The 72,089-nt window shown below is 29.7% G+C and overlaps 6 protein-coding genes across 14 annotated transcripts in view; 4 read left to right on the forward strand and 2 right to left on the reverse strand.

The window, feature by feature from the left end:
* The first annotated feature begins 490 nt into the window (after positions 1-490).
* On the forward strand, positions 491-11,508 carry LOC112693683. 8 transcript variants are annotated; one of them, XM_025568867.1, is made up of 8 exons: positions 491-693; positions 2,187-2,222; positions 2,376-3,620; positions 3,702-4,099; positions 4,282-4,467; positions 7,427-7,516; positions 7,873-8,022; positions 11,146-11,508. In XM_025568867.1, exons 4-8 carry the CDS (start codon positions 3,943-3,945, stop codon positions 11,385-11,387), a joined length of 825 nt encoding a protein of 274 aa, XP_025424652.1. In that variant the 5' UTR covers positions 491-693; positions 2,187-2,222; positions 2,376-3,620; positions 3,702-3,942; the 3' UTR covers positions 11,388-11,508. The 8 variants fall into 8 exon arrangements, 6 of the variants coding, with proteins under 6 accessions (XP_025424652.1, XP_025424654.1, XP_025424655.1 ...); XR_003149507.1 differs by lacking the exon at positions 491-693 and adding an exon at positions 8,102-8,239 and having other exon boundaries at positions 2,142-3,620; positions 11,186-11,253; XR_003149506.1 differs by lacking the exon at positions 491-693 and adding an exon at positions 8,102-8,239 and having other exon boundaries at positions 2,143-3,620; positions 11,146-11,232.
* A 3,179-nt stretch (positions 11,509-14,687) lies between these two features.
* Positions 14,688-17,377, reverse strand: LOC112693657. Of its 2 annotated transcripts, XM_025568834.1 has the most exons (6): positions 17,025-17,377; positions 16,787-16,926; positions 16,473-16,691; positions 16,180-16,317; positions 15,497-15,789; positions 14,688-15,183 (listed from the first exon to the last, which is right to left on the reverse strand). In XM_025568834.1, the coding sequence occupies exons 3-6, from the start codon at positions 16,686-16,688 to the stop codon at positions 15,042-15,044; spliced, it is 789 nt and encodes a 262-aa protein (XP_025424619.1). In that variant the 5' UTR covers positions 16,689-16,691; positions 16,787-16,926; positions 17,025-17,377; the 3' UTR covers positions 14,688-15,041. The 2 variants fall into 2 exon arrangements, with proteins under 2 accessions (XP_025424619.1, XP_025424621.1); XM_025568836.1 differs by lacking the exon at positions 16,180-16,317 and having other exon boundaries at positions 14,696-15,183; positions 16,787-17,365.
* A 2,299-nt stretch (positions 17,378-19,676) lies between these two features.
* On the forward strand, positions 19,677-26,326 carry LOC112693641. Its single transcript, XM_025568806.1, has 5 exons — positions 19,677-20,078; positions 20,161-20,813; positions 20,885-21,001; positions 25,182-25,391; positions 26,000-26,326. The coding sequence occupies exons 1-5, from the start codon at positions 20,070-20,072 to the stop codon at positions 26,094-26,096; spliced, it is 1,086 nt and encodes a 361-aa protein (XP_025424591.1). The 5' UTR covers positions 19,677-20,069; the 3' UTR covers positions 26,097-26,326.
* Positions 26,327-33,384: 7,058 nt separating this feature from the next.
* On the forward strand, positions 33,385-40,157 carry LOC112693677. The gene is made up of 3 exons (XM_025568860.1): positions 33,385-33,426; positions 36,693-38,140; positions 39,838-40,157. Exons 2-3 carry the CDS (start codon positions 36,693-36,695, stop codon positions 40,097-40,099), a joined length of 1,710 nt encoding a protein of 569 aa, XP_025424645.1. The 5' UTR covers positions 33,385-33,426; the 3' UTR covers positions 40,100-40,157.
* A 4,774-nt stretch (positions 40,158-44,931) lies between these two features.
* LOC112693639 (lipoma-preferred partner homolog) lies at positions 44,932-48,355 on the forward strand. The gene is made up of 8 exons (XM_025568803.1): positions 44,932-45,108; positions 45,221-45,486; positions 45,557-45,669; positions 45,739-45,952; positions 46,036-46,205; positions 47,301-47,479; positions 47,778-47,898; positions 47,987-48,355. The coding sequence occupies exons 2-8, from the start codon at positions 45,231-45,233 to the stop codon at positions 48,116-48,118; spliced, it is 1,185 nt and encodes a 394-aa protein (XP_025424588.1). The 5' UTR covers positions 44,932-45,108; positions 45,221-45,230; the 3' UTR covers positions 48,119-48,355.
* A 10,339-nt stretch (positions 48,356-58,694) lies between these two features.
* Positions 58,695-72,089, reverse strand: part of LOC112693649 (cadherin-related tumor suppressor) — a 32,454-nt gene continuing 19,059 nt past the window's right edge. Inside the window, exons 6-14 of the mRNA XM_025568818.1 lie at positions 71,813-72,089; positions 71,567-71,747; positions 67,932-71,505; positions 66,059-67,611; positions 65,427-65,982; positions 65,080-65,350; positions 64,333-64,983; positions 63,570-63,826; positions 58,695-60,342 (exon numbers count right to left, since the gene is read on the reverse strand). The exon at positions 71,813-72,089 is cut by the window's right edge and continues 645 nt beyond it. Coding sequence (XP_025424603.1) covers positions 59,203-60,342; positions 63,570-63,826; positions 64,333-64,983; positions 65,080-65,350; positions 65,427-65,982; positions 66,059-67,611; positions 67,932-71,505; positions 71,567-71,747; positions 71,813-72,089 — 8,460 coding nt within the window. The 3' untranslated portion in view covers positions 58,695-59,202. The remainder of the gene's footprint in view (positions 60,343-63,569; positions 63,827-64,332; positions 64,984-65,079; positions 65,351-65,426; positions 65,983-66,058; positions 67,612-67,931; positions 71,506-71,566; positions 71,748-71,812) is intronic.

The following is a 72,089-nucleotide window of genomic DNA, read 5'->3' on the forward strand; positions in this document are numbered from 1 at the left end:
TGCTGTATAACTGCACTATATAGCTATTCAGTTTAAAACATATTGTAGAATTAATTTTGTGTTGTAGATTTAATTTTCAGTCAATTATAATGTGTATATTAAGATAATATAAAATCATTACGATATTAGCCATAACTCTAGAAATTCTAGAATTGATTCATATTTGATTCATTGCTCAGTAATGATGAATATGAAATCGATTATAATATTTATTTTATTTGTAATTAGTAATATTAGTAATAGTTATTTTTAATAAATAGTTTAAAATTGATAATATAGTTGAATTAAGTACAGATAAAAATAATGAAATAAATAATTACAGTTTTGGTCATTTAACTAAAATTAAATTGTTAATCATACATAAAACATCTTACAATTAAATCACGATTTGTTAACTATCCAAACAAAATATTTAATATGAAGGCGTAATTAAACCGACGTCCTAACCTACTAAAAGTGTGTGTTTTCCGTTCCGACAAACCAGTCTGTTTCTACAGTCTTAGTCGTATATTAATGTCAACACTCCGTTCGTCTTAGTTTTTCCTTTTGAGCATTTGATTTGACTCATTTAATATCAAGCTTCTTAATTTTATAAAATCAAATATTTTCCTATGTCCTCTATAACAGTAGTCCATTATAGAAGTCGACAATGATATCATAATCATCAGCCAATAAACTAAATATTGGGAAAAGGTAAGAAAATATGTAATAAATAAATAAAATTAAAATTAAAATAATAAATAAACTATACAGGGTTTACACAACAAAGCGGTGAAGTCCGTTTTGTTCATTACAAGATGCAATCTCCACATGTGCATCCGTATAAGTATTGTGTTATATTCCTACTTTAAAAATGCATACATTTTTTTTTGTTTTTACAGATTTTTTTATTCAATATGTTGCAATGTAAAACCGTAAGAACAATTTATGGAAATAAATAGATAAATTTAAATAAATAAAATAAAATTACCGATTAGACAAAGTATAGAGTAGTGATAGTGACAAATAATTTGGTTACTGCAGGTTTTTTATGGTAAGCTAAGCGACTGTTAAAACTTTGTAGTGGAGTTTGGCTAATTCGGAGACGTATATAAAAACTTATACATAAGTCATTGTTAATTTTCAATATTTTTCATTACTTGATCACAAACCATTTATAGTATTTATTTTATAATAGTTACAACAATAGTTATCATCAGAATTATTTTGCACATATTAGTTTAAGTTTCATCGACTTATAAATTTGTTCATCATACTAGGTGCGTAATCTGGGGGGAAAGAGGTAGGTATTATCTTACTCCTAGTGTGGATGTTTGAAGAATTAAATCTTCGATAATTTAAAATTCTGACTTGCCACTTTGTGATTCTGATGAAGTAATTTTACTGCTGTACGTAGTCCGCATATGAAAGTAATACTGCCATCATATAGTGTGATGTAAATACTCAAAAACATTCTAAGAATATAGTGACTAATAACAATATTTTCTGTTTGGTCTTGAATACGAATTACAATTGTACCCATAATGTGTAATTTAACTTAATTTTATGTTTGTTTTGTTTCAACATAATTTTCTTAGTAAATATTCGTACATTGATTTAAAAAAAAATCCATTTTATTTATCGTAGTATAATTAAATATACAATATTTAAATAATATAATGCAAAAGTAAGAATACTGATCAAGGGCGGAAAATGTTTTCATTCCCGCCAAAAAAAACTTGATGGATGCAAGTGGTTTGAAAAATAATTTAGCTTTTAGCGCAAAGTCCGGAGTCATTTCGATAAAAAAAAATTACCGTCTGCCTCTCCTCTCTAAGAATTTTCTCGTTTTTATGATGATATCATCCCGCATGGAAAATATTCAATGTTATCAACCAGTTAATATTATAACAATGTAATGCCGGTTTTCCACTAAACGGACAGTTGTATTTATGTTGTTCCCGAGTCTTCTACAACCTGATAAACAAAAACCAAACTGAAACAAAACCATAACTTTTGTTTCCATCAAACGGGCTACATTTCGTTCGAGTTTGGTTTTTGTATTCGATCCTTTTCTACTGGTTGTTACGAGTTTTTATTTATTATTATTATTACTTAATTATTAAACATAATGATATATATATGTATAATAATATTCCAATAAAATTACCAACCAACATGAATAGAGAAGATTTTTTTATTTTTAGTTATGGCTGGCTTATACTCAAGTCCTTGGAAAATAAGTAAGTGTATATATGTACGGTATCTATAATAAACTAGCTATGTCTGTAACTATATGTGTCTATAAACTAGCTAAGTAAATACTTTAACCACCGTACATCTATATTTTGTAATAGCTATAGTTTATTTATGATTAAAATAGTATTATTTTTTAGAAGAAGAAAACGTCAACACAGATATTGGGTTCGATCACTTTTATTTGGAAGAGTGAACGATGGTGCTGCACAATTGATGAATTATTACTTTCGTTTACTAACTTAGTCTAGTATTTAAGTACAGAATTCGTATTCAGATTTCGTAAATTCGTAATTCGTTTTCAGGCACAACACGACCGTTTCCACTAAACAGACTCGAGTTTCAAAACACATCGAAACCTTTTGATGTTACCGCTTCCGAGCGGGACACAAAAAACAAAACTCCAACTGTCGCAAAATACGTTGGGTCTTCAAAATGTTTGCGAAAAGTTCCAGTTTTGTTTTATTCGACACGAGTTTGTGTTTTGTTTTTGTTTTGTCCGTTTAGTGGAAAACCGGCATAATACATTCTACGTAAACAGATTTGTTAATGTTAAGATACGTGATGAAATATTATTACTTAATACCATTGATTGTAGAATAGACGATAAAATACACGATTGCGCGTAGTCGGTGTTCAAACAATCGCAGGACGAGTTTTATTTTTCTCCAAATCTATTTCGGTAGAAATAACGCCGGTAACGATTTTCAGTCGAATTTTAGTCCGACTGATAGGTTGTTCAATATTATGGAATGCACGTGGTGGGTGCATTAAAATTTGTGATAAGAACATAAGCTGTATTATAATTAAACGACATTTCAGATAAAAATTTGATTTTCCTTTATTCATTCACGCCACCTATCGGCGGACAGCAACCCATGTTAGCATAACTTTGGTAGCCGAAAACCACATACCGAGGATTATATGATGTCTATGATCAATGATATTAACATAATATAGTTACGACAATCGTCATTGTTGTCAATTTCACGTTTTATAAAACTACATTATGTATACGTATTTACTGATTTGCTGATACACATTACCGATTATCGGCTGGAATATCCACCTGGATTATCCACCGAAGGCCAAAATCGAATTCCTATTATAGTATAATTGTAATCATCGAAATAAACACACATCGCGACAGCCAGCTGTTCGTATTATTAATATTTTAACTTTTCACCGATATCGGATTGGGTTGAGATTATTACAAGAAGTGGTGTGATTTTACAAACCGACCGAATAATAAACACGATCATTATTAATTGTTACACTTCAACGTTCCTTTTTAGTAGGTACATGTAGCCTTACGGGTATGTCTTTGTTGACCAGACTTTAACGTTCAAAATTAAATGGAAAACTGTGAATAAACAATATTTTAGGTAATTTATGAAGTTATTTGACGTGTAATATGAATTTTACAAAGATAAGTTGCTATTATCATTATTTTGTTTTATTTTTAGATCAATAATCGCTGATAAAAATATATCTAAAGCCAGAGTGTCAAAAGTTCAAGCAGATTTAATGAAAATAATTATTTCGACAAATTACGGAAAAATAGTTTGCTTTGAAGTGACATAAGAAGTACTTATGGATCCAAACAATGAACCCATATCTCTGCAATAATGAATTTTTGATTTTAGTGATTTATTGATCGAATTCTTATTTATTTTGTATGCCATATCAATTACCTCGTAACTTAAAATGTTTGGTTGTGACAAGTGTCCAGCTACGTTTCTCCACAGGTACAGCTTAACTAGACATATGGTAGCTCATAGCGATGTTCGTTTTGAATGTGAAATATGTAAATCGCTGTTTAAATACAAGACCAATCTTAAGCGACACGAAAGAAATACTCATCGTAAGTACACGAAAGAGTGGTTAAATTGTTTTTTCGTACGTCGTATCACGGTGTACAAGAAATTTGTCAAATTATTATTTTTATTATAATTTATTGGATACCTATAGTATATTTATTTAATTTTTTTCAATTTTCTTCCATGATGATACGGGTGATGTTATAATCGTGAAACTAAAATTAAGATATTATACGTAATACGAGACAGTATATAACGGCATATAATGTAACGACTGCAGCTGGTTCGTCGAGTGCACGGAATTGGATAGACTTAACTGGAAACAGTGACGTTGAAGATGATCCGAACAATGTTAGATTGGGCCAAAATTCGGTCGCCACTAAAGCAACTTCACTACAATCAAACAATCAAGGTAAGAATATCTTTGACTCTCTCTCATGTGCGTACATGGTATATAACGTCAATTATCAGTAAATTTGCTCCTCCTACAATCTCCCCAAAGCACCGGTCGATAAGACAATCGAGTAAACAATCGACTGAAGGTAGTATAACGAATTGAAACGTATATTATAAAAAAACGGCGGAAAAATAACAAATATAATTTTAATAAACCGGGAGGTCAGCAAAAAAATATTTGAATTCGTAGCTACGGTATTGTTCCCAGCTACGATTTTTTGTACCTTTTTTTCTTGATTTTCAGTTTTAGACAAAATATTCTATTTTAATCAAATGATAAATATAGTTGTATTTCAACTATTTATTCGTACTAGTTAATATTTTTTACAAATAAACTGTTTACTAATACGTATTTATACTTATTCATAATATATAATTGGGCTTAATGATACCAACACTAAAAAGCTACAAATTAGTTTATAAATACTTTAACGATTTCCATTACAAAATACAATAGCACTATAGATAGAGTGTGCATGTATGCTGACGCAAGTCCAGCTAAAGAAAATAGAAAATTGTGAAATGTATGTTTCGTAGTATAGAAAAGTTTTAAGAAATATTTTATGTTGTGGAGCGTATAATGTAATAATATAATAATCAATTTTATATTGTGACTGTTGAATTAAGTGTTATTAAATTATTTGTGTCTATCATAAACCGGTTTTATTTTGTTATTACATATTACTTACGTTTTAGTAGTTATTTTCATTGTTGGATAAGAGCGTATCGCGATAAACGTCTTTAACTCGCATGAGTCGTATAAACAGTGCTATGATCTGATGATATAGTATTTGTATTATGCACAATAATTGTTCATTGTCGCGTCTGCTTTACGTATAGTAGTGTCAAAACTTTACATTTTGAAGTAAGCAAAAACAGAAGAAAATAAATATTTTTCTATCCCTCAACTATCTTGTGATAAATCAACATAACACGTAGAGTAATTGATTTTGAACGAACATCAATTATATTATCAACACGTTAATTTAATTTGCAATCGAAAATCTTTGGTTTACACCGTTCATTAATTGAATTCGTAAGTGTTTAGAGTAATTAGTTATTGAGTATTTTAACTTAAATTTTGTTCGATTATTAAAGAAAAGCCAATAAAAATAGATAAAAATAACTATAATAAAAATTTCGATCTAACTTTTAACATTAATTGATCGCATGTACCTATAAGGAAATTAACTGTTTTAATTTTTAATTTCTATTATTAATTTTTCACAATCTGAACACAAATTCAATTAAGGCCTTAATTAATTAAATTTAATCAGGGCCTCTAAGGCCTTGTCAAACAGACCGTGTTATTAACGTAGCGTTAGTACCGCCGCGTTCTGAACATTATCGCGGACGTTATCCACATCACACAGAAACCAAAAAGCGTCGCATTATAGAATGGTTCTTAGTAATCGATATTGTTCGTTATTTTTATTATATTTTGTCGTATTGTTCGTACGTTTTTGAGGTGTGGTTTATATTGAAAATACGTTCACTAGTTCAGACGAAGAAAACTTACTTTTATACGCATTAACTAAAAGTCAACAAAAATGGAAACGAATAATTCATATAAATAAATGTTAATATTTAATATTTATTTATACTCGTATTTATGTAGGTATTCCTTCTTTCGCCATTATCTGAACGCCAAAAATAACGCACTACCGCGCGTGATTTTGTGATATTGTACAACGTTGAGTTCTAGCGCCACGTTAATTACGCCGACAATATATATTTGACATCCAATATGACTTGGAATTTAATACTGTGTGACGTTAATAATGCGTTCTGTTTGACAGAGCCTTAATATCATACGTCATATCTTATCGCCGTCTAACGTATAAGATAATGAATATGCGTCTGTAATATTATTACAATTTTGTGATATTGTCTTATATTATAGTAAACTAGGTTATTATCAAACCTAAGGCTAAGAGCAATATTTATGCGATAAATAGTTTTACTTTAACGATATTTTAATTTTTAGCGAGTTATAAACTTTTTTTTATATTGTAATATTTTATAAGTTCTTAACTTGTTTTAAAATTGAATTATCATAAAAGACTTATATCCAAGCGCGCCCGCAGGATAAAATCCCACTCAGGGCAAAATTAAAATTCTAAGGGTCACAACATGTATCTAAAAATATTTAAGAACAAAATCAAATACCATAGAAATCGGTACTTTGGAGAATTTATTGTCTTAAGCGATATGCAATCATATGTAAAAATTGTAAACGAATAAATACGTTCAAGATTATACATTTTAGAATATCTAAAAATATAATAAATTTTACTAAACTTCATAAATGGATCTCAATAAAATTATGTTATAACTAATATGCGTGGTATTAAATTAACAATAGTTTTGAAACAAAAATTCCCAGTAGGGACAATGGCCTCTTTCGCCTCCCCTGCGGGAGCCCATGCCTATATCGTCGCCCTAATAAATGTTATTTATTTTGAGTTTGATAATAGGTTAGTTTACTCAAATATTGAAGGGAATCAGCGGCAAAACCAGGAATTATTTTCTGGGGAGGAGGAACATTTGAAACAAATATAAATTTGGAAGATGTTTGGTGGAAATAATGAGATAAAGTTGAGTTGAATATACTCATATATTTTGAGTGAGGGGATCACAACACCTAAAACCTTAAACCCACAAACATTAACTTTTAATTTTTTTTCATTTTGTATTGAATTTTAAAAAAATAATAACACACTTAAATCTTATTTTTTTAATGCGGATTTATGAATTAAAGTTTCTATGTTCTATATATTTTTTTAGCTAATGTTCTGTATGTTAATTGTTTTTTTTTTTTAGTTATCTGGTATTTCCACTAATTGAATAATAGTTTATTCATGAACATTGAACATTTATTTAATCCATTGGCTAAATGTGTTTAATTTTTACAGGTGATCTTACGTGTATGACATTCAATATGAACTCCCTCAAATCTGAACGGATTGATCAGATAGTATCATATACGTGCAATTTAAATTCAAGTATGTAGATGATTTTACAATAAAAAGTGACATTTAGACTATATTTTGTTGGTCGATTATTGACATGTATACATGGCCGGCGAGAGGGAGGGACAGGGAGGGCTAGAGCCCCGGGGCTTGTACGTTCTAGAGGGACTGTCGTTTCGGCCTTGTATACAATGTTTTTGTCGTGCCAAAGCATGTACAAGTGGTCTTGGTGCGTCTCGGTCAAATAACTGCAAAGGAAAGGCGGCCCGGAACCCCCGCAGCCCCGGGGCCCTCAGAAGTTCTCGCCGGCCCTGCATGTATATATATATATAAATATATATACACAAGTGTATTTACATTTATTGTAAATAAAAATTAATATTTTTTAGATGTGTGTTTATGTGGATATTGTACAACTTTAGACATTAAATCTGAAAATGAACAAAACAATGTGCACATCGAGTATAAACCAACTATCCGTATGACTGTAGATAGCACGGTTGGTGAAGGGATGGTGATCAAACGCAATTCGTCAGAAGGTATGATTGTATGTAGCAATAACATAAACGATTTATTAGGTGATAAGTTTCATATAAAAATATAATTATTTAATCCTAGTCCAAGGTCAAATATTCAAAATAACTTCAATATCTGCAATATCTGTGCGTTCGTGGAGATTTATATAAGTTATTATGTATTTCATACATATCATCAACGTCATGCAAAAAGTGTCCAAGGAAAATTTTCACTTTGTCGGTTAGTTAACTATAATTTAGTATCCATAATGATCTAGAAAATCATAAACTTTTTCGATTTTAACAATTTTTGTGTTACAAAATCCATAAAAAAAAAATGTTTAGTCCTGAACTATCTAATTTTATATTTTTAATAACATGAGAGTAGTTCAAAAACCTGTAAAAAGATAGAAAAAACAAATTACCAATTGACATCTTACTGTGTCAGATGAAAAATAACTAACTCAAATAATTTTGTCACTAAATGTTCGAAAAAACTAACAATTAAATTTTATAATGAAACAAAACAAACATTTTCTTTTCTAGTAAAAACAATCAGTCAACATAATACAACAAACATTTTTTGTAAAGCAAGTGATTTAAATATAGAACACAAAATAATTATATAATAAACAGAATATTATTTTTATAATACTAATAACACGGAACTTTTTGTGTAGCTACAGTAAACTTAACAATAACTTAAAAAAATAAATATATTATTTTTATAGAACTTACTATAAAATTAATAAAATGCTTTTTTCGAATAAGCAACTTCATATACTGTAAAATTATATATTTCTGTTATAATGCATAGACGAATCTTTGATGACAGACTTTGTTGTACACTTCGCAAATCGGAAGTTGCACTGCAGATATTTTCATTTAAAGTGCATGTTCCACATCTAATTTTTTGACAGCGAGTGATTCATCCATTCTTCTAATATGATTTTAATAATTTATTATAACGTCTTTTTGAACAAGTTTTGTCATTTTTAAATTTCTTACACTGAAGCACTATTCTTTTTTTAGGTTTAAAAAAATCTAAATTATAGTTTTCTTTAAATATAGTAAAATAGATTAGATACACAAACCGATTCATTTTCTTTTTTGATTGATTTTCAAACTCATGCATTTTTTTAATGTTGGATCTAAATACTTTTGTTTTATATTAGACCGACTCAACTTGCGATTCAACTGTAGAACATTTTCTGTGAATTTTAATGAGTTTAAAATGTTAGAATTTATTTTATTTACTTATTCATTCTTTCTTTTATTGTCAGTATGGATTCTAATCATTTCGTTATATGTTATAACAACAAAGCTTTTGAAGGTTATAGCTTATAACCTTCAAAAGTTTTGTCAGCTGGTCCATAATTAATAGGCGGGATATTTTAAAAACAAATGATTTGCGAACTCGAAGTGGATGTTATCTTTTAAAAAATATACATTTTAAAACTTTTTTTAGTATTTCTGGAACCAGTTATAGGCACATGTCATTTAACAGAATATTGGAAAACACATGATAAAATAATATTTTGTTGTCGTGCATAATCAAGTGACTAAAATATCTCACATACCTAATTTAATTTTATAACCTTCATCAAAACTTGGCATACATTTAAGCTTTCATTTAATGGTTAATGGTTTCTTGGATAGTATTCTTATTTTAACTACATTTTGTTATCATATTTCCGGTTGACCTCGCCTCCATCTCATTATATTATTATCTTCTATTTTCTCTCCAATTTCTTGTTCTTTTTAAACTTCAATTACTTAATTTTCAAATCCAAATTCCTGTTCTAGAATATTCCTCGTAGAATAAAATAATTCAAACATTAAGTCAAAATAAAACAATCCATAACTTGGTGAATTATTGAGTTTTCCCTTTTTTTTTTTTCAAAATAAATGAAAACTATAAGGACTATTTTGGTCATACTATTGAACTTGGTTTCTTATTTACACTTAGTCATTTTTTGCATGACGACGACGATGTACCCATATGTATACAGTGTGATAACAGTTTCAGGTAACACTAAATATCTCATCCGGATGATCTTGTATTGAAATAAGTTTTGAGGTGAATATAGGGGGTACAATAATACACATTTTTAGAACAATTTTCACGTTTTAACTCTTTCAGTGTTCGCATGCGCGATACAACATGTGTTTTTTTTTAATGGCAACACCTATTTTCAACACCAAAATCAGATTTTTCAATTTTTTTTTTAAGTATTTTTGACTTATAAACCATGGATGTAAACATAGTATTCATTGAATTTTTTTTACAGTCATTTAAAATTTTACAAACAAAAACGATTTTAAATTTACCGCATGGTGTATTTTTTTTCGTGATTTGAGTAGCTTAGTTTATATTTACACTTAAACTATAATTGTACAACCATAAACTGTACATGATATTCTTCGTACACCCTTGTCCTTTGGACAAATCAAATTTTAATTCTCTTTTATTAAGTCTCGAAAGAAGAATAATGTGGTTTCGCTTTATATTTATAAGTACGAAAAAAAGCGTTGCATATTATAAATTACTTATATAAAATTGTTTAATGTTTATGGATTTCCTTTACTTAAATTATATGTTTATTTAACTCCATTATGATAATGATTTAAACTTTGGTTAGATAGAGGAATTATTGTATTTTATTTTAAATTAATCTTGAATATTTTTACCCGTACAAGATAACCAGATAATAAGTTACTTAATTTTATGATAATATAACCGTCTCACTTTAATTCTGAAACTAGACCCGTAAATTTTATACTTAGGCTTTTATTATTTTGTGTTCAGGGTCGGCGCAACGGAGGGGGGATCAGCCCTTGCCCGGGGCCTTGCGCTTTTATGAGGGCCTCGCAAAAGCTAGCACCGCCCCTATTTGTGATAATTTAAATTACCTCAATATATATTTTTAGACATTTCATACATATTTATATTGTTTATTTTAATAATTTTCTAGTCCCGAACTCTACTTATAACTAATCATTGCATTTCCATTCTATTAATCACGCAATACTCATAAATCTTATCATGTTTAGACAATACAACTACTGCACAATTTACTACTAACGTGGTAAATCGTTTAATATAATGTACGATAACATATTATTATGATTAAAACTTTTTTATAGTAAAATTGGATAAAAAATATAAAAAACGCAACAATTCTAGCAACAAACTACTGACATTAGCAGACTTGGATGCTCACAAAATTCCTGAAGAACGTTACAAAATGGCCAAAGAGTACATTATCGTACAACACAAAAAAATCAAATCATTAGAAAAAACCATTAAAGATCTCGAAAACTGTATTGGTGTGATGAATGACGAGTTGATTCGATATAAGACTGAATTTAAAAATAAATTAACTTAAAATGAATTATTAAACAATGTATGTAATATTATTAGTATGGCATATTTTATTAAAGTAAACAACTGATGTGTGTAATTTATACATTCCTATAAAATCTATTTTATGTTTAACAATTTTTTTTTCACTATATTATAGTACTGAAATATTGTTTTAAATGTGAAGTGGTATTTAATGTTAACCTGTAAAAAATATTTTTATCATAATGTCCACATTAAATGTTTGCAAATGACTTGTATTATTTAAAAATATTAATGTAATAATTATATGTTCATTTATAACTACATTTTTTTCTTATTCAGATTGAGAACGTAAGTTCATATTAATACCTTTAATGTACCCATCGTTACAAAATCTCAATTTTATTTTTATCACGATTTATAGCAATAATTATGTTATCAACAAAATAATTTTTTATAAAAATATCAGTTTGTGTCTAATCTAACATGTTAGGTATGCATACCGCGATACCAAGCTCAACCACCCACGGATCCGCGCGGCATGAGAACAATATTGTATATATTGTATTATATCGACTGTGAGGAATTGTATTTTAATGGTTCACTCGAATGTAAGTATTTAACCAATCAAGTCGGCCATAGTTGGAGACCGATATGTTAGTTGTATTCATAAATAAATTTAAGTATAGACACATTATTCGGATTTTTTTTGTTTACAATAACAATTTTTATTTGCTTTTATCAGAAATATTATAGCAATATAATAATTATTTAAAAAAATATATAATGGGTTATCTAATGATAGTAAAAAGAGAGAGAGAAAAAATATAATTATAAAATAAAGCAACAACAAACTAATTTAAATTAGGATGCCAGCAGAATTGATAAAATTAATTATTGAAGAAATAATGGGAGTGGAACGAGAGTTGAGAAAGAGATTTGAGTCGGGAGTGATGTATCCTAGGGGAGATAGGAATATAAAAAGGAATTTTCTACTAGGTAGAAGGGAAAGGCAATTGAAAATTAAGTGTTTGAAGTAGCAAATTGTCGAAAATATAGAAAAATGGTAATCTATTAAACAATTCTTGTAAAATACAATTTCTTGTTAAATAAATGAACTTGGTTTTGTTTTTTTTACAATTTAAAAACTATACTTCTTAATCAGGTACACTGATCAACAAATGCATTGCATTACCAATTTTCTCGTGAAGTTCTCGATGTTATCATATGAACCATAACATATTTTCGATACAGCATACAATACCGAAAGAAAAAATCCATGGCATGAGCATAAACATGTCACACTTTGATTCGCATAAGAATTTCGAATGAAATATCGACAGTTAAAAGGCTATTTGCTATAGACGCCGCTCTATTGGATCCATAGATAGTTTTCATTATAGAGTACCAACATTTTATAATGTGTTATCGATGATTAAACTTAATGCTGTAAATGATAGGTATCGAAATAGTGTTATGTAAATGACAGTATTTGATGTAGGTGACATTATTATTAATTGAGTGAGCAGTAGTGAGCAGTCACAGAAACAAGGGGGGCATGGGAGTGAAGACCCCCGCAAATGCCACGAAACAAAACGAAAAATTAAATTCTAATATTATATATGTCAATCAGTGATAAAAATAATATTTTTTTCTATAGCAATTATGTATTGCTACATGGTTTAAAAAACCAAAAGAAAATTAAATTTCGATCTTTAATTTTTAATTTAATTTCATATTTTTCTTAAATAAAAAGTTTTCTTTTCAATGTACCTCCCTATTTTTTTTTTTTACTTTTAGTTGAAAATTTATTCCTTTACAGTGTTAAGAAATAATTATGATAAACGGTAATACTTATAATATTATAGAATTATTGAATTTTTTATATTATATTATGTCCACAATATAAAATGGCCCCTCCCCTAATAATTACTCTAGATCTAGCCTAGTAGTAAGCGACGTAATAATGTATTTTGCGTCCAATTTTTTTTTTTTTTTTAATAATGACGTATATACCATATTGTTGTTTACAACAGTTTAATTCATCACTTACAGCATATTTTTTATGTAAACAAATAAGTGGTATCTAATAAATAAGAAAAAAATGCGATAACTATTTTCAGGTTAGTTCAATGTAATTTTAATGATTGTGACAGCTAGAAAGTTAAGAGCTGATGTATAACGATTTAAACCTCAAAATAATTCAAAATAACAATTATTATTTTTTATATTGATGATGATAATAAAATAATTATAAAATTTGATTAAGAAAAGGTGGATCACATAATATAACAATATTTAAAAGTTGTTTTTTAATAATAATTATTATTAAAATTAAAAATAACTTTTTATGTTTGTATTTCAATGTTATTTTAATATTTAATAATTTTTTTTGTTTATTTTTATTTTTTAAAAGAAAAAATTAAGAGTATTATAATAAATCCTAAAATAATACTGCATTTTATTCAAATTAATTAAGAAAAAACCTGTTTAAATTGACATATTATTCATTATGACGAGGGTTTGAAGCATTTTTTTGGTAAATTATGTAAGCGATAAAAGTACGAATAAGCAAATTAAAATGTGGTAAACGCCAAGAATATAATTTAGATAATTACAAAAAAATTAAAAGTTATAAATTAAATAAATTCCTATGAAGTTTAATTTATTTTAATGATTAATATAACAGATATATGTGAAAAAAAATTGAAACCATATCTATAAAACTACAAAAGTTATACCAATTTGAAAATAAAAAGAAAGAAAAAAATCTTTTTGGGTCCTCCTGAAAAGTATGAAATGTGTCCCTTACACTTAATAGCCTTTTAACCGACGATATCAAAGCAGCTATTTTTTTTTTTTTTTTTGATTCAAGATATGAAGTATTTTAAGAATAAATTGAAAAAAATCCAATGATGAAAATTATTAATTAAAATATGTCGTAACTAGTACACTTGTTATATTTTCCTTTTTTCATTTCAGAAACACCCTATTTGTCTGTAATCCTGACCTAACTGTACATAGTACATAACAATGGTATTTATTTCCTGTAGCAAGCTCAAATGAACTGCATTTGTGCTAGTTTTATTTAATTATTTGTAGCTAAACCGTTTTACATTACCTGTATACTTAATCTACTTGTATTTGTTAAATCATTTAGAGTGTTTATTTCAAAAATAGTTCATTAAAAATCTCTTAACAATTAACAAAGTTTTAAATTTATATTATTTGAAAACAACCACAAAAATACAAAATAAAATATGTTCAACAATATAGACTAATACCGTATAACTTTTGCATAAACTTATTTATACAATTTTCTTACATAATACTGACTAAGCTATGTACTAAGGTACAATAATTAAAATACATCTTCACAGTCACAAATAATTTAATATAAATATCAATTATTTTAATTTTAAATCTGATCTATAAGATTGTCAGTCATTATGACTGAATGGTCCAGATTACTTTTGAATAAAAAGTAAACATCTAAATCTATAATCTATAATATATGAATAACGAGTATAAAATGTATGCATATTATATGATATAAAATATCCATTTATTACGTGCCGTATTATACTCAAACAATTATTTATTCGGAATGCCCTGGGTACACTCGTTACTAGTTGATCAGATTTACTTGTGGCCCATCAAATATATTAAAGTACTGCATTTTATACATTTTTATTTTTCAAGTTAAGTTAAAACGATCAACATTATTCGGCCCATAACATTTATATCTGACTTGACAATCTCCGCCAGCCTTTCCGTTATCAATAGCCTCTTGCAATTCGATCAACATTTGCTCGTACTTCGTGTCCAACGGAACCACGCTGAAAATATCAATTAATAATTAACTGATTAATGTATTAATTGTGTAATTATTACATTTAACACATTTACAAGGTCCCATATTATTTGATTATGTAATAATTCTTGTGAATATTCAATCGGTGAGAAATTGTTGTCGGTTATAAAAACATGAACATTTATTTCGTGGGCAACATTTTTATTATGTATTTTCTTTTCAAGTAAAATCATTGCAGATATGTTAACCTAATAATTTATGTAAGCATAACATTACTTCTGGAATTTTTTATAAAACCACTACGCACGGTCAGAATATAAAAGGTAATAATATCGTACCCGTCCAACATTTTCGCAGTTTTCCATACCATCTCGGCGCTTCTGAGATAGCTTTCTGCTCGGGTTGGTTGTTGGCACGCCACGAGATTCAAACAGTCGTGTTGACCCGACTCATCTGCCACCAGATATCCGAGAAACAACATCATGTCAGTTTCGTTAATCATGTCCGCCGCGGAAGTCTGCAAGTCCTCGCTCCGTGCTTCTTTGCCACTGCCTTGAATGTACGACACACCCCATATCAGTCCTCTGAGTACCAACATTAGCACTATGTTGGACATATTCAAACTGAGCGACTACAACACACAAACAAGCGAGGGTTGCTGTATAATCAAGTCGTATCATAACATGTACCGCGTACAAAATATGATGCATTCGTGACAGCAATAACAGGAAAGATGGGAAATGAAACAGTCGTTTAGAAGAATAATGAAAAAATAAAAAATAATATATATTTATATCAACGTAGTGACACGAGGTTAGTTAAATCGTTTGAAGGTGTACACAAGTTATGATAGATGTATAGGTTATATATGTTTATATTAATCAGAAATATATTATATATGCACAGAAACCGAAATAAGACTGCAGTATAGCTGTAGAAATAAGACATCTGAAAATAGTTTTGACGGATGCTGTGTACCGCGGATGTTCGTTTGATTTTAAAATACAAATGAAATACTAGCCAAGATGTCAGGTAGATCACAAAATCCATTGGCCATCTTGAAAAACTTACAGGGACTGGATAAGGTGGTCAGAGAGGACAATGTGCAGAAACCCCGAGCTGATCTCTGGTAAACGTCACGGTCTATACAGTAGCTGCTCTAAATGCACAATAATAATATACGTTGCACACGCGTTAATAATTTTAAGACGATATAGTATTACAATAATATAATAATGCTAAATTATTATTTTTGTGCGCTTGCGATAAATATGCATAATTTAAAAAATATAATAAAACCCTATTGCTCTGTACTTGGCCACCGCCGGTCGTTCCTTTGGTCTTGCCGCCAATCAGCGAATTGGCGATGCCCATCAGCACGGATTCCGATTTCAATGCCCTCGGTTCGGCCTCATTTCCTTCGATTCCCTCGTGTTGATCGATGATCGTGTGTCCCGAGATAAGACGGAACTGCAGGACCAACACGGGCATCAGCAGGCATACGGCCGTGATCACCGTCGGGGTCTGCATGTCCTGTATTACAATATTGCATAAGGTGTAACGGCTGATTAAACATTGATTCACTTACAACTGAATTAATAAGTAATACAAAATGAAAAAATACTCACAACGACTATCGTTATTGTTTAAATTATTTACTTATTACAGCAGTGCCTTGCAAACTATATTATGATATTATTACGTCGATAGGGTGTTGTTCTGACGACTTTTATCGGAATACGAATGACGAACACAACTAGTCGGAGAGCTGATTTTGAATTGACATGGATATGGAAAGTAAAAGTGTTTCATATTGTTCGTGTCTGAACAGCATATCGCAATAATTATCATTTCGAAAATACATACGCGCACATACATTACAACCGACTGTTTGTTTTCGCAGTTGAAGTGACACACGTGCAAGGAGCCATTTATGATACACGCTCGGATGATGGAATCGTTAAGGACCAGAAATGGTATACAACAATAGACAATACCTATACTAAAAAATCATAATATATTATTATTTATCATGATGTTGCTATACCCGACGTATAATATATAACCCAGCAATGATGTTGCAGCAATATTCATTCGAACACAACACTCTGAAATCGAAATTAATTAAATTCTGATTCACTAAAATATCAGTTGATAATTTGTACTTAAGGAAGAGATGATTCTGTGGCCTTGCCTATCAGCACACGCACAACTTATCAATGTAGATCTATTTTTATTCAAACGTAACGATCGATCTAGTGTCGCTAGAAATCTTAAAACATATGTCGTAAAGTCTTCTTTAGATCGTTTTTCTTACGTTGTATACATTTTGTACGTAAGATATCAAAAATATAACTCTTATCAGTTTATAAATGGTATTTCTGATTTGTTCAATTTCTTTTGTAAAATTCAGAGAGATGAAATCAAAACAGTAAGAAGATTAAATTCAAATCTGTTTTTAAATTTTTTAACGATTGCTTAATTGTTCAGTAAATTAAAATACCTTTAAATTGTTGGGTAGTGTGAATGATGGAAAGAGATAGAAAATCACCACTTCCAATCGCCTTAAAATGGGAAATACTTTAATAACTCAAAATACTTGTAAGTGTAAAAGTTGCCTATTTCATCATTTATGGGCTGATTAAGGTGTTAACACCGTTTACCAGCGTGTAAAGCAATAATTGCTATAATTATTATATTATTATATTTTAACTTGAAAATATATAGCTGTTAAATTTAGAACGGATGTGTAATTTTATTTGTTCAAAAATATGCAAAAGCATAAAAAAAAATGTTAACAACATTTAATTTGTCAAATATCGACCTCATTCTGTTACATTGATGGATATTATTCAGTTAGGTTTGTGTGTATCTAAATAAAATAGAAACAAGTTATTTACAACAATAACGTTTTAGAAGTTTTATATTTCTTAAATCTTATTATATATTTTATATCTTTAAATCTGAATCAATGCCAGATGACGTAAATTGATAAAATAAAATAAAATAATGATATGCACGGTTTAATTATTATAGAAATAACCATTAAAGTTATCAGATATCGTTTATAGTTTCAGCTGATTTGTCTCATAATACACGATTCGTGAAACAGATGGCTAAAATTGATTTGTATACGTCATGGTGTAGTTAATAACAATACAAACATCTTTTGTTTGGGCCACTTTTAGCGCAAGTTACTTATACTTTTATTATTAAATACAAAGTTACACGAATGAAAAAAAATATATATATAGATTACTAATTCTTATTTTGTTAGGAGAAAATTTTCTTTCATTTTATTATAATCTATCAAATCTAAAACTTAAAAAGAATTTTATCTGTGTCGATTTTAAATAAGTTAATTTTTAGATAAAACAATAATGAAAAGAAAATAAGTCAATACTTATATAACACATGTATGAACATAAAGTTTAGATTGTAAAATTTACTTTAAACACTTGTGTACGTTTAAAGAACTCTTCGTGTCATTTGTAAATGCATTAGCTCATTTTGTTAACAGTACACTCATTGTTTAAACCGGGTTTTCACCAATAATAGTATGAAAAACACACAAGTGTAATACATATTTAACATAACATGATTATTTTATCCAGTGTTAATTTTTCGATTCTTAGAATAATTTATAATAATTTTATTTTGCTATTAACAAAAAAAACTAGAAATTATGTCTTTGGGCTTGCGTTGTTTCTTCTGGTTTAACTTTAACTCTTTACATATAGGTGAGGTAAAACTTAAATGTTTGGCATATGAAAATTCTAAAAATTTTTATAAAAGTATTAAGTAGTGTTATATAAACTGTAATACCATTGTATAAGAGACAAATATGTGATATAGAAAATTATTTTAAGCGATTTTGTAAATCATCTGATTACATATTTTTTCTATTTGAATATATATTACTGAATAATGACTGAGATCATGTACATTTTATTAGCACTTAGTTTGAACTTTAAAATAATTGTACTAAAATAATTTATATCATATATTTAAATTAAATTTTGCCCACTACTTTAATTTTAAAAAATACAGATAAATATTATTAATCAATAAATCTTTTTACTTATATATATAAAAAATAAATAAATATATTCAAAGCGTAAAGTTTATCAACATTTTCTAATTTCCGTCAAAAATAAGTTGTAGCTATTAAATATTCGACAAACATAATTTTTCAATGCATTCGTATCTCTAGTGTAATAAGAAAAGTGAAAGTAAAAGGTGCATTTAAACATTTTTTCTTAAATATAAACAAACGAAATTTAACATTAAAAAAATATTTTTCTATTAATTATATTATTGTGCTACCGTTAAAATACAAAAATATTAAGAACTAGCTGGAATAATAAATAAAAAAAATTTTTCTACTATATATCATACTTATAGTATGATTTCCAATTCAACTATTATAAGTTTTTAATAAAACACAATATACTTTTATATTTATATTTTTTACAATAAATCTAAAATAATAATATACTATGTGCACGAAATATTTGTAATAATTATTTCCTTCCTATACGGAATACAAAAGAAAACGAATGTTCACTTTGATGAGCGATTTAAGTGTCTTAAAATAGCCGTATTATATGGTAGAGTTACATCAGTTATAAATATTTTTTACTACCTACCGAGGACAATAAGAATTACATAAAATTAAAAAAAAAAAATAAGAAACCGAAAGTTGTCCCATTACTATTCATAACACATGATGATGCGTCTTTATCACTATCAGGCACATTATGTGCACTGTGTTCCGTATCTTGAATACAAACAATGAGAACATTTTTCCTAAAATATTATAAAAATCTTGACGTTTGACTCATTCGGTTGCTGCCAACGACAATGCAAAGAAGCAAATGATCTAAAAACGTTATTATATTATCCGGGAGCATGGAAAAAGTAAGTATACTTAACATTGTAACCGCAAAGATCGATTTAACGCGCGTGGTCGTTAATATTTTCTTAACCGCGGTTTGTTTAGGGATTATTTTTGGTCTTGGTTTTCGTTTGCCACTCGCACCAGAGACCTCAGCTTGAATTAGACACGTCAACCACAGTGGCAGATACGACTGATCCTACTACCGAAGAGACGACCGTCAAAAGCTCAGAAACCGTTGCACAAGTCACCGAAGCCACTGCGGTGTCCGTCAAGAGTTCCGTTAACGTTTCGTCGTCGTACGTGCCGAGCGAAGTGTACGAAGACTTCAAGCCCAGCAATTATTACAGACCCGATGGCAATCCGATATACGAAAAACCCAGCACCTATGTCAATCCCGAGATTTTCCACGGAACTCAACACTTTCAGAGACCTAATGGCTTAGTCAATCCGTCGTTGACGCCAAAACCCGACGACAAAAATATAGTTTTTCCACAAGCTTCTCACGATCATATTATCCAACACAGCAACAGGTCGAATGGTCCGGAGTTCAGGAGCCCGTACAAGTACACTGAAATATTTACGCAGCCCAAACCGATGAAACACGACTACGGCGAGACTGTGCCGAAGTTCAGTGAATATGACAACAGCTTTTACGAAAAATATTTTGGCCGGTACTACGGCAACGAGATGTCGCATTATCCCGATCTCGTGCACGAACCACCGAAGTCCTATCACAGCGTCGCAATTCGTCATAAGTATAATAAACTATAATATTGCGTCCATCAAAATTATTGCAATACTGTTATATTATTCGATATTGTTGCAGGAAAGATCCTTGGAGGAGCATGCTCTCCGTGTTGGCCACTATTCTGCCGGTAGGACTGTTACTAGCTTCTTTTCCTCCGACCGTCATCAAAGTGAATTCAACTCAATACCCCTCTCAGTGAGTATAAAAGAAAAAATATCGTTATTCCATTTTGTTTACGAACTAAGAATCGTTAACACGCGTGCTACTGAAAAGACCTATTTCCGATTTTACTTCGTTTATTATAATATTCATACTCCAGCCGCGTCCTATTCAAATCGAACAAATCATTACATATTATTATATTATAATTACATTTATGTGTCCATATAATGGCACACGAAAACTGCATTGGAATGCTATTGAGAGCTCAAATCACTACGGTTATATATTATACATCTTATCGCGACAGTAAAATACCGTGGCGCACTTATTGCAACAATTGTTAGTTGTTCACTCCTCTCCCCACACACGCACGCGCCCATCGCATTATTTTTATTTTTACTATTATTTATACTTTATTTATTTTTTATTAAAACCATAAGACAATTCAATTGCTAAGGGAAATGTAAATAGATTTACTTTCAAATTGTTCGTATAATTTTGATGAGCTCTTTTTCAATATTTTTCACTTCATTGTTTTTTGTATTTATCCGAAAAAATTGTTGTATTGTATGTTGTATTTATAAGAATAAATTGTTGTAAAAATAATTTGTTGCGTTTATAAGAATTATAGGTGTTTCAAAAGAAATTCATGATTCTGTAAACATAAAAATAGAACATATACTTGTAATACGAGACAAAACGCGTCCTGTTAAAATGTTGTAAGATCAACGGGACAATCCTATTTTGGACGGATTATTACAAACATAAAACGTAGGAAATCTGCGTTTGGTAGAATCAACTTTGTGTTGTTAGCTTTAATATTGAAATAAATTGACCTATTATCAAATTTAAAGGGAAGGACATTATATTTATCTTCTCTGAGCTGTTATTAATTTTAATGTTTTGCTTACGGGCTACTGATAACTCGCTTAAAAATCGTAAAAATCTACGAGAAGACACGGACAACGTTCTTCCGTTCAAGTTTGATAATCATTTTTATTATTGCTTTATTGCTCCAGTACCGAAGTCGACATAATAAAATCGGTTCTACTGAACGCATAGGTCAGTTACGTTGTACATTTGCAAAACGGAATATGCGGATAAACCTTAAACGAATCGATATGTTAATATATTTTTTGTGCTCGAGTTTTTCGTTCGTCTTGTCATCAATGATCAATCGGCGCGTGAAATATCGCTTATTAGGAGTAATCCGTTTTTGGCGATTTTTTTTTTCTTCCTTATTTTGTTTTATTACTTCGCTATATTATTTATACGAAATGAAAACGCGAGCGAGGAAAGGGAAAATGTACACGGCCATTAAATCGCGCACACCCGGTGAAAAGTGAATCCATATACGGTAGATCACTCACGGCCCGCGATGACAACGACGACGACGAAGCCTAACCGTTCTCTACGGCCGAGAGACCGCACAGAGGCGTTTCGTGCAGGTGAAAGCGCGTCTATCGTTCCGCCGGAGATGTCTGCGCTCACCCATGATCCTCGTGCAACGATAGCATCCCGTCGTCATTCGGGTGTGCGCGCGTAACCAATAGTACGAGAACCTATGGAATACGAATGCACCTTAACTCGTAAAAATAATAATAATATTAATAAATATTAAATACCGTAGTTTTCACGGTTATATTATCGTCGTTCGGCCAACGGTATGAACTATACCGATTTTTATGACCATAGAAAACTCTACCGGGTCCACTCCAAAAATACCCGGAGAGTATTATAGGTAATATATTATGTGAGCTCTCCCGGGACCGTAATAACTTCGTTTGTGTACGTTAAAAAAGTCAAGATCCTAATGAAATAATATTTTAATCGCAAGATTATGCAGGCCAAAGTAGAAGAATTAAGTTTTTTTTTAAAAACTCCAATGTTCTTATTGAGGTGAACCGTCCGGTTTTTGAACACTTTCCCGTAATCGAACAATGTCGATGAATGTTTTACTCAAATATCCACAATTTATTAAACAATGAATTTTGTTTTCAATGTCAAACATCATGGTAATCGACTACTATAACCGCAGTTAGATAGTTTACATGTGATCATCGATCATTAGGAATTCACCTATACCTTTTGATTAATTTGAATTATTAAGGTTTCCTTCTTATAAATGTAAAACTAAAACAGATGAGCCGACGTTCAAGTAGAGCCTGAACCGTAAAAATATAATATTGGAAACCAATTTGTTAATTTGAACGGCGAATAAACTCTAAACGCTGGTCCGATCATCACACAGTACGCGTAGTCCGATTTAAATAATGATATTTTATCTCGATCAGTACATCGGCCGTACGAAGTTATTACAGAACCGAAAGAGCTAATGCTGAGTTTGCCATTCGGAACAGTCAACTGCTCTTCAACATCGGGAGAGTTAGTTCGTTCGTCGTAGCGCGTGGTCCGCACCCGGTGGCGCCCATACGGTGTAACGTTTTCTCCCGTCCTCGAAACGAACGCGTTGCACAAACCCGTGCGCGCGTGAGCACGAATATAGGTCTTGCGGTCCGATCGACTGCTGCGCCAAACGGAGAAATCACGAACCCGCGCAAAGGTCGTCGCGGTCGAGCATTCTTTTTGACATCGCGGTTTTTTTTGTTGTTGTTGTATTCGCGCACGAGCGTACGTCGAACCCATTCCGGGTTGGGTTAGTGTTCAACGTTTCACGGTCCTTTTCTGGCAACACGTGTTAAGCTACGGCTACATTGGACCCGTTTCCGATCCGATCCGACTCGATCTGAAAATCCGACTAATCGGAAGAAAAACAAAACCGTGTATATTATAGATAGTGATTATATTTATCCGTTTCGTCCGTTTCCGACGTACCGACTAGTAGGATACGTCGGTTTTAAAACATATTGATTTGTTTTTTATCAGACAAGTCGCACAAAATGAATTCATTTTTGGTGTATTGTTAAATTAAATTAGTAATCAAAATTATTTTTAAAATCGATCATTACTATATTTATTGTTTTTATTACGTGTGAGTGTGCACAGGTCACGACATATACCCGCACGTAATTTGTGAAGTGTCTCTGCAGTATGTTCGATAAATTTGTTAAACTAAATTGTAAAATTAAAAGTAAAATAACTTAATAAATTACATACACCTTAAAATACACCCAGCTAGACCTTGGACTATTTAAGTACAAATTATAATTAGTATCCAATAAATCATCCCTTACGTCTTCTGAACCTGAACTGCTGGAACTTGAAAACATATTGACTAAAAATTATAAAATGAAAGAGCACCAAAACACGTGTTAACTGTAAGAGATGGTAGGTGCAAATAAAAAAAAAAGTTGCAGCAGATGACCTGATGACAACATAATATTTGATTTTAGTCGGTACAAAATCGGATATGTTGTAGCCACAAATATCGGACGAATAGGATGTTGGTCGGGTAAAATAGGTTCACCATTTTCATCAATGACGATTGACGATATTTTATAATAATTATTAATATATCAATAGGTATATCATAATACTCGACTTTGTAAAATAGTGAGCTTAGTCCCAAGAGGGAGGGAGGGCTAATGCCCACTTATCCATCCTCTTAAACCCGCCCTTGACCAACACGACTGTCATGACTGGAGTCGATTTTCGCTGTTTGTTCCTCCGGTAATCGATTTTGTTGAAATGGCACTCGGTGAAAATTTCTTAAAATACGGTTTGACGTATACCCACGCGGGTGTTGCGCTGGTGAAATTTTCGGCCGCGCTCGGATTATCACGTTACGTTATTAGAGCGCGTATAGCGATAATTGGTTACCGCGTTCCGCAGCGGATGTCCGAATGCCGCAGATCTATTAGTCTGTTCATCCGAACGGTTCCTATCGTCGTCCGTTTCCAAACACATGTTCTCTTCGAAATACCTTCGACGCACCGATACGTGTTGTCCGAGAGAAACGCATTAGGTTTATCGCCGGAATGCAATGACATTACGGTTTCGTAACAGCGGTAGTAGTGCGGTGCACGTCCGGACATTCCTGACGTGCGCTGATGTTCCGTATGGTACGGTGTGAGAATACAACGGAAACGGATTTGGAACGGTATAATATCGTAGATGCCTATGAAATATTTTTATGCGACGTTCATCGATCGTTTTGACTGGGGAAAAAATACATGTATATAAATTTCATAAAATTACTGTTTGTGAATTTTAATGTGTTTGAAATAATATTGTATGGTTTTGAATAAAAAAGGTTTCAAAAAAACGCCACGTTGTACAATCCGAATGCGATCATCGGAAGGTATAGGTCGTTGAAAAATAAAAAACCAATAAGCAAAACCAGTGGAGACGAAGAGTCACCCAGATATTTAGATGACTGTTCGAAAAAAAAAATATGCGAAAGCATAAAAACCAATTATACGCTGAGCGAATTGGATTCTCTTTTGCAAAACAACAAACTGAAGTAAGACTATAAGATTGATTCTATTTATCTTTGAATGTTAATGTCCAATGATATCTAATTATTATATTATATTATTATAATAATGTTTAGCAAAAAAAAAAAAAAAAAACATCAATTTAATAGAGATTACGTTCGTGCATGGTTTGAATTTTTTTAAATATTATCACATATGATCCGCCAAACAGAATATAATAAATAATTCATTGGTACATTATACATTTAAAAACGCTATCGTGAATATAATTACCTCTTCAGGCGTTGCAGTCTTTACGATTCACACGGTTGAAAACAGCGCGTTTGAATTTTATACGGAAATACTTTGAATACTTTATAACGGAACGCATTAGCATCGGTGGCGGTTTTTAAAATTTTGTTTAGTAGAATTTAATTTTTAATTAGAATTAAAAAAATAAACATAACGGAGTAACCCGAGTATCTTGAACAAATAATATATCACAACCTAAACTCGGGACCTAGGTGGTTCAGATCCCCCTTCTATAAAAACCGCCACTGATTAACACGAATATTATTTTAAAATTTAAAAAAAAACTCAATCAGCTTTATATTGTGTGTTATAACATTGTACCTTTTTTGTGGTATTATTTCAGTTTAGCGAAAAATCGATCGACCGCGATGGTGGAAATCGCAGAAGCCGTTGTATCCACTTCGCCGGAATCGTGTCAAGTGTTTGTTTGCAATAATTGAACAAGCGCATACAATAATAACAATACATACCTATACTAGTAGCATATATTTTATATCAACACGGTAACCACAATTTTACACCGATCAGACCAAGAATTCCATTAATGTATGGAATGCAGACACGTTTAATGGCTGGGTATCGGAAGTAGACTTGGCCCTGGGCGAACTTTCGTTCCACGATAACCATAAATAAAAGTAAAATAAAATAAATAAAAAAAATAAAAACCAAATCTGGAGGATGAATTTCATCTAAGAATGCGGTTGATGACACATATCGCTTTCTTTTGTGGTTTCCGATGTGATTCCCAATCCTAGACATGTTCGCAACGTAATGCATTGCAATATGCATACAATTTTCTGTTATCTACATTTACCATACGATAAAAACAAATTTCAATCGATAAACGTTTTCAAAAATCATGTTCATTCGAACCACTCGTTACGCTGCGTTCGTTAAATGTATACTGGCCGAGGTTATTCGACTCGTATTTATAGTGTGTAGTTCATTTTTTATTGGTCAGTTCGTAAGCAATTATACATTATCTACACATAGGTTCTCAACGGATCTATCGGTAAACCGTTTACTTGTTTTCTTTTTGTAAAAACTATACAAACCTATATAAACCGTATTCAGTTTTTAGTTTTTCAATTTTAATAATAATTATTTTGATGTATTAAGATATTGACTTATTAATATAATACCCTGCTTTCTTTATCACCGAGTATTTACTATACGATATCCGCTGGGAAAACAAACACGTTTGTTGTTACTATCCGTATATCACACGCGAGTAATAGCTAATGTATTGTGTATAAATTCATTTCAATACGGATGTGTGTACTGCTATTATATGATATACTTTCAAATTGATTTTATTCGTCAATCGTCTTGATAAGATCGTGTTATAACAGCAACGCGCGTATATTTCGTACGGACGGTGCGAGAAAGTAAAAGCTAAGAGCAACTATACGGTTATACGAATACAAAATTAAATAACTCTCGAGTGCCCGGAGTGGGTATGCGCATGCCTCTCATTCCGGACGTTAGTTTAACATATAATATTGTGATTTAATATGTAGGTTTAACGTGTGATTTTTCTACGAGTTACCACCGGCGTTAAATGTTTTAGATTTTTTTATGATCGACTGCAATATTTCAGTCACTTTTATTTTATTAACTTACCACATTTTAGGAATAATAATAAAAAAAATATATATAATTATAATTAGTTTTCATAGATATTTTAAATGGAATAAATTAACTGTTACTCCTGCTTTCACATATAAAATATTTTAAAAAATTTGAAACTCTAAGGATCAACTGGGTTTTATTTATTATTTACGAGAAAAATACAGTTAAAATTTTGACTTAACCATCGACATATTATTTAATATCTACGTTAAAATCCAGTAAAAACTGCGAGATTTTATTAAATAAATCTTTAAATATATATTAACTATAAATGAGATGGCCCATTATATATATTTAATCGCTATCATTTTTATCTGAACATAAAACTTTTCTCGTCTATACTGCTTAAGCAGTTATTAGATAATTATCTAATTATATTATTTCGCATGAATTATGTTCTCAGCACAAAATCAGAGTTATTCAATTTAATCAATATACACTAACAATCATGGACGCCGACTTTTGGGGTTTTGCGGTGTTCGAACACCCCATGAATTAAATAAAACATATAAATATTTAATACGTTAATATTATCCGCCATTGAGAAATAACCATTTTTAATTAATATATGTTTTTGGTTTTCTTGTAATTTTGGAAATGCTGTCGCCGTCCATGGACGACGACTGCGATGATAGCGATATTACATGTACTGCCTACGTAATAATAATACAATAATTAATAATAATGTATAGTGCATGTAGTAGTCTATACTTAGTTACCAGTTAAATAAATATATGTAATAAAATTTACCAATTATACCTACTTAATTTTAAGTACAAAATAGTTTATAAAACACATAAATCGAGTGTTACCGCCGCCTGTGAATTTTAAAATGGTTTTATGATATTTATGAGAAAATACTCCAAATATTTTACATGGTTTCATAATTCCAGATTATGTTCACTCGCTATATGAAGAAATCAATAATTGTCATAATGCTTCTATTTTTGTCATAATATCCAATAAGTTTTGTATTTTGTCAAAAATACAATGAAGGGTTGCGTTTGGCCTGAGTCTATACTAAAAATATTTTTTTTTATCATTTGATCATTACAATACTACATAGCACAAACCAAAATAAAATACACCGTTTTATTCTAACATTTATAATTTATTATGAAGTTTTTATTTACATCTATGAGATCGTAGCGTTCCGTAGCGAGATAAAACGAATTGTAATTTATGATATAGATGATATATATATATATATATATATTTACATATAATATGGACTATACGAGGTTCTTACTCATACACTTTTAACGTTACAAATATCACTATTATCGTCTACCGACAGATAGATTCTTATACTAACACTCTTAACGTTTTAAATATTATGGTCATTACCAACCGGTCACTAAGTCATGCATGCCTTAATTATGTCCTATCACTTTCAAGTCCTTACCTTCTATTGGATATATTATGTTAGTCATCGCTATATTTATTTATAGTTCAGTTTACGTACCTGGAATACCTATGTAATGTAAAATACAATATAAATATTGTTATGCAACGTATACCTTATAAAATATCATATAATTTCATAACGATTATTAATTTATTACTTATTTCTTTTTTTCTTTACTGATTTTTATAAAATTATGAAGTTCAATATCTCTTTAATATTGAAAAAGATAATTGATGTGTGAAGTTTATTTAAGTTATTTCAGGAATTTAACGGTTTGGTTATTTGCAAATTCCCTGAAGGTGTATTAAACAACTTTCTACAAGCTGTTGAAAAAAAAATCATGAATACCCTAATTACACTTGATTTGTTAGTGATTTAAGTTGATTATCTTATGATAGTTTTGAAGTGCTTAGTTTAAACTTCATTTTTTGGATATTGTTTTAAAAGTATGTTTTTTTAATAAACAATATCATAAAACAAAATAAAAAAATATTTACTTAAAATCAATAAATAATACTAATTATTTTTCGACTTCTGTAAATTCTAACATCTGAGAAATATTTCCATCTTTGTGTTATAATCATCAAATTAAATAATCAAAACCAACAACACGTGTAAATTTAACCAGCGAGGACGGATTTTCTTCTAGTTTGTATATTATACGAGTTGTATGAAAAAGCTAAAATAATATATAATTACAGGAAAAAGATAACAATTTTGAATGCTATGTAATTCCATATTACGATATGATTATTGGCGAGAACATGATTATTGTTTTTAAAAACGATCGTAGGTAAATTGTACAGTAGCGAGTAAAACTTGCCTATAACTGTGTGAACAACTCGTATTTATTGAATAATTAATTAAATTAGGTTACCGCATTGAAATATAATTACCTAATTTAATGTATACTATTAAAATACGTATTTATATTGTTTTCTAATACTAAAAACATAACCACATGTGTTCAACATTTTCATTTAATAAATAAAATATGTATTGTAACGTTCAAAGTCATGAAAAGTTAAGATCGAAAATCGTTATATATATATACGTTATAACATATATACCTAGTCATCATTTTCATTAATTAATACTTATAATTATTTTTAAAGCTTTTTCAATTTTAAAACATTCACGATACAGTTCTGCAGTACGTATAGTTTTTTTTAAAATATGATGAACCAATATCTTATCATAATTAATTGAATAAGAAATTATTTTACTCGCTCTTTCGAATTGATTGAGTCAAAATAATTAATCAACTCATCTTTTGATATCATCATTGATGATATCAACACAATAATTTATCTTTTTAATAAAATTTAATTTAAAATAATAAAATAATGCTCTTGCACTAAGATAAGTAAAACGATAATATCAGGTAATCCTAAAAATCATATTCGTTTTCTTTAATATGTATTTAGTTAATATAGAATATTATTTAAATTGTTTAATTAGAATATCAAGCTTTATTTAAATACAATTTCGGTAATTTGACCGTGAGATAGTCCAAAGATAGTCCAAGATAGAAATCCAACAACACAATGACTTTACACTGAGTTGTATATTTAACTATTACTATTTGAAGAAATTATATTATCAAAATTCTTATTCCATTTGCATATATTATGTTTAACGACAAAGGGAAAAAATCTTGAAAATAGTATACTAAATAATTTTCTATTAGTAATATATGACAAACTGCAATAAAAAATAATATAAGATGCAACTTGAGCTCTTCCCAGTTTCCAGAGTTACGACAAAACTGTTTACCTATCCAACTTATCAAACATTAATACAATAATATCTTCAATTATTTTTATTATTATTATTATATATAATTCAAATACTACTAACACACTGACGATCGGTGTACAACAAAAATTACAATAAATATTCATTTGAAATTTTAAAGAAATACACTTATTATAATTTATTGGTTAGATAAAAAGGAATTTTTCTTAACTCGGATTTTTAAAAGTCGAACACTTTTTTCAATTTTTGACTATCTAGGAAATATTTTCTTTTCTTTAATATGTTGATTTTAATAATTACTGACTGAGGAATATATGGTATAAATTAATAAAAAATTAATAATATACCTAATAATAATCGTAAAACTAAATTTATAAATATCATTAAAATATACAACGATTGTGCGCTTTTTCCTAACCTAATTTTTTTTTTACATTGCAATGGTATTTGCTCTACTCTAAAATAATAAAATAATCTTTTGAGCGATGCCAGGTTATTCAGCTAGTATAATATGTATATTATTATAAAATTAAAATGGCTTCACGCATTAAAGTAAATGTTAGCAAAGGGCTCAAGTGCAAAGGTACTGCATTAAATAACTCAATGAGTACATGGATACAAGGTTTTTTCAATTGACCAACAATGAATAACTAGACGTGAGTGGATATCGAGATATTTTTTCATTTCAAATTTTAGGTTATAAGCTATATAATTATTTTAACTATATAAACTGTAATATTATAATAACTTATGGAGTTATAGTATGATTAATACAATTATATATTGAACTCAAATATGCATGATTTATATTTATAAGTGAAACATGCAAATTAAAAAAGTTTAAATAAATATGATAAAATAAAAATGTTAGAATCAGTGTACCTGCCACCAAGGCCTTTCCTCAGATAATAAATACAATATATATTTTTTAACTGTAATATTCTTCAAAACTAATCATAAAATAATTTTTGCAGTTTATATTTTTTATTTTTTCAATAAAATATAAATAAATAAAAAATGTAACATAAATTATAGTTAATTTACCTATCGATCTTGACTAAAATTGACTAAACCGACTGAAACTGTTATTAATTCACACTGATAAACATTATTTAATTATAATACACTGTTATACGGATAAAAATTTAAAATTTAAATAATAATTTTCTTTTAAGCTACTACCATAAATGACGTAAATCTATGCATCAATTATATTTCCTTAGTAATATATGTCTAAAATATTCCAAATTTAGTTTTCACGTAGTTATAAACGATAATGTTATACGGAAAAGTGAATGTTTCTATATAGGCTTTACAGACTATGCTTTAAACATTGAAATATTTAGGTACATATATATAAGCACTTGCTCACCCACTCGTAGTTATAGTTTTCGAGTGAAAATCTTCAAATTCAAAACGATACTTAGAGAATCATCTGAATCGTGAAAATATATTTTACTCGGTAGATGACAAGATGATATTACAAAGAAGTTATTTAGTAGTATATTTTACGATTCTTCGCAAGATTTTACCAGGACAATAACTGTCGATTTGTTACAATTACGATTTCAATCAAAATTCAATGTCTGATGTATTTTTCAATTCGACAAAAATGCATGTACAAAGATAGAAATGTATCATCAGAAATGTCTAACTCTAAATGACAATGATGAATTGATCAATAATAATAATAATAATGACTTTTCAAAAAATGTAATAAAAATGTTTAACAAATCAGAAAAATTGAATTGTAGGTATTCCCGAATCAAAAACTTAAGCTGTCTTTAAAAAAAAAAATCTTTCTTTTAAAGTATTTCATTGAAATACAATTGAATTTCAAAATCTATCAACATAAGAAAATAAAACGTTAAAATTAATATAGTTTATAGTTAATAGTAATTAGAAAAAGTTAAATTATTACAAGTATCATTGATTGGTATACCAAAATTAGATTTTTGTGAATCAAAATATTTTTAAATCTTTTCGAGTATTTTATATTATATATTCCCATTTAAAATAATAATCAACAAAAAATATCTAAAAATTATTATACAATTATTTTAATTATTAATTAAAAAAAACATTTAAATTTAAATATCGAAATTCAAAATAATTAAGCAAATTAAATAAAAATCTCAAATATTACCTAATTTACATACAAATATACACACGTTATGTTTCATTTTAATTATAATATATTTACATTTACTTACCACCTACTGTAGATAAAAATCAAACTAAAAAATAAAAATAAAATTAGTTCAGTTAACTACAAATATAATGCAAAAATTATCTTTCTATAGAATCTTTAAGAACTACCAAAATTATAATTGATGCATCTTTACATATTTTTATCTATAAAAGGGTTTACAAAAAAATAAATATAATACTTAATGCAATATATATAGAATATATATGTTTTAAAAAAGTATTATAATATGTTTAAACTATTTATGATTTTCTTCATTAACTTATGTTTCATAAATTTTTCATAGTTTATAAAAATTTTAAATTATTAATTTAACAAAATAAAAATAACCTGCAAACAACCTTATTAAACAATTTTGTTATTTTTGCTGCATATATTTATATTATTTATGAATGTTTTGAATGTAGTAAATAGATATGTATCTTTATTCAGACATTTCATTCATAGCATTCGTTAACTTACACTTAAAACCAAAAGTATAGTACTATAGTATATATATATTTATATATATGTGAGAGCAGGGGAAATTAGTTAATGAGTGAAAGAAAGCATCGGTGCATACCGACTAGTGTACTACGACATTGGGTTAGTCTTGTGTAGCTTGTTGTAAGGACGCTACGACTGCTGGTAGAAAGTGAAATGTGAATATTCTTACTTTTTCAAACTATAATTTCCGATAAGACTGAATCATTTTAAACATATTTGGCTAACATTTTTTTCAGTGTTTTGTGCATTTAAAGGATTATAAATTAAAACTTCAAAGGTATGTAATAATTTTATTTTTAGCATCTCATAAAATGTAGACTTAATTTCAATTTTTTTATTTATAAATATATTAACTGGTACCTGCACGTTTTAAATTGTTTTCATTCTAAGACCAATATATAAAAACCTACTTATCAAAGTCAACTCATTTCACGGACCGTGTGCTTTTTTTCTTTGACATTAAAACGAATTATCCAGTGAATTGTGAATTGATTTATTGAGCAATGATCTTTAAAATGTGTTATTTTTATTTCCACCCGTTATTAGTTAAAGTGCATGTATATAATTGTGGTTTTTACAACGTTATACAAGCACAAATAGTTTAAAATGTCAACCATACTCATATTTTTACCTACCGATACACGAATTAGTTCGGTATAGGGCTTTGTCTAATCATAGCGATAATATTTAAAGAGTTGTCTATCGTATATGACATATACGATAAAAAAACTAGAAGTATTTGCGCATATACGATATGAACATAATTCGGGTATTCGAGTACAATTACATCTATTTAATGTATGAAAAAAGTTAAATAATATTGTTGGTAACTGTGATTCTAAAAGTAAACACAACGTACAGAGAATAAACAAATAATAGGATTAATAAAAAATTTAACAATAAATCAATGGATTTCTATTTAAATGTTTTAAATTACCGGTTTAAACGGTACCAGGAAAAAAAGGGAGAAATAAACCATAGGGTGTAAACAATTGTAATAAAAACCCGTTTTAAAATGTTTATTATTTTTTTTTCCTGAAAAATAATATTACACTAGTATTATAATACTAAAGAATACACACGTTTTAATAAAAAAACATTACAATTATTATTATGTATTATCTTATAAGACAACGACAATAGTGTTTTGTGATGCTGTTGCGCGTTTCTATGTGTGTGTTCGTCGCGTGACAAACGCAATATAACCAGCCCCCATTGTCACTGTAAAAACTGGCACCCATTTCAAAATAAATTATTATGCTTATCCTCCAAGATCTAATCGTTCTTATTAAACAACCCATCTAAACGAATAACGTGTCGATACTTTTCGAGCCAATAAGTTGATGTTATAATTTAGTGTAACGAAGTCATGAATTACATTAAACCACTAAAACACATTCCACTGAGTTGGGACAATGTAAGTGCGTGTTGAACGGAAGAATAATTAATATAATCACTATATAAATTAATTGCTAAGAAATACCCGAGAAAAAGAATATTCACGGTAATACAATTTTGATTTATTTTTTTTTTTTTTTGTTCGAAACGAATTACTGGTAAAACTTTACCATTAAAAATTGTAATTCTTTAACCATTTAATTTTAAATAAAATATTATAAATGTATTTAATTTATTAATATATTGAAATGTTCATTATTCACTGCATGTTCTTTATAAATATACTTTATAGCTAATGTAAGTCTATATTACCAACCTATTTGTAATTAAATATGAATGAAAGCGTTCGATTTATTTCTAAAAATATGAGTACACACAAACGGTAAATGATAGTATTTTGAGCTATTGGGAAATAACTAGTTGTTATTGTAGATGTGAAAATACAGTGTATTATTATTTTTTTTTTTTCCGTTTTACTTGAACTGAATTCAAATCGACTTTTTATACAAGTACATACAAGAACATGTTTCATATTTATTTATCTATTAATTAAATATAGTAATTATTTATATATTTATTTAATTTTTTTTTTTTTTTTTGATACATTTTACTCGGATGTCTTTACTAGGCATTTTTATCAGTATATTTTTCATTTAACTTTTATACATTCGACAGTCGAATTGTCTATAGTATTAATACCACTATCGAGACGCAATGTCTACTATTTTAATACAATATGATTTTTTTCAATCATTTAGTGTAGTTTTCTATTTACTTTTCTGTGCCCACGTATAAAATAAACAAAACCAATTTTTAATTTCTATCAAGTAGATATTCATTTATATATATTTATATTTAATATTTTTTTTAAAAATTAAAAATTATAAATGATCTTATAATTTTATAATAAACAACAATAAATTAAACGAATAATTTAAACTCGAAATTTAAAAATAAATAAACTAATAAATAATTTAATAAAAAAACAGATGAATAAAATAAAAAAAAATTGTATTAAATAAATAATGTTGTGACAAGTATCAACGTGATTAAAAAAATAATTTTTCATTGATTTATCGTAGTTTTCACGCTACCTATTTACTTCTTTTTTTTATTTATTTATTTTTTTTTTAATTTCAATCACTACGAATGTTCGTGACATTGGCAGAAGCCATCCGGTAAAATAAGTGAAAGTGTGAGAAATTTATGATTACTAATGTTTACAATGTCATTAGGTTTAAACATTAAACTGAAAAGTCCAATATCCTTATGAGAATAATTATATACATATTTTATGCGTAACTTCCCAGTTTTCCAACAATGTTTTCCTTCATTCCTCTCACTTCTATTCTGGATATTAATATTATTTCCCGACGCATACGGATATTTTAATCAGACATAGAAGACGAAACAGTGCGTTTCACTGTTGGGACCTGTCTAGAATAAATGTTTCAGAAGGGAAAGTAAACTTCGATTCTAAGGTCAATGGCACTAGGAACATTTTAATGTAATGAAATAATCATATAGTATTTCATTTCTTTTCAACACGTCTTTAACAATTAATAAAACTGTGAATGAATTAAATATTAAAATATAATCACCATCCATAATATTAACCAACAACATATGAATAAACTTGAGCGTAATATTTGAGTATAAACGCAAAATTGCATATACAATACCTAGTGCTTTACCTTTATTACTAATAACAAAATTTCAATACTATGTTGTTCAGTTAAATTGAAAAAAAAATAAACGAGGACAAGTACGTTAAATGCTATTGCCGATGTGAATTAACATTTATCAATATTTTCCATAATTCAATACTAAACAATGGAGATATGTGTATATAAATATATTTTATACAGGTAGTATGTTAAGTTAAAACATTACACAAAGAAATGAACATGTGTCACCATACGGTATTATATTATGAATTTTAAATGCATGTAAAATATTATAATATTTGACCTGCTTTTATTTTTATTTTTTTTTTTTTTTTGCCCACGTATTATGGAATAAAAATTATAAATATAAATTATAGATTATTTTGAACGTTATGGTAATACGCATAATGTGTTTTAACCGTATGCTAAAATAATAACAGTTTAAATCATACAAGTACATGCGTTTGTTGTTTTGCAGATGTGGAAGGTACCGGTGTTGTTGTTTATTTTACCTATGGTTGTGGATTGCACTCCCGACAACAAAAACGTACAAATGACAAGAACGTCCATAAAAGTGGCCAGAAATCTCGATCCGGACGCTATGGAAACTTTGGAAGTAAAAACCCGTACGGGAGACGTGGCGACCATAATGGTGAAAAAACGTGACGGCAGACAACAGCAGTTCGCCGCTGTTGAGCGATCGACGTCCGCGCCGAACTTCGAATTGATCTCGTCGAGCAACGAGAATGCGCCTAGGGTGCCCGAACCAGTGGTCATACGATCGGATTCGGTTTATGTGAAAAACGAAAAGGACGAGGACAAGAAGTCCAGAAGTCTTTTACACGTGGACGCGGACGGCATACCCGTGATCACCGGGGTCCGGGAACCAGATGACGAGAACGACACGCAGGTGTGGAGGAACGCGCGGGTGATCAACGGCATTCTAGTGCCAAATACGGCTGCGAAACTTGAGCAGCACGCGCCGAACGATGGGTACGATCCGCCAAGGGATGCGTACAACAAGCCGTCGAAGGATGAGCACAAGGCACCCTCGCCAATGTTCAATGGGGTGTGGCAGGTGTACAGGAAAAAACCTGCGGACGCAGAAAAATCGCGGCTCACCGCTACCGCCGCCGACAGCAACGAATGGTCGCACATAACGAATCAGCGAGAATCGTACGACGAGAAGTACATGACGGACAAGATACTCGGATATATTAAAAACATTAACGGTGACGTGTTGGCCAACGGTCTTCGCGGTTCCAGGATGTTGGCGGAGCCGCAGATGGAGGCTCGTGTGTTACACGCACCCAGCATGAGTGTTTTCCCGAACGCGGCTGCGTACTCGACGAAGACCGTGCCGAGGCTGTCATTCGAGGAGAGCGCTAGGACACCTGTGCTGCAGTACGCCCATCCCGAGTTGGGCGTTCAGGCCGTGGCCAAGTACGAACCACCGACGGCCGAGGAAGTGCAAAGGGACGGCCGCCGTCAGCAAGCGCTCTCGTATTTCGGACACGACATCCACGCGGATAGGAGTCCCTTCGCCTTCGAACCGGGTCTGGAAAAGGAGTCCAGGGTAAAGGTTCCAAAAAAGTACTCACCACATTACAGTTTTCCCGAGAAACAGGGAAAATACGCTCCTAACTATTACGTCAACGACGAAGCGTCCTTTTGGACACTGATGAAGAACAAAATGAAAACTAGTTTCGATAAGATGTCGGACCTAACCAAGCCGGTAGTTGATCCACTAGTGGAAGCTACACACAAAATCACGGGAAATTTAGGTTTTGGAAACGGAAACCGGGAACTGACCAACGTGGTTAAGGAGAAGCTCGGCATGGTGGCCACGCCATCGGTATTATTGCCCGCTCTAGGTTTGGTAGCTGGAGGAGCAGCATTAGGATTAGGCGCCGTAGCGGTGGGAAGGTCAGTTAATATATAATATTATTTGGTTAACCTTAATTATCTCCATATAGTTCTAATGTTTTTTGTATTTTTCCATAACGGCTTTCACTATACACAAAACATTTGTTCTCTGCATACTGTGGTTTAACTAAACGCAACAAAAAATTATTACAAAATATTACTCACAGCAAACATTTTTTCGATACCTAGAGACCCCGATTATTGCATGATGGTATTTTGTACATGAAATATTAATTTATATAAATAAAAACTTTAAAATGATAATCCATTATTCATAAACTCGTATCTTGTAAATATTGAATAACACTGTACACGTAATAACACCAACAAAAAACGGCTCAACCGTCCATTGAATTCTAAAAGTGACAGCATCGTTATTTATAAATTTGCATTATATCATACGCGTAATATCGTATTTGTATGTATTATATTACATGAATCATACCGTGCATGATCATTTTTTTTTTCACTTCCTCGTTTGGTACGGTATTATAGTACGTACATAAATATAATTCGAAATATTGACGAGATGACGGAAAATATAAAAGAAAAAAGTACAACAAATAAATATAAGGTTTCACTTTTTCCAGATAATCAACTGAATAAATATTTAAGTATACAATGTAAATAATATTTACCTCCCTCTACAAACCGGACAGTCACAGAGAAATCTTTAAAACACGTATACAGCACCAATGACTGCAGAAGGCATGACTGAACATTTTGATTAAATAAAGTATTGAATAACACACAGAGCATGACATTGAAATCGAAATGAAAACGTTGTTGATGGTTAAACCACACAGGGCACGTTTCACTTTCCATCCGTTAGATGTTAGAATAAGGACCATCGTTGAATTTATATCGTTACACGAATAAGTTACCGTTACGTCTCATACTATTTATATTGCTTTCTATAATTCTTAATTTTAATACATTATTGTGAGAGCATTGTGATTACAGAACACCATAAGTTGATTGATCTTTATAATTGTCTTAGAAATATTTAATGTTTTTTCCCTAGAACTATATATATTTTTCTTTTAACAATCGACTCCTATACATTTTCTAATTTCAATGAAACTGAATATTATATTGTGCAGTAATAAGTGACGGTTAAATTCTGTGTATCATAATAATCGAAAATCAGTTATTATTGCTTTTCCATAATAGAAACTATTACTTCACGTCAAAACGGTATTTACACTATTAATAATACGAGAAACAACATTTTATTTTTAACGAATTATGAATTATGGCGTACACTGAACGCATAATGTATGTATAATTATAAACTGTGCGCCGCGTACAGTTTATAGTTTTAAAGAATATACGAATATACACGTATAAATATTTACGGTTTCTTTAATTTTAGACAAAATAATTTTATAATACACGCATTGTAAGAAAAATTAAATTCGCGTTTAAACATTATCATTCATACTACTAAATAATTCATTAACTTGTATGTTCATATACCATAAAGCTTATATTGTACTAAGTATTTTATCGTAATCATGTTGAAATCAGTACCTATCACATTCGATGTTTGTTTTAATTTTCATTATAAAACGTGTTAGGATTTAAAACTAATAGTGGTTTATAGCTTAATTCAATAAATGTACCGTTAAATTATTTCACTGACGTAGACGTGAAATGTTGCTAAGAAAATGTAACCTTATTTTTGTGTATTGCAGATATCTTGATTACGATGTTGTAAGGATGAGGAATAACGATGATATTATTGAATTCCAAAGATCATTAAATGGATCATATGAACCAATTGTAATCCAACCTGAACAAGAAGAAAACAAGAAAACCGAAACAAGTAAAGAAGGCGAACCTATCAAAAATAGAAATAGAAGGTCTTTGCATTATAAAAAAGGAAAACTCTATGCAAATCGGAAAATAAGCAAAGTTAAACGAACTATAAAAACTCATGATCATAAACATTTATAATGATAATGAAACAATTAAACAGTTAAATTATATATTTATATTGTGTAAGTTATTGCAACAGGTAATATAAAATTTACATAATGGTCATAATTAGTATTTAAGGATTATATTAAATTATTTTAAGTAACGTTTTTATCTGCAAAAATAATATGTTATCCTATATCAAAATACATTTATATATATGCAGACCATACAAATAATTGATCTGTTATTTATTATGTTTGATTTTGTATATTGTTATGTATAAACATTAAAACATGTTAGTTATTGCATGCAACAGGTTAAATTTGATCACTGATTGATCTAAAAATAATTAGAAAATATTGTAATTGCTACGAATGGTTATATTTAAAGATATTTTATACAATTTGGTATCCAATAGACATGTTTTTTCATTTTTTAACGCTAAATTAAAATAAAACATGATAAAAAAATATTAGAACTCAAAGCTATACACACCACATACATTTGGACATACGAATTAAATTTATTGTATACAGTTAATATTTTGAATAATTAACACAATATCATCTTAAATATTTGACTCGTCTACAACAATTAATAAAATTATACGAACTTGTTTTAAATATAACTATTTTAGGCGTTTTATAATTATACTATATTATAATTATTATAAGCATAACAACATATTTATAAAAATAACTATCATAAGTAAGTTAAATTTGAATTTTTTTTTCTATTTTTATCCATACTATTTGCAACCTGATAAATATTAAGTTTGTATGTATACTAATTAAAGAATATCTATATAATATTATCCATTTAAATTATTGTGTAAATCACATACCTACAAAGAATATTTAATTTATTTAATAATTATTAATTTATTTTTAAATAAAAATACTACAAAACAGTATGAAAATTATTATATTTTATTCATTACTACTGTTTTTGGCTTCTTTAAGCAAAATGTTTCATTGTTTGTTAAAAAAATAAATAAAATTTTTTTTTTTGTTTTGTAACAGATTTTTCAATTATTCATACAGTCTATTATAGTATTACACGTTAAACTAAATATTCAATAAATTAAAATGTTGAACATTTTCCGGAATTCAGCAATCATAGAAAATTATAATGCTCGTTAAAACTTATTTAGAATATTTGACACTAATCCAGGAATAGCGAACCTTTTGATATTTACGTGTCAAATCAAAATTTTTGATTTGATTTTATTTGCCTCGCGTGTCAGAAACTATGCAGACCTTTTTTTTTGCTTAAAAAATAATTAATTAAACATATAAACATTATTTTATTTGTTATTAGGTATATAAAATATTTAAACTTTACATCTTAAATCTGTTAACGACTGTCGACTGTTCTGTTGTACCTACTTTTGTTACGTAAACACGATAAACGAATTTATTGATAATCAAATCGTTTCATTTACGAGCTTAGGAAATGGAAAGTACAGATTACAATATCTTACGATATATTCCAATAATAAGTTAAAAATAGTTTCAAATTATCAATAATTTTTTTAGAAAGTGAAGTATAATTTATGAATTATATTTAAATTGGCGTGTCACTGAAATAATGCGCGCGTGTCACTCCGTGACACGCGTGACATAGGTTCGCCATCACTGCACTCAGGGCCGGCGTGAGGGTAAGGCGAGTCAGTCGCCTAGGGCGCCATTTTCAGGGGGGCGCCAAAATTGTTTTTATACAATTTTGTGTATATGTCAGTAATATTTTTATATATATTTTTTTTTAACGTAAAATACCTATAAATTTGTATTGAAATATTGATAATAGTTAGTTATTAATACTTATTAATGTATTACATTCAAAGTATCCAGTCTACAAATTACATTGATAATCACTGGGAAATTAGATTTTACTGATTTACTCAAAATTATAGTAAACATAATATTTTCAATGAATACGAATATTTGCAATATATTGATTGGGTAAGAACATTTATTTTTACTTTTACTGATCAAATACATATTTATTGCTTAAGAAAATCATAAAACACATTCTTATAATAAAATATAAAATTGAAGGAATTCTATTTTTTAATTAACGTAAATCTGCATATTAATATTATAACATTGCATATACCATGGTAGTATGCAACTATTATGATATATTATCAATTATATATTACAGTATTTTGATGTATGGAAGTTGAATTAAATGGTAATTTAATTAAAACAAAAAAATATTAAACAATTAAACTATAAGCACACGAAATTTAAAACATAATTAAACTGTTGTTTAATATATTTTTATTTGATTTTTAAAATAATTAATTCTTTGATTTATTCAAAATAAAAACTATTATTTCCAATTTTATTAATAAACGTTAAATAAATGTATAAAATAAAATAATTACATTTGAAACACGTCCAAGTGAAAGCTTAAAAACGTAAAACTATTTATAAAAATAAGAGGAAATATTATTAACTGTATTTATTACCAATGAGGAATACTCCTTTCTTAACCAAGTATTTGAGGTTTAGCAACAAAATATTGTTTTAAAACGTTCCTAACGTCCATAAAAACAACTTATCATACGACTATTTATGAAGGGTTTAAAACAATAATAATACCTAAAAATGTGTTTAATGTTAAATTGCAGGCAAAGTTATAATTACGACTTAAGATAGACTATTTTTTTTTTACGAGTAAAACTTATTCGGTATGTCAATAAGTTATCTTCGATTAATTTATCACTTTTGCTTATGTAATGTACACAATCATATTTCCATTATCAAATGATTTCTTTTATTGTCAGTTATTATCATGATCTATTATCGATTCCGTTATACCTTGCTCGTATACTACTATCTATATGACCAATCCATCGGTAGATAATATCGGCACACGAAGATAATAATTATAATAACAATAATAATAATAATAATAATAATGATAATAATAATAATTGTTTTACAGTATCCGGTCAGATGTAATCGGAATTGAATAGAGAAAGTTAACTACATGTATATATTATATAGGTATGTAAGTCGTGCGCCAACACAGACGTGTGCGTGTGTATGTTATGTGTTACACATAATGCGTATGATAAGCAACCATTTGGCAGTCATCTCTACTTAAATTCTTTATTCATTGATGAATAATCCGACCAAGAAAACGTAGAGAAGCTCATGTGAATAAATACCGATGTAATAATATCTGTAATACTTACGTACCTATGTATAGTCAGTGGCGGAACCAGGAGGAGGAAGACGAGGATTCATCCCCGGCGTAAAATTTTAAATGATGTGATGATAAATTTATTATCGACTACTACTTTGATATTTTTAACTCCGTTATTGATATTGTGTGTTAAAACCAAATGAGTACGATTGTATGCTAATTATAAGGATTTTTTTTTTTTTAATTTAGGGCATCTGTTCTACCTGGGTTAGGGATCGGCGACACCGGTTGAAGACATAAGCGCCAAAATGAGATAATAAAAATTAAAGCCGTATCGTACAAAAGCGCTCAAAATCCTAGGTACGCACAGTGTGTAATAAATGTAGTGCAAATGTATAAAAGTACAGATATGTGAAAAAAGTAAAATTAAAAAATCAACCAATTTATTAAATTCATATTTATTTGCATGTATAATGTATATCATAATTTATTATTGATATTTTTTTTTATAAAATTGCAATTTTTAAATAAATACTTACATAAAACATTAATTTTGGCACTTATATTAAATGTTAGGTATAACAGGTATACAATATTAGATTGGCGCTTATGTACTACACATTTTGGCGCAAATGATAGGTAATTTTTGTACCTTATGTCATATAGTATGTCGATACACTGACGATTGCCTAACTCAGTTTATAGAAAACATTTACATGGATTTCGCTGACCATCAATTGGCAACATCGGGAACGTTTGTTTTACAATATTAATGTGTATTTGCCAAAAGAAAGAAAATACCATTATAATTGTTTATTATTCGTATTATTTGTTCGAAAATATCTTTAAAATACGTGAAAAGTTGGGTCGTCTTACCAGTGAGGTAGCCAGAAAAATATTTTGGTGAGTTTAAATTTTCAATTCACTCCTACTTTCGGCTCTCTTTAAATTTTTCTAGGCTGGGGTCTAAAACAAAATGTTCCTGTTGCATCCTCACCCCCCTGGAGATGATCTAAATTATTATGCTGCACATTTTACTGTAGAGTTAATTTTTTTTTTTTAACATTTTCGAAAAAAATTTAAACAACATAAACTATTTCATAAAGTCTTCAGACATGTTTCAGAAAAGTTCTCTATCATAATCATTTCTGCTACTTGAATATTCATATTTTTATGGCAAAACCGCAATCGCACAAAATTCTGATCAGTGATCAGTCTGTACATTATGTCAATAAAAATAATGCAATGCACGTGTTTTAAGATCAGTCACGTATAGTATCCAAAATAAAATTCGAATCTTTTACTCAAGAATCATTTACAATAATTACAATTCTATGATTTCCGTCAACGGCGGGAAGGGGAATTTTTATTTGGGGATGACATGAGCAGTCAATCTCTAGATTGACCCCTAGCGAGTTTCAGCACTATCTTAAAACGCAAGAACTTGATCGGTAACTACGGTCCTTCGAAAGCATCGATCGACTGTCACAATTGTAACGGTATAAATGGGTACATTGCTCACCAATAGAGATTATCGTGGATTCTGGATAACATCGTGAATCAATAGAATATTTGTCATAAAATTATGTATTTTGGTGGCGGTACTACGTTCCGTCGTGTCTTGACGACGTTTTTTACTCCATGAATTCGTCAATACATGAGAATGACGTCATGCTTTATCAATCCGATTGCTCGTTATCAAACAAAAATAATGATTTATACACATTGTAATCTCTCGTTTTATGCATTGTTACTCATTAGAACTACAATACTATTGCTCATAATATTTACCACTCATCGATTAGTTGTACGTGACTCGTATTGTGAAAACAAAGTACTTTGAAACAAGGAACCGTTCACGGGTCCGGATCGATAGATTTTACCAGGTAAGCAAAATAGAGTTTTTTAGTTGTACGCGTTTATTTTTTATCATTTGTTTATACAGTCCCTCGCAAATGACCATTCGTTTTTACTTAAATTTCTTCTGTGCTGTTCTAGAACTAAAACTATGTATCAGAAACCGTCTAGTCCTTTATACGCCAATGTGTCCGATACAAAATACAAAAACCAAAAATTGACAGCTCAAAATGAACCTACTTATTACAATACAGTCATAAACAAAAAAGCACAGCCTTCGAAAGCTATTTACAGCAATGTGAATTATGCACCGAAATCCAGCAACATATATTCCAACATCAGTGAAACAGGCAAATCTACTTATAAAAATACTCAATACCCATTGTATGATAATTTGAAACACTTAGGTTTGTTGCTGATTTATTATTTGTATGAATGCACTAAGTATTTTGTTATTATTATATATTTTTGATTTAGGTAAAGATAACTTACACTGCCCTCCATCACCAGTAAGTTCTAGCTACTCTGAACTTCAAAAGGCCGTTAGTTTTGAAGATGATGCAAAAGACTTTGATAACTCTTCCTCGCAGGTAAGTTTAGTTAATAAAATTATTCTTTTAGTATGCATCATTTAAATTTTGTATATATTCATCTTTCAGGCATCAAAAATGTATGAATCCATCTATGAGCCTATAAATGCTGTTCGTCCACCTAGTGAATTATCATCTACATATTCCATGAACAGTCTCTCACAATCTGTTTCTGCTCATGAACATGAAACTGAAGTTGATTCTTTAACCGATCTCCTAGTTAATTCAATGTCTGTAAATGATGGAAAAAAAAGCTTAGACAATAATGCAAGTTGTGTAGATTGTAAGTTTCAGCTTTAAGAATAATAATTATTTACATCATTTATTTTATATTAGTAACAATTTAATCAATTTTCCTTTTGATAGGGAACTGTACTAAATGCAATGAAAAAGTTATGGAAGAAGGTCTTGGGTGCACAGCAATGAATAATATTTATCATATCAAATGTTTTACTTGTACTCATTGTGGAGATCAGTTGGAAGGAAAGCCATTTTATCACATTGATAATAAACCATATTGTGAGGAAGGTTATTTGGTGAGTAAAATGTTGATCATAGTTTAAATATTTAAATATCTATAAATATATATATCATTGCATTAATTGATTTAATATTAATATTAAATATTAAATAAATAAATGTAGATCAACAACATTAGTGACTGAGTATAAAAGGTAAATCATTTTCACAATAAAATTATAGAAGAACAATTCACTTTTTTTTATATATTAACCCAAGTAATTAAATTTATATGAAAAAACTGAACAATTTTCAAAAGCCATTTTTATTTTAAGTATTTCTATAATTATTATCAACAGCAATATTTTCTAACTTGTTAATGTATATTGTTAATTATTTATAATGCCTATGGTTGTGAATTTAATGCACTAAAGGACCTTAAAAAATGCATTAAAAAATTTCAAAAAAATACAATTAAAATGTAAAAAAATTCAATATAAAATTCCAAAAATTATAGTATGAAATGATTTTTAATTTAATTTTTATATCTATATTAATATTAGGTACAGGATATTATACATTAGTACATTAAATGCATAAATAAGTGTTTATTTGATAAAAAAAAAAAAAATTTTGATTGAATTTGATTTTTCTATACTTATGTACTATATTTTAGTATTTATTTTGTTAAAATAATAAAAAAAACTTTAATATATTTATTTTCGGGTACCTAATTTAATCTTTAGAATTTGATTAAAAATACCAGAAAATTAACTAAAAAAGGAAAATATGACCTATAAATGCACAAAAATGACCGAAAAAGTTAAAAACGTGAAAAAATGCAAAATAAAAGTTGCATAAATGGATTCGTAGTGATGTAATTCAAATTATGTACTTATAAAGCTACGTTTTACAATCACAAAAAAAAAAATGCCCTTTCCTACAAATTCTCAGCCCTAATAATGACATATTAATAACAGTAAATGACAATTTACTGTGCAGCTATTTTCTGAATATTTATTTAACTCATTGACTATCTTTTTCCTAACAACATTAAATTTATTAATACTGAATTAAATTGAATAATTTTTGTATTATTAAAATATTTAATAAGTTGTTTTTTTGTAAGAATTAAAAAAATTTTTCTCATATTTACTTTGTGTTTTGTTTAGGATACATTGGAAAAATGCTCAGTTTGTCAAATACCAATTTTAGATAGAATCCTAAGAGCCACAGGACGTCCATATCATCCACACTGTTTTCGATGTATTGTTTGTTCTACATTATTGGATGGTATACCCTTCACTATTGATGCAGCTAATCAAATTTATTGTATTGATGATTTTCACAAGTAAGATATTTAAATTATAAAATATAAATTAGTTGTCGAAATATATTGCTCTCAATTTTAACTTAATTATTCCCCCTCCCCAAAAAAAAAAAAAAATTAAAATCAGTTGATTATTAATTACTATGTAATTATTTTATCAGATTATCTACAATTTGGGCTTTTTTTTTTATTATTACAAGTAAATTCATGAAAATAAGTAGTGTAATGTAGGAATTTATATATACTTGCTGCTTACCATTCCATTCAATAATACAATAATTTATATTTTAAAATAATTACAATTTTTTATTATTTACAGAAAATTTGCTCCGAAGTGCAGTGTATGTCAATTTCCCATAATGCCAGAAGCTGGTCAAGATGAAACAGTAAGATTTGTTGCGTTGGACCGAAGCTTTCATGTGCAATGCTACAGATGTGAAGTCAGTAATTTGGCATTCAAATATTTTTGTATACAAAATAATATTCTTGTTATAATTTAAATTAAATGTTTTATTTAATTTGTTCTAGGATTGTGATACTTTGTTAGGATCAGAAGCTGAAGGTAGAGGATGTTATCCACTAGATGACCATGTGTTGTGCAAAAGTTGTAATGCTAAGAGAGTTCAAGCTTTAACATCAACCATGATTACTGAACTTTAATATTTACCTCGGAACTTGTTAAAATGTCAGTTGTTGTATTTTATCTTTTTAACTTACATTGATTCTTACAGCAAATACTTTTATGATTTTTAAAATTATTGTTATTATAAATATAAGTGCATACATAGTTTGAGATATTTCAATGCTAGAAATTTTGCATTTTACAGAAATAGAAGACATTGATTCATAAAATTAAAATAGATGTCTGGAATTTATTCTGAAGTCAAATATTAGCGTATCAAATTTATCTTATTTATTCATTGAACAAACATTTGTATACAAATAATTTAAAGCTTCTAAAAATATTTTACTATATAAATTGACACAATATGATATTTATATTATTTATATTGTATCTAGATATTTTAAAATTCCAATTTATTAAATATTTAAAATGTTTATTGTATTATATAAAAATATTATTCATGATTTAACATTAAATATTTTAGAAAATATTAGTATTTCAAGATAATCTATTCTTCTCTAAACTTTTCTATAATTTATAATTATACAATGTATTTTAATGTTAGGTTCTCATTTCATTCCATTGAATTAGTCAAACTTTTGTTATAATATTTCTACACTATTAAAATGTCTATTCTTTGCTAGTCTATCACCGACCGTGATTTTGTAATAACATTATTACTAATTATTATTACTTGATATGTTATTCTGATGTTTATGTATTAAAATTAGAAAATTAAGAACTATTTTAATAATTTAATAACTCAACAACCAATACAATGCAGAGTAAAATTTCCTAGTTTAATGGAAACACTAGATCATTTTAAATTCAAATTCTGAATTAGGAATTTAATATTTTTTATGTGTAATTATTATAATATATAAATTTATGTTAATAAAATTAATATTGATACAAAAATATACTTATGTATTATAATAACTACTAAAATATGTATAATCTAGAAAGAAATGCAATAGTAATTTCAATTAAGCATTAGATAACTTACAAAGTTTTTAAATATGTTTTTTACTTTTAAGTGATTAATATTTGTTGTATTGTAACTTCTGAATGGCTGTAATATTCATAGATATTATTTACAAAATTCCTTCTTAAACTAAGTTTATTGCATAATTACAATGTACCTATTAATTTGTATTAAGTACTTTATGTATTAGATTGACCTAGTTGCTAAATTTAATACTCTTCGTTAAACTTTAATTATGTTTTTCAATGTTGTTACTCTATCATTGTATGCTTCTTTTTTATTTTTATACTTACCTATATGCCAAAATAGATAAAACTATTATTTGTTTATATTATTATTGTTGATAAAGCTCAATATTACAATATATGTACCTATATTATTCATATTCATTAATGGATTTAATTATTATGTACAAAAAATGGCGTACGCTGTACTTCAGAGGAAATTTTAAAAAATTGGAATTGTAAAATGTAAATTAATAATTGTATTTTTGAATAGAATGGTAAGTATTAAGTAGATAAAACTTCCTACATTATAACACTTCCATGAAAGTAATTACTTATAATAATAAAAAAAATATAACCCAAAATGTAGATTAGTATAATAAAATAATTACATAGTAATTAATAATTAACTGATTTTTTTTTAAGGAGGGGGTAATAAATACGAAAATTAATGTTGTTGGTGATTTTGCAACTGCAAATTTTTTGTGAACATAATTCAAAATCTCCGTAGAAATTATTCCAAAAAATGTTTGCTATTAATTTATACTATAAATTTCCTAAGACGTATTTCTCAGAAAAAAATGACAACTAATTTTACCAAGCAAATCAACAATTCGTAGATGATAATTCTAAATTTTTTCCCGGTTTTAATAGTCTGCAGGATCCATACGAGGGCTTTTTCTCTAGGTATGATTATTATTATATAGAAATTTAAATAAAAAACACTAATCACTTCAACAAAAAACCTTTATTATTTTATGATGACTGCGGGGCAAAATCTCATTGATATTTTCTTTTAGGTTTTTTCGCAAATATATCCAATATCTCTTCTAGAGTTACAATATACACTGTATATATAGTTACACTATATCTTTAATAATATAAAGTATTGATAATCTATTGCAGTGACGTGGTAAACATTTTTAATTTAAGGAGCCAAATATATTTATGCCATCTAACCAACCACCCACTCAATACAGGTTGTATACTGAAATTGCTCGCTTCGCTCGCAATACATTTCATCTGGGAAACTTACAAATGGTATCAAATAAATAAATTTTATTAGTTATAAACTTGTGACACTCTAAAAAATGAAAAACACCATAAAACTATTTATTTAAATTTTTTTTTAAACATAATGTATAATGATGTAAGCATACCTTATAAAAACTAAACATTTAGAAAATTTAAATTTTTCTATTTTTAACATGACATTTTGGTACGCAGTCAAATAACAATTCAAATTTTAATTTATCACAAATAGGTATACAGTATAATATAAAAATGTATACTATAAAGAAAATAATAAACATTTTAATGAAGTATAGTTTATAACAATATTTAAACATTCATATTTTTTTTATCTAGACATTTATTGTATTATCTTTTATAAATATCTTTAATACATTTTTACTATATTTTATCTTTATCTAGATAACTTTTAAGTTATTTGTGCTCAACACTGATAGGGGAAGGAGTTTCGATCACCGGGGTTCCCTAATAATTATATGATGTAGACAAAATGACACAGAAACTCAATGGAAATAAAATGTATTGTAAATAAAAAAACTCAATGTTTTAATGGAGTGTAATTAACTCGTTTATAATGCAATAACAATAAATTACAAAATTTGACTTTACACATTTTATTCGTAAAAAAATAAACAAATTAATAACAAAAAGAATCAAAAATACAAAAACACTTAAAAAAACATAAATACAACATAATATAATCATTTTGATTGGTTGGTCAGATTTGAACGAAGCCTTTTGGAAGGCATTATACATTTCTTTAAGTTAAATTTCTAACAATATCCTTTGGGCTTTGGCCAAGTATGATAAACATACGTATAACAGTGCACTGATTCTGAAATACATATAATTTAAAAATACATTAATAACACGTATTAATTATAAACGTTTGATTGGACTTACCCAACATTTCTTCTTTTTTTGCTCTAACCATGGAACCTTGTTCCCTTGGGACACGCCTTTTGACTACTCTGTAGAATTTCATCATAATTATCTTGATAAAACTGAAAAAACAACAAATTAATATTTAAGATATTAGAAATTTATTTCTATTTTTTTTTAATCATAAGTTATAACATACGTTTAAACGAGGCGGCTTTATAAAAAATGACATTTCCCTCGGCCTCTGTGGAGTTTCAGCGACAGCTATAAAATAAAAATGATCTAATAAAAATCTCGTTTTTCATATTTGTTTTGATAATTAATACATCGTGTTGTGATTAAAATTAATTTATGCTAAGACAATAATATTGTAATCATTTATTACAATTACAATTTTCAAAAACTATTATTTCTATCTTTAAAATATTAATAAATGTGAAAATAATTATATTTATTTGGGACAAAAGGTGTATATAATGATTTCCAATTTCAATAACTTTGTTTGACTAATATTATAACTTGATTTGAGTTGTAAAAAATGTTATAACCATTATATTATATTATACCAATATATTATATTAAGTAATGAAATTGTAATTATTTCATTATAATTGAATACCAGCAATTAAATTTGAATATATATATATATATTTATATCTTACGTGGTAATCTTTGAAAGTTTGAAGAAAATCTGCATGCATGTTTTTCAACAACTAAAGGAAAGTTATTTGTAGGTTTATTTTCTTTTGGATAATACGATAAATAAGTAAATCGTTTTCTGTCTTTGGGTATACGATGGATCGGGGCCATTGCAGGCAATCCTCTTGATTGGACCGTAGAAGGTAACGTATTCAATTTTTCAGTGATAGAAATCGTGTTGTTTATGCAGACGAAAGTTTTACCATAAGTAATTTCTTCCATTATCTTTAAGGACATTTAATTAAAATTAATTTTATTTTTAAATTTTGTTTTAACAATGTAACTTTTAACATGGTATTTTTAATATTTTTATTTTTTTTTTTGCTATAGTCTTAGTATAATAAATGCATTTTTTGATATCAAAAGTCTTTTAAAACTATCTCTTTTTTTCATTTATCACTTGAAAGTTTTTTATGACTCTCCAAAACCTAATTATCATCATTTTAATATTTTATTTACTTATTATTTTGATATGAATTTAAAATATTTTTTCAATAAAAGTATATATAGTATAATAGAAATGTCCATTCTAAAACACTCCATCTCCGCATACTCTACAACTTATCTTCCACTAGTAGCTTATTCATTATTTTTTTCAAATACGAGATCATTGTCAAATAAAAAATATCTGTGGCAAAATCACTTATAATCACATTAAATATTATCACAAGTGATATCATCTATTAGAAAAACTGATAAATATCGGCGGTGGACGTTAGTGGTGCGGGTTGTAGTCATAAGCGCATCTAGGTGAGGGACTTAGCCCCCACATAAAAATTCCATGTTATACATGGCATACCGCATACAGCATACTTAACTCACAATAGTGTCACAAACAAAAAAATACACATTGCAATAAATCCAACTTTGCTCAGAATCTAAAATATATTAACATGGTATATAAGAGTAGGGGTAATCTACAGGTTATTTTAAGTTTTGGTAAGAGAGCTATAGCCTCCCCAGATTTTTTACCCTAGTTGCGCCCATGGTCGTAGTACGGTGGACGGTGATAATGGCAGCTTGGCGGCGACGGTGGCGTCAAATGTGATAGTGGCGACAGCAACTCGGAGGAGGAGGATGAGTTGTGGAGTATGTATAAGTGGAGTTTTCCAGAATCGGTATTTCTATTTTACTACGTATAATTAAAAAAAAGGTCCACGTTTATAAATAGATTTTTAATTTTTGACAAATATATCATGTGATATATAAATTATAGGTATTTTTTTCAATCATTGTTTAAAATTAAAGAGTTCAATGTTTTAATTTTTATTAATGCTATATAATAACACATTGTTTGACATTTAAAATAAGGTTTTCGCAAATAATTGACTAAATAAGTCATCGAAAAACAAAAAAATGTTTCAAAAATATATTTGTCATTAGGTTTAAAAATCGGTGGTGTATGTGTAATTATATCAAAAATTAACTAAAATTATTATATTATAATGGTGTTGGGTAATTTTTTCCAGATAAAAAATGATGTTTATGACAATTTACCAATATTATTTATAATATATATTTGATAACAAGTGTTTTTATGAGCCGTATGTGAAAAAACATAAAACTACTATAATAATCTACTCGTAAGTATAATATTACCTGATATTTTCAGTTAAGAATTGGTTTGAGTATAGCTTATAAATTAAATTAATTTATAAACGTTATAAATGAAAGGAGCGTTACTTCGGAATCAAATATTTTTTGACAAGTGTGACAAATATTGTTTTATTATAACTAATTATAGTTTTAAATAACGGTAACAACGGAATTTTGTGGCCAGTATTTATTTTTTTCTTTACACTAATAAAATGTATCTATTGATTTATTATTAGTTATAATTAAATTATTCAATTATCAATTAACCTAAGTAATTTATCAATTTACTAATTTACTTACAAAATACTATATAATATTAGACCTACAAATCCTTAGACACAAAATATAATAAAGAAATAATTATACATTATAAAACATTTTTCAAGATCTATTTTATGTAAGAAATAAATTTATAAAGTTAGTTAACATACACTCAAAAGTATAATTTAATTTCTAGTGGCATAAATATGGTCTTAAAGTTACTTAGTTGATTTAGGATTTTCGTGTACAATCATGGATTTTTTTGATAATCCAACTACGTTTATCACATTCGATTAAACATATTGACGTTATTTGAGGGAAGTTTTACAAGCAGAAAATAAATATATAGTATTATATTATATTATATAAATACATATACATAGAAAGTTTTTCCAATACATTTTTTCCTTATCGCGATAGTTTTCTTTAAGTGTTATTTACAACATTAAAAAATCGAATATTATGATATAGCTCAATATCAATTATTTTTGCACATGGCTGGTTTCTACCAAACAATACGTGCATCAATATGTGATTTTACATGAGTGTTATATTTTATATAGTTGTTACAATAATAGAAGATTAAATTAATCATGTTTAAACTGTATTTGGATAATTAAATAAGCCATAACTATTGCAGTTATCTAAAATATTTAAAAAAATATATATATTTTAGTTAATTTTTTTCGAAAAAAAAAATAAAATTTACATACTGTAGCTAGGTTTGTATACGTTATTTTAAAAACTCTGTAAGACATGAAGCTGAAAACAGTGTATAGCATGTACAGAGAAGTGTGTTTAAACTAAACATAATGATAGTATTAAAATCATATTGATAAAGATTTCTGTAAGAACTTGTTCAATTTTTTAACTGTCCGTACTTCTTTATAATCCGATTGAGATGTTATTTTCTGTTTCAATTTAGAAAAATATTATATTTATAAATTATTCTTGATATACTACTGTAGTCTTACACAAGTTAAACCATCTCAATAAAAATGTATGATTGAGCTTAAAATCATTTTTTATCTTATATTCTTTACAATGCTTTTTGTTTATTTACAAACATCATATTTTGTAAAATTTATAAATTATAGTTTAAGGATCTTAAACTTCATTTAGTTATTATTTATATTATTATCATGTTTATATTGTTCTATCATTTGCACACTATGCATTTCTGAAAAATTTACCAAAAATCATATAGAACATTACCCACTGATAAAATTGAATGAATTATTTTTCAAGGGTAGTTAATCATCACTAATTAACCTTGACATTAAATTTATTATTACCACGTACATAATACGTTATTGGTAGAACTTTGGATTTTGGAATATTTGAATAGGCGCAGCCTTTACGATCATATTCTGTATAAACGAACCGATGAATCATAATTATTTTACCACGCGGTCCACAATGAAAAATGCTAAAATGTTATATACATATATATACTTATATATATATAAATTTTACTTGAATACCTATATTTTCATAAAATTAAAAATTATATGTGTTAATAAAATTTTGGCCCGCTAAGAGCATTAGATATTTTTTGTGGCCCTTCAATAAAAAAGTTTGGAGACCCCTGCTATAGTAGAAAAAACGGTTTCGACCAAAAGTTGGAATAAGTCAACCGATAAGATGAGAATCCGGTCTAACCCAAACCATTCATCAAAGAAAATTACAAAATATGAAAAAAAATAAGATTTTACCAATTTTAAAAAATGGTTCTCTACGTTCTCCTTCTGAAAAATTGAAAAGTTGTATGGTTAGGAACTTTGAACAAGTTATACTGTGTAACACGTGTGCATTTGACTTTGTTTTATCAATATTGATGGTAGCATATTGCGATAGCGTTAACTACCACACTGCGGTTGGTGGTAAAGAAAACGTTTTCTTGAAGTTCATTGCTGGAATAGTCATAAATGGAATTTCTGCCAAAGCATACTCGACCCGAGCGAAAATACTGGTATAACTATAATATATGCATTATAAAGCAATGGTACCAGTGGCGTAGCTAGGATTTTTAAATGGGGGGGGGGCTAACCACTTTTTTGGATAAGTAAAGTAAGACAGGATATGAGAATTCACCCTTAACCCTCCCCCACCATCTACCACCAAGTTTCTAAACGTAATTCAAGCATTTTAGTATCTATAGTTTTAAAAATATTTATTAATATATAATTTATAATAATAATAATAATTTTGGTTTCAGTGTTCAGTCCAATAGTATTTTGACTCCATTGTTGCCTCCATATGAACAGGTCAGCTCTAATTGTAGATGAGGTATCATCATAGAGATCTTGGACATATATTTTAGCAGGTTTTATAATATTTTTATCGTCATACATATTTAAATTGGCCGGAATAAGTCCTTCAAGTGGCATAACATCAATAAGCCTTTGATTAAAACGAGTATCCATTGATTCTATTAAATAGCCAAGATACATTATACATATAAACACGGCCCATGGGGGGGATATAGCCCCCTTAGCCCCCCCCCCCCTTAGTCACGCCACTGAATGGTACTAATAATAAATAAAGTACCTATTTTATATAAAAAGAATCCAATCCGAGTAATTGATAATATGATTGTTAAATTTTCCAAAAAATTATTTAAACAAATTTTTGTTGATTTTTACAAAAAATTTAACTTAAAACGTTTTTTAAAAATTATTATGAGACGATTATTATACTATGATTCTATTCATTTTTATAATAAGAAGCATAATGTATGAGCATTTTGGTTTTATAAAATTTACATTTTATACAATTAATGTAAATAAATGTGTTTATAATATGTGACATTGTGATATCAAACAAGTTATAATTTTTGTTATAGTATTCTTTTGTATCAATTATATTGTGACTTCGAAAATCATATAGTAGATTCTATGATATACGTTGTATATTATGATATAATAATCTGTGATGTCCATCAACTAAATGAACTTATATTTTTGTTAACAGATGAAATATTTACGACCAAACCTAGAGTATTTAGATTATGGTACGAAATTGGCTTCATATGAAACAACGGTGGGAAATGTTCTTAAAGAATTGTTAATACAATTACCAACAATAAAGGATAATATAAAATGCTCAATTCCCACGTGTACGAAGACTAATACTTTGTTTTCGTCGTACATAGCAATACTTGTAATGAATGGAAATTTAAATTTATTGGAAAAAAATATTAAAATAAGATTAATGATTGAAACTTCCAAGTGTCAAAATACAAATCGAAAAGGAGTAAATTGCAAAGGAATAAAAACAATTGAACCAAGAATTTCATCAATATATTTATTTATTGAATAACTAAATTGGGAAGGTATTTTACCGTCACCGGATCATTTTCATATCATATAGTTATTTATAAAAATATTATTCAATATAATTTCAGAGAATGCAACCGACCAAAATATCGATTCTGAAGTGGCCCAACAAGTTTTAATAAGTTAAGAAAATATGCCTCAAATCGTAAAAATTAATAATGTCCAGTACCATCTAAGAGGAATATGTTCTCACGCACATGAGTTAAACGGACAAATAAACGATATAGGACATTACCGTGCTTACTGCAAAAGAAATGGTGGAAACTGAGAATTGTACGACGACCAACAAACTAAGTCCGTCCCAATAAATTCCAAAGCTGAAGTTCCATGTGAATTTTTAATATATTCAATATAAATAAACTGAATTATCTATAAAATATTTTTATGTTTACAAATAAATAAATGATTTATAACTCAAAGGAAATGTATTAAATGATACATATAACTGTTTATTTTCATTTTTTTAGTTTTATTTTACCTAAACAATTTATACAAATATCATTTTCATTTAATAGACAAATTTATCATTATTTTCTAAAAACTGCCTACATATTTCAATTTTAAACTGTAACATTTTTAAATTTGTTTATTTAGAAAACATCATGGCAACGAAAATGTTATAGGTCACAATTCTAATACTTAACAGCCAATCTATTTACCGCATGGTTTTAAGTGGCTAAATGTTTTCTGAATTTTATCAAACAAAAATAATTTAAACTTGTCATCGAACTGTCATCGAAAAAAAATCCTAATTTTTAACAATATCGTTGATTTTTATGAATATTTTATGAACTATTTTTTGATATTAAAAATATTTTTTTTAAAAAAAAATCGATTGGAAACAATTTATAATCGGTATACTTAATAATGTTATGTTGTAAATGCATTATAATAATACAAACGACATCAATTTTAAATTTACTACTGTCATAAAATTGCCTATATGTATATTACTTCTTATTTAATAAACAATAAAGTAGAGTTTTGGAATTTAATAATATTAAATACATATCTAAATTTCAACATGAAGCTATAATAATTATGTTTATCATTAATCTTTTTTTTTTTATAGTTATTACTAGAGGTCGGAATAATATTCTTTCGCATATATTTTTTGAATCTATGCAGTCAAATTTTGGTTTGAAATTTATAAAAATTTTCAATCTTATAATTCAACGATTTTACCAAATGGTTTTATTCGGCCAGAATTGTTGATTTAATGAATTTTATGATCGAGTATAAACAGTTTTCAACAGCGCAAAAAGTAATTTTTTTTTTAATTTTCCTTTGTTCGCACATTACAACGAAAAAGTAATTTTAAACAGCCCAAAACCAATTCTCAACAACGCAAATAGCGTTAGATATTATTTAGAATAGATCCTGGATGCGCTCGGATTCGTCACTGCTATAAACTTGGGAAACAAAACGATCCGGAAAAGTGCACTCGACATCGGGGACGTGCCCGAGATACCGCTGGAAGGGGGTGTACGTTTCAGGTTCGATTGCAATCACAACTTTACGGACCGACCCCCGGTCGGGGTGCGCACGCTTCGAGGTACCTAACGCCCGTACGGCCAAACAAAAACAACGGCAATGGAAAAATAAGAAAAATCAGTCAACTTTTATTCATTGGTACACATAATATTATATACTTACAAAACTATATGGCACAGACACTATGTACATTTCGTGACACACGCCGTCGTGTTATTACGACCGCGCGTGCGTTTACAATAAGTATTTATATGTTTATGTATATGTATATGTATATATATATATATGAAAGTATTAACTTTGTACATTTCACGCGCCCACGCGGTTTTACATAATATTATTTATAATTACAAGTTTAAGCAACGCGCGCGGGCGGTGGAGAGCATGGCGACGAATCATATATTGTTCGTATAGTAAAAAAAGTGATTCCAAAGAGACAGATTTATAAAATACATAAAATTAATAATAATATAATAATAATAATAGTAGTAATAATCATAATGACAATAATAATGGTGACGCTACACGGAGGGGAGGGTGAATGTAATTAATAATTATTGGACTAGCACCGTTTGCGCGCGCGTGTTCGACCGCCGCGGCCGTTGACGTCAGACGTATTCTTCCGGGGACTTGGGCGACTGCCGGGACGAGGTTGACGACCCGTCGCCCGTTCTCGTCGCGGCCATTGGATCGATGACGGCCGACTGAACGCCGCCTCCGCCGTGATGATGGTGCCGGTGCCGGCGGTCGTGGTCCGCGTACGGTGACGGTGGCGGCTGCATGATGGGCCGCATGCCGTTGTTGGACGGGGCCCAGTTGAGCAGGTAATCCCAGCCCAGGCCCACCGGTATGCTGGACGACTCGGACGCGTTGTTGGGCGTGCGCACGTTCCGGTACATGGGCCCGTCGTCGTCGGACGCCACCAACGTGCTCAGAGAACCCCTGAACGACGAGTCGAACGTGTCGTAGCCGGCGGCCATCTGTTGGTCCTGGTCCTGCTGCTGCTGCTGCTGTTGGTGATGGTGGTGCTGCTGTTGGTGGTGCTGCTGCGTTGCCGCTGTGACGGCGTCGGACGAAGACGAGCCACCGACGGTGGCCGCCACGTTCGACGGGAGCGGCAACCGTCGACGTTGCTGCGATTCCCTGCCCGACGATCCGGACGCGCTCTTGCCGCCGCTGCTGCCGATCTTGTTGAATATCACGTCGCTGAGCTTCTCGCCCGACACGCTGTTGTTGTCGTATTCGATTTCCGAGCACGTAAACGAATCGTTGCCGCTCTCGTCCGACGACGTCGTGCTGCCGGTATCGTCGTCGTCGTCCACGTCGTCGTCGTCGTCGTCGTCGCCGCCCACGCCGTCGGCTCGGCGGTGCTGCTGCTGCCGACGATGGTGCGCGTGATCGTCCTGCACCATCGGCCGGCCCGCACCACCGGCGGTTCCGCCGTTGCCGGACACCGCGTCCACCGTGCTCACCAAGCTGGGCGGTCGGCCGTGCTGCAGCTGCGATTGCGACCGGCCACCACTGCTACCACCGCCGCCACTGCCACCGATCACGCCACCACCGCTACCGCCGCCGCCACCGCCGCCGCCGCCGCCGCCGGATAAACCGCTGCCCGACAGGCTGTGACCGCTCATCACGGGACTGTTCAGGCTGCGCTCGCTGTTGCTGTGCATCGGACAGTCTTTGCTCACCACGCCCGACGAGGAGGTGGCCAACAAGGCCGTTTGCAACGGTTTACCACTTATGTCCTGCACAACACACGGTATTAATGTACATGCCAATTATAACAAATAATTATTTTATTTATTAATTGTTATCTCAAATATTGTATAGTTAAATCAATAAAATAAAATAAAAATATTATTGTTATTGTAATTATTATTCACCCATCCGGTTAGAGGCGGTCAACGAAGATAATTATATAGTGTTATGATTACAGTTATTTTTTTTGTCTACAACCAAAGGTGTAGTTTCGAGGGGGGGAGGGGATTTACCGGGTCTTCGACCCTCCAGGAAAAAAAATAATAAATATCGAAAATCATAAAGAAGAGACAGTTTACATCAAATGATTATAAATACTCTCTATAAATAACTCTAAGTTTGTATTTATAATAACAATAGAACAATGTAATTATTAATTTGTGCCTTATATGTATTTTTTATATTATAAAATCACTTTTTTTTTAGAAAAATTTTAAAATCCCCGTCAAACGTCACTGTCTAAAACTATGTACAGTGAAAGTATTACGAAAAAAAAAAACATTTTAAACCCTTGTCCTGCAAACTACAAAAAGACTTACAAAACTGCAGTTAACTGCAAATGCCTATACGTAGTAATGACCACGTCAAACAATAATTATATTCACTTTTAAGTATATACACGACCCGGCCGTCACTATCAAGTTTTATAATACATCGTAACGGAGTACATAATAATATATTGGTCTTGTTTATATTATATTTATTTTTTTTTTATACCTTCGCCGATTTTCAATGTCCACGTCCATTAGTAAAATATAATGACCCGAACACATTTGCGCCGCGTGACGTTATTATAAGTGGTAGTTACGCGCGCTCCGTATAAATATACATAATAAGTCTTTACACGCACTAAAAAACACCGCATGCCATAATGGATTCCAATTAATTATCTCGTACTCACTCCGTTTCACATCCAACTAGATATAATATGATAATGAGTGCGACTAAACGCATATAATGTTCCGAGTGTAACGTGATTCCCGAGTAAGAATTTTTTTTTTTTTCTACAACGTTTATTATACGAATACATTATTTTTGTTATTAAATTACGTTTTATACTTACACATGCGTATACGTGTGTACATATAGCATGTATAATTCGTGTTAGTTGAGCGAGTTTGTACGAAGATCACATGGCGAATGTCTTATATCGATTTCAACTGGAATACTTTGGATTTACAAGATTTTTTTTGTAATCAGACGAAAAAATCGGTGACGTAGATTAATATTATTTATTATTGTTTCAAACCGGATATACTATAAGTTCTCGTCAATCGTGCGAGCAGAAATCGTTGAACAATACCACGTGGAGCGAAAAACGAAGCAATGTACATTATATTTTATAGACCGCGATGAATAAACGTGGCAATTGTACAGATTTCATACAGACTAGGATTCTAAGCTATTTTTCTATTGCAAATAAGTATAATTTCATTGAATTGAAACTCTTTAATGATATGCGATTGTATTTGCGATAGAAACAACGGTGGCAGTTGTTCTGCAGTTGATATAAATTATATTGACTTGCGATCATTTAAATAATTCTAAAGCAGTGCAATTTGTTCATAAGAGATTCGGACCCAGAAAAATGCATGAGCTACAAAGTTAAGTCCAATGGGCTACACCAAATTTAGGAGGATAAATAATATTAATTAATTAATTAATTAATTAATTATAATTAACGTACGACGATAGATAATTTTAATTATCATTAATTTTTTTATGTGTAATAGTTAGCAACAATATTTTATTCATTAATAATTTTTTTTTTTCTACAACGGCCCTGTAAATATTCAATTTTTGATTTGAATGGTTATATTTCACTGTTTACAGAAATAAATATTGAGAAATTTTAAAACTCGACTTATTGTAAAAAAAAATATATATACAACATCGTACTATTCGAGATGATCTAAAACGAATGCGACCGTAATATTACGAGTATACACTTTATAGACTTGCTACAATACCATCTAATAAATTGTTAAGAAATCGTGTACGAAAACAATGGCGTGCGTAGAGGCATTCAAATTGATTATCAGTTAAACATTTGAACGTGTTGTTAGTCATAAATTTCAATTACAAATATAAATCTAGAACTGTTTTCTTTATGGCTCACTCGCAACAACGACATCTTCATATTATAACCTTTTTCTCGTTAGCAGACGTGTTATAGTCATACAAATTTTAATAATCGTAATAAAATTGTGTTATTATCGTTATAATAGTATTTTTAATATAATTATGATTAGAAAAAAAATGTAATTAAAGTATTATTTTTAAAATTATTTTATAACAATATTTGTGTATAGCAAGGAAATACATAATATTTGTAATATACTCGTATTGTTTCCGAACCAATAATTTATTAAATAAATGTGTTGCTAATCATATTAATACGAAGATGATGTGACGTATAATTCTATAAGTATCGTCCAATATAAAAACAAAATAACAATTAATTGTTTTGGAATAAAAAAAAAAATAAAAATAAAACTAATAATAATATGAATGCTTTGCCGGCGCTATGATTTGCGAAACTCTGTGCAAATTATAAATGCGAAGCTCTGTGTACTTGTACTTTCTGCACACCTCTCACGCCAGTACTATATAAATGGAAAAATAGATTGAGCGTTGTAGCTCACGTGACGATTATCAAAATAAATGTAAGCATTTTTATCGCGTTTATTATTTGTTATTTTATCGTTACTTAACATTATTCAAATTAAATAATAAATTGCTTAAACAATATTGTACGGTACTAAAACTTATTTAGTACCAATAAATATATTATGAATTAAAGAAATGTCAATATATGTGCAAATCATTACCATTTACTGAATGGCAAATTAATGTTACGTATACTATAACAATAATGATTGACAGGCTTATCTATTTCATGTATTGACCATATATTATATTGATATATTAAGTATATTACCTATTGCATCTCTTTGTCCCTTAGTTCGTTTAATAGATAATTTCAAACCATATATAATTGGATATTAAATATTCATATAATGTTGATCTTCAAATAAATTATTAGAGTTGAAGAAATATGATTTAGATAAAATATTCTAATACTACTAATGGAGATTGTACTTTAATAAATTAAGCATCTACGACCTACATAAACTATGAATATTGTCAATTTGTTCCTCAAACATCAGTAAATTATGTTTAGATTCTACATAGAGTTAACAATCATACTTACTCTCAGTGTGAGTATTCTGGGCAGCTGTTGACTTATTTCGCTGCTAGGACTAAGCCTAGCAAGCGGCGTGCTTTGGTGTTGCATGTGATTGGCAGATTCCAAAGGTGGCGGGGGTGGTGGTGCTACTGACCGGCTATCTCTGGAATGTGGCGATTGAAAACCAGTCGCGTGTCGCAATTGTTTGTGATACATGTTAGACGGCAACCCGGGACTAAGATGAGACTTCATCTTCCGTAAATTGTTTCCATCTCGGTAACCTGAAAAACAATACATACACTATATTACCATCATACTATTATAAATTCAATAATTTAATCAAGAATAATATGAACAAAAAAATAAAACACATTTACCATGTTTTAAAATATCTTTAAAAAAAGTTGCATGTATTAAAATAGATGTATAAGTGTATGATGACTTATAGATTGAAAACGAAATAAAAAATAAATGTACGTTCGAATGAATAATGCATTTCAATTGCATACATGATTAATGCAAAACACTTAACGAATAAATGATGATCAACAGTTTAATAAAATACTCTGAAAACACATAAACTAATATTCGAATCAATTACCTATAATAAATTAAATCTGCATGGATAAAATAAAGAAGTACATTTAGCATAACATATATAGACAAACAATTATAATTATGTAAAATAAAAATTTGTGTAAGAGTTTCAGAATTTTCTTTCTTAGTGCTTAAACAAAATCGTTTAGAACTATAAAATCACTACGGTTAACGTTATAAAAACACTTACTTTTATAGTGATAGACAATGTCTATATCCGATGGTGCTATGGAACTAGCATTTTCCAGGTCGTAGTGTTCAGGCATATCGTGATCTCCGGTCACACTATCATGTTGATGCATATTTTTCATGTGCTGATTGATCTCGTCTCTTTGAGGTGGAGGAGATTTTCCCACGACCTCCCTTTCAATGATATCTGGTCGATGTGGCCTGTGCGTATCGTTCATGCCCATGTCTTGGTCTTTGTAACGTTTTGATAGTAATTCCGGAGGCACCATATGATGTCGTATTACGTCCCCTGTTTCGGACATGAATGATGATACGGGAATAGTGTTCAGAGCTGGAGATTCAGAATGAAGGCCGCTCTGGAAATGATCTTTTCCACTATCAGAATCCTTATCACATTTTGTTTGTCTTCGTATTTTGAACACCACAAAACTGATCGTGATAGCCATTAATAGTATGACGAAAAACACGATAACCAACGTGATTCCAAGGCTGAGTGGATCCGTTACGGCCACTCCAACCGCGGAGAGCCCAGCCAGATCGCAGTCAAAAGATATATTTCCAGTATGGAAAACTTCTGGAAATATACTTCCAGTACCATTGAATGGCTGTAATTCTTTGTTGATAGTTAAGTTAGCTAAGCACCCTGAAAAACCTGGGAACAAAATATGAAATATAAAATAAATACAACTGCAAAGTATGTATCATATAAATACAAATTGCAACGTAATTAATAAAACCAAAATCTCACTTGAAATATCGATTTTTCCAGAAAAATAATCACGATCGATACCACCTAAGTACAATTTAGTTAAATATGGGTCCAAAAAATCGTGTACACTAGCCGAATCCAGTTCTTCGCCGACTTTTTGTCCGTTCAAAAATAATTTCAAGCTTTTGGAGCCGATTGCCATTGTTAAATTATGCCAATTTCCGTCATCTACATTTTTATCGACCGACATATTAACAGTGGACGTGGAAGTACTAAGGAACGACGAATATAATAGTTTACCACTGGTAAGCTGAAACACGTGGAAAAAATAATTACATATTTTTTTTAATTATTAATATTTTCAAATAATAGGTATAAATACGTACTTTAACTAGCGTAAAATCAGAATTTGAAGCTGCCAGAAGTATAGTTGCATTTGATTTCATTGTTCTAAACATAAGACTTAGTTCTTTAATAGGAGTTGCAATAAGTGAACTTCTTTTAGTTCTAGACTGTTGTCGCCAAACCGTTGTTCCGTTATAAATAGATTCTAATAAGTGCATTCGTCTATGTTTTTCTGTAATTTTGTACTCTAGAAATGCACCTTCGCCCAGCGAGATCGATTTGAACGCTTGGAAACAATTTGGAGACAATACATCATTCTCTTCACACCTGCACATCACACTGGTCCATCGATCTAAACAGGACGATCCTTCACCACATAATGTTGATGATTGAGTGCATTGACCTTGGCGATTGCAAAATGGGTCTACCGCTTTTGAAGATATTGGGCTACTGAGGTTCAATGCATTACCATTGATAATAATACTATGCACACAACCAACAAAATCATCTGAGTGTAATTGTCCGGGTCTCTCCAAAAGAGGGTCTGCGGAAATCACTCCACCAATCAATAAATTATTTCCATTGAAGTTCAAAGTCCTAGAATATAATATTTATAATATTACTAATTACAATTATATTGTATTTTTATTAACTATTGTTTATTACTACATACCCAACGGTTCCCGTGTTATCGCTATAACATGACTTATCCGATGGTCTACATTCTTGGCAATTGTCTCCATTATCAATACATGACGCCACACTCAGAGATAGGACTTTTCCATTTCTTACGGCTGTTATTTTATACCAATGGCCATCAGCTAATGTAGATCCGTCTTTTTTACCAACACTAATTGAAGTTATTGAACTTCTAGCTCCACCATAGGAGAAAACACATTTCCCTTCAATTATTTCAATTGCAATGAAATCTGACCTGCCTCCAACTTGGGTTCCATAGTTGTATAATAGTAACGAGTCCGGTTTGGATGTGGAGAAAACAAGTGTAATATCATTTGTTATACTGTCCAACGATGGGAATGACATAAATGAATACTCATTGAATCCGAAAGACGACTTTTCACAATGCCTTCCGTGTAACCCATTAGGGCAATTGCACTTGTAACCCGGTTTCAAGGATACACACGAACCTCCATTTAAACATGGGTTAGGTCGACACGAATCAGCCGATAACTCACAAACGTTGCCTCGGTATCCTGGTCTACATAAACAGAAGTAACCAATATTGTCTTGAGTTTGTTTGCAACTACCACCGTTCATACAAGGATTGTTGTCGCATTTATCGTAACGCTCTTTCTCACATTCTAAACCTTCTCTATTCGAAGGACAGAAACATTGATAACTAATACCTTGTCTTCTACAAGTACCTCCATACTGACAAGGGTTCGGTGCACACGGATCTTGACGTTTATCACATTTTTTTCCAGCGTATCCTTCTGCACAGGTGCAAACAAATTCTTGCAAAATGGAGGGTGAAGTAAAAATGAAGTCATTACTGTTAGTCACATGTGGTTCTTTTGATATGGCAAGAGAAGTAGAACAATTGCCATCATTTTCACAAATATTTTTTTGACAAGGGGAATAATCAAAGAAAATCATTAATCTTGTTGTCTGAGCTATATTATTTGATTTACTTCGTAATGCATCGTTTAAATAATCTTTATTCAGACCTCTGACTGCTATTGCTACTTCAATACTGCCATCTACTTCATTGATACTGTATAATAGTGGATTGTGGTCTTCAAATGTCGCATTTAATATATTCATAAATGTTTTATAATGGTTTTCAATAAAATCCGATGCAGTAATATTTTCAATTCTTGTAAAAATTGTATTTTCTATAATGTTTTTATCAATTGTTTGGTATTCAACTTTAATAATATTAGTGACAGAATCATGTTTGCCATCATTTCCTGATACGCGGAGTACAGTAACTGGCTTGGAAATACTATTGATGTGTAAATCACAAGCTTCAGGAATTGAGAAATCGTTTGAAGTTTGTTCAAGATTACATTTATAATCTCCCGTTGTATCAGGATCAATGGGTCTCACGTCTGCAATTTTTCCAATAGGATATTCATTTTTTATTGAATAAACAAGGACGTGCACTGATCTTGGACTAGATGGGCAGTCATTTTGATCTAAAATAATAATATTTAATAGATTTTCTGTAGTGATTTGAGGTGAACCGTTATCCGTAATTGAAATCTAAATTAACAAAATAATATAATTATTATTATGTTTATACAAATAATATGAAAACATATATTAAATTAAATACAAGTTTAATTTTTAAAGTTTTTGTTTTAGTTATCATTTGTTTATTGGTCATATTAGATAATTAAATTCTGCACCTATTCTGCTTGTATGAGTGAAATTAAAATATATATATGGGCGTTGAATTTATATTAATAATTCAGAATAAAATAATTATCATTTAAAATCCAGTATTAATTATGAATACGTGATAAAAAGAGGTAAATTAATTTTTCACCTATATTTACGGTTTAATAATTAATAATACATACCACAATACTAAGGTTTGGTGTCTGTTCGCGATCAATTGATCTAGCAGTTCTAAGAAGACCACTTGATTCGTCCAATGTTATAAATTCTCTATGAGGTCCACCAACGATTCGATACGTAAATGGAGCCCCATTTGGAGGTTGATCTGCATCAGTCGCTGTTAGTATCATGATGCTTGTATTTATAGGTTCATTTTCAGAAACATATCCGACACTATAATCAGGTGCTAGTACTGGACCATTATCGTTAACATCAGTTATCATAACCTTAACCGTTGCACTTCCCGTCTGAGGCGGAGATCCTGTATCAATTGCACCAATTATAATTTCATAGTAATTGATAGTCTCCCTATCGAAATGTCCAACAGTTTCAATAGTTCCATTTTGTGGATCAATTCGAAATAATTTTGTTACATTGTTTAGCACAGAATAGGAAAATTGATTATTTTGTGGCCAGGCGTCTTTATCGACAGCATGAACAGTCAATATTTTTGCTCCCGGCCTAGTACCTTCAGAAACCAAGCACTCATAATACTCTTGATCAAATTCTGGAGGATCGTTACCATCTTGTATTGATATTATCACTTGAGCTTCATCCGTGTCGTTTCCTCTAATGCTACCAGCATTTTTCGCTAAAACTGTAAGGATAATTCGGTTTTGTGTTTCTCTATCCAGGCGTCTAGAAACTCTTAATAATCCGGTGTTGTGATCAATAGTAAATCCTTTATCATTACTAGATCCTACTAAGAAGTAATAAACTTTACCATCATTTCCAGCGTCTAAATCTGTTGCCTTTACTGCACCAACATTAGTACCGATTTCAGCAGATTCCGGCACATCATAGTAGAAAACGGATTGACTAAAAGTCGGATAAAATTCATTAACTCCTTCAATATGTACTATAACTTTAGTAGACCCAGAAAGTACTGAATCCGGGTTAATAGCTAATATCTCAAGACTATGGGATTTTTCTTTTTCGTAGTCAAATACTTGTTTTGAATAAATGGCACCAGACGTGCTGTTACAATAAAACAAATGTTCTCCAGTACCACCTATGATAGAGTAATTTATTATTGCATTTTTAGGAGAATCTAGATCTTTTGCTACCATTTGTGACACAAATGTTCCAGGTGGTGAGTTTTCAAGAATAAATACATCAAATAAAGTTTTATTGAAAGTCGGTGGATTGTCATTAATATCAGTTAGTATAATAGATAATGTAGCTTTGGACTGTTTTGGTTCAAATCCTGTGTCAGTTGCTACAATAATGAGTTTATATTCTTTAATACTTTCAAAATCCAAAATTTTAGCAATAGTTATTGAACCGGTTTTTGGGTTCAATTTGAATTTGTCAGATACATTTTCAAATGAGTATCTTACTAAACCATTTGGTCCTTCGTCTTGATCTGAAGCATTAACTATTAATATTGTAGTCCCGATGGGTTCATTTTCTGGTACAAAAACTTGATAACTTAATGATGAAAATTCTGGACTAAAATTATTCTCACTAGTCATAATAAAAGTCACATCAGTAGTGTCCTGTTTAGGTGGTACTCCGTGGTCTATTGCTCTGATCACTAAATCGTAATTTTGTCCTAAATCTGTGTCGGTCAACTTTTTCTTTAAAGAAACTAAACCAGAGTATCGGTCCACTTGAACTAAGTCTGTAGCATTTCCTCCGTACACAAAATATTCGATTTCAGAATTTACACCGGAATCATGGTCAGTGGCTTCGACTGTTATCAAAGGTGACCAAATTTTCAAATTTATAGGGATAGGTGAAAAATATTTCTTCTTTTTGAATTGAGGTGAATTATTATTCGAATCGATAACGTTGATTATTGTCAAACATTCAGTTGATAAAGGAGGTTTACCATTATCAGTGGCTTGAACTATTAAAGTGTATTCGTTTTCTGGTGATGTATCCTTCGTAGAATGTTTATATTTTAATGCACGTTTGGTAAATATATCTCCATATATTGGATCTATAAAAAATACATCTGAAGGTTGTTTTAAATTATAAGAAACAACAGAGTTTGAACCTTGTTTATCTTTATCGGTTGCAAGAATCCGACCAACAGTAGCTCCGATTTTATTTGTTTCAGGAAAATTAAACTTGTAACACGATTTTTCAAATTCCGGTGCGTTATCGTTTACGTCTTGAATTGTTATAGTTAAAGGAGTTTCGGCTTGCCATGAGCCATCAGCTGCAACAACGTTAAGTAAATACTCATCTTGAATCTCGCGATCAATTGGTGCAGCTATATAAACTTTTCCTGTATCTGGATCGATTTTAAACATATTTCCAGGGTTTTCCGTGAATCTATAGGTTGCTTTGGCGTTGATACCTACATCTAAATCTGAACTTGTAATACCGATAACAAATGAGCCAACTTCTGTATTTTCCGTAACATTAACACTGAATAAACGGGTAAATCTTGGTGGATTGTCATTGATATCTAAAACCGTTATATGGACCATAGTAGTTCCAGTAAGTGATGGATAACCTTGATCAACAGCTTCAACCATCAATGTATAGCGATCTTCAGTCTCCCTATCCAATTTCGTATTTGTCATTATTTCTCCAGAAACATCATCAATGCTGAATATACCATTGATATCATCAACTAATCTGTACGCTATGATACTGTTTTTACCCGTGTCACTATCTATTGCTACAACAGTTGTAACAGGTGTAGGAGGGAACGTTTCTTCTTGAATGGAAACAGTATAAAATGGATACTCAAAAACAGGTGGATTGTCATTTACATCAGTGACATTAACGGTTAATAGTACAGCACTTCTAAGCTTTGGTTCATCTGAATCTGAAGCTTCAATCCAAATTTTGTATTGACTAGATTTTTCATGATCAATTCCATTTTTACCGATAACTACTTCACCACTAACTGAATCTACTTCAAACGTATTGTCAAAATCACCTCCTGCAATAGAAAAACGCAGTAGTCCTTTAGGTCCCGTTTTTGGAGATGTTGCCAAAACTCGTGAAACCCCACTTCCAGGACTTGAATTTTCAACAATTGACAACTGCTGTGTCATAATATGTCGTATCACTGGGAAATCATGATCAGGCCAAAGGATCACAGTCAGCTCAAATTCTGCAACTTTAGGTATTTGTCCTTTATCACTAGCTTCGATTTTTATTTTGTATTCCATTTGTTTGTTCAATTTTTGAATTGATTCAATTACACCAGTATTTTTATCAATATGGAACATATCTATATCGCCTGATATTAAATTATAAATAACTTTTCCATTATCTCCAGAATCTAAATCTATAGCAGTTACTCCATATATAAAATGTCCTGCTTGAGTTTTATCCGATACATATATGATGCTTTGCAAAGTAGAAAATATTGGATAGTTGTCATTAATATCTCTAACAAACACCGTCAAGTTTGTTACCGATGCTTTAGGTTCTGTTAAACTTGAATCTTGTGCTACAACTGTTAAATAATACACTTCGTTTTCTTCTCGATCTATGTTAGATGATGTTCTAAGTATTCCAGTATCTTCGTCCATTTGAAACTTATCTTGTTTATTTCCCAAGAGGCTGTACCTACAAAATAACATAAAATAATTTATAAAAAATGTTTGCAGAAAAATTACACAAAACATACTTAATTTTAGCATTTAAACCAATATCAGAATCTGTGGCTGTCAATTGAGTTATGGAATAATCGATTGGACTGTTTTCATCAATGTATACAACATAATTTTTTTGTTGGAATTGTGGGCTGTGATCATTAACGTCTTGTGCTATTACACTTATAAATCCAGTGCCACTCAATGAAGGCGTGCCTGGAAAAAAAAAATCAGTGAAAACATTATTTTATAATGCTATACTCAAGTTATTATATTATTACCAGAGTCCATAGCGACTACAGTGATCAAGTGTTCAGATTGTACTTCTCTATCCAAACTTCTTACGAGATATATTTTTCCAGAAACACTATCTATGGTAAAATAGTCCGTATCTTTTAAATAATATCTCACTCTACCATTATATCCTGAATCAGCGTCTGTTGCTTTCACTATAGTCATTGGAAATTCTTTGGATTCGGGGATATATTCTTCGAGAACATGAATGATATAAGGTGAGTCTGGGAAAACTGGATAGTTATCGTTAATGTCTAAAATAGT

Source organism: Sipha flava, unplaced genomic scaffold (assembly GCF_003268045.1).
Source record: "Sipha flava isolate LNK unplaced genomic scaffold, YSA_version1 89_pilon_pilon, whole genome shotgun sequence".
Lineage (NCBI taxonomy): Eukaryota > Metazoa > Arthropoda > Insecta > Hemiptera > Aphididae > Sipha > Sipha flava.

What these genes read in the sequence shown, in the direction of transcription:
- LOC112693683 (XM_025568867.1), top strand. Translation starts at nt 3,943, where the DNA reads ATGTTTGGTTGTGACAAGTGTCCAGCTACGTTTCTCCACAGGTACAGC. An exon ending in ACTACAATCAAACAATCAAG is followed by an intron (nt 4,468 to 7,426) that starts GTAAGAATATCT and finishes TAATTTTTACAG; the next exon opens with GTGATCTTACGTGTATGACA. An exon ending in CAAACGCAATTCGTCAGAAG is followed by an intron (nt 8,023 to 11,145) that starts GTATGATTGTAT and finishes ACTTTTTTATAG; the next exon opens with TAAAATTGGATAAAAAATAT.
- LOC112693657 (XM_025568834.1), bottom strand. Translation starts at nt 16,688, where the DNA reads ATGCAGACCCCGACGGTGATCACGGCCGTATGCCTGCTGATGCCCGTG. An exon ending in GTGATCTACCTGACATCTTG is followed by an intron (nt 15,790 to 16,179) that starts GCTAGTATTTCA and finishes TGTGTGTTGTAG; the next exon opens with TCGCTCAGTTTGAATATGTC. An exon ending in ACTGCGAAAATGTTGGACGG is followed by an intron (nt 15,184 to 15,496) that starts GTACGATATTAT and finishes TGATATTTTCAG; the next exon opens with CGTGGTTCCGTTGGACACGA.
- LOC112693641 (XM_025568806.1), top strand. An exon ending in TCAACTCAATACCCCTCTCA is followed by an intron (nt 21,002 to 25,181) that starts GTGAGTATAAAA and finishes TGAATAAAAAAG; the next exon opens with GTTTCAAAAAAACGCCACGT. An exon ending in TTGCAAAACAACAAACTGAA is followed by an intron (nt 25,392 to 25,999) that starts GTAAGACTATAA and finishes GTATTATTTCAG; the next exon opens with TTTAGCGAAAAATCGATCGA.
- LOC112693677 (XM_025568860.1), top strand. Translation starts at nt 36,693, where the DNA reads ATGTGGAAGGTACCGGTGTTGTTGTTTATTTTACCTATGGTTGTGGAT. An exon ending in GGCGCCGTAGCGGTGGGAAG is followed by an intron (nt 38,141 to 39,837) that starts GTCAGTTAATAT and finishes TGTGTATTGCAG; the next exon opens with ATATCTTGATTACGATGTTG.
- LOC112693639 (XM_025568803.1), top strand. Translation starts at nt 45,231, where the DNA reads ATGTATCAGAAACCGTCTAGTCCTTTATACGCCAATGTGTCCGATACA. An exon ending in TTGATAACTCTTCCTCGCAG is followed by an intron (nt 45,670 to 45,738) that starts GTAAGTTTAGTT and finishes TTCATCTTTCAG; the next exon opens with GCATCAAAAATGTATGAATC. An exon ending in TGCAATGCTACAGATGTGAA is followed by an intron (nt 47,899 to 47,986) that starts GTCAGTAATTTG and finishes AATTTGTTCTAG; the next exon opens with GATTGTGATACTTTGTTAGG.